The 53,087-nt window shown below is 46.8% G+C and overlaps 1 long non-coding RNA gene across 1 annotated transcript; it reads right to left on the reverse strand.

The window, feature by feature from the left end:
• Positions 1-2,060: 2,060 nt before the first annotated feature.
• Positions 2,061-33,415, reverse strand: LOC142188923 (uncharacterized). Its single transcript, XR_012713182.1, has 4 exons — positions 33,199-33,415; positions 17,470-17,577; positions 2,265-2,621; positions 2,061-2,181 (listed from the first exon to the last, which is right to left on the reverse strand). It is a non-coding gene; the product is annotated as an uncharacterized LOC142188923 (long non-coding RNA).
• Positions 33,416-53,087: the final 19,672 nt, after the last annotated feature.

Here is a 53,087-nt window from a genome sequence, read left to right on the forward strand (position 1 = left end):
TCATGTGATGTCCGGGGGGCCGGGGGTCTGTATATAATATATATATATCTCCTCTTACCATGTGATGTCCGGGGGGGCCGGGGGTCTGTATATAAGATATATATCTCCTCTTACCATGTGATGTCCGGGGGGGGCCGGGGGTCTGTATATAATATATATATCTCCTCTTACCATGTGATGTCCGGGGGGGCCGGGGGTCTGTATATAAGATATATATATCTCCTCTTACCATGTGATGTCCGGGGGGGCCGGGGGTCTGTATATAATATATATATCTCCTCTTACCATGTGATGTCCGGGGGGGCCGGGGGTCTGTATATAATATATATATCTCCTCTTACCATGTGATGTCCGGGGGGGCCGGGGGTCTGTATATAATATATATATCTCCTCTTACCATGTGATGTCCGGGGGGGCCGGGGGTCTGTATATAATATATATATCTCCTCTTACCATGTGATGTCCGGGGGGGGCCGGGGGTCTGTATATAATATATATATCTCCTCTTACCATGTGATGTCCGGGGGGGGCCGGGGGTCTGTATATAATATATATATCTCCTCTTACCATGTGATGTCCGGGGGGGCCGGGGGTCTGTATATAATATATATATCTCCTCTTACCATGTGATGTCCGGGGGGGGGCGGGGGGGTCTGTATATAATATATATATCTCCTCTTACCATGTGATGTCCGGGGGGGCCGGGGGTCTGTATATAATATATATATCTCCTCTTACCATGTGATGTCCGGGGGGGGCCGGGGGTCTGTATATAATATATATATCTCCTCTTACCATGTGATGTCCGGGGGGGCCGGGGGTCTGTATATAATATATATATATCTCCTCTTACCATGTGATGTCCGGGGGGGGCCGGGGGTCTGTATATAATATATATATCTCCTCTTACCATGTGATGTCCGGGGGGGGCCGGGGGTCTGTATATAATATATATATCTCCTCTTACCATGTGATGTCCGGGGGGGGCCGGGGGTCTGTATATAATATATATATATCTCCTCTTACCATGTGATGTCCGGGGGGGGCCGGGGGTCTGTATATAATATATATATCTCCTCTTACCATGTGATGTCCGGGGGGGCCGGGGGTCTGTATATAATATATATATCTCCTCTTACCATGTGATGTCCGGGGGGGCGGGGTCTGTATATAATATATATATATCTCCTCTTACCATGTGATGTCCGGGGGGGGCCGGGGGTCTGTATATAATATATATATCTCCTCTTACCATGTGATGTCCGGGGGGGGCCGGGGGTCTGTATATAATATATATATCTCCTCTTACCATGTGATGTCCGGGGGGGGCCGGGGGTCTGTATATAATATATATATCTCCTCTTACCATGTGATGTCCGGGGGGGGCCGGGGGTCTGTATATAATATATATATCTCCTCTTACCATGTGATGTCCGGGGGGGGGCGGGGGGTCTGTATATAATATATATATCTCCTCTTACCATGTGATGTCCGGGGGGGGCCGGGGGTCTGTATATAATATATATATCTCCTCTTACCATGTGATGTCCGGGGGGGCCGGGGGTCTGTATATAATATATATATCTCCTCTTACCATGTGATGTCCGGGGGGGCCGGGGGTCTGTATATAATATATATATCTCCTCTTACCATGTGATGTCCGGGGGGGCCGGGGGTCTGTATATAATATATATATCTCCTCTTACCATGTGATGTCCGGGGGGGGCCGGGGGTCTGTATATAATATATATATCTCCTCTTACCATGTGATGTCCGGGGGGGCCGGGGGTCTGTATATAATATATATATCTCCTCTTACCATGTGATGTCCGGGGGGGCCGGGGGTCTGTATATAATATATATATCTCCTCTTACCATGTGATGTCCGGGGGGCCGGGGGTTCTGTATATAATATATATATATCTCCTCTTACCATGTGATGTCCGGGGGGGGGGGGGGCCGGGGGTCTGTATATAATATATATATATCTCCTCTTACCATGTGATGTCCGGGGGGGCCGGGGGTCTGTATATAATATATATATCTCCTCTTACCATGTGATGTCCGGGGGGGCCGGGGGTCCTCCATCATCTCCTCCTTGTACCGATCCTCGTGTCCTTCTAAATACTCCCACTCCTCCATGGAGAAATAGACAGCGACATCCTGACACCTTATAGGAACCTGACAACACAATGATACAGTCATCACCCCTCCCCCTCCAGTGCTGTTACTGGAGAATTTCCCAGCATTCCCAGCAGTGTCACCTCTCCAGTCAGCAGCTCCAGCATCTTGTTGGTGAGTTCTAGAATCTTCTGCTCATGTATCAGGGAGAGAGGGGGAGGGGCTGTGATGGGGCCCCGGCTCCTGCTCCCTCCTCCTCCTGGCTCTGTGATGGGGCCCCGGCTCCTGCTCCCTCCTCCTCCTGGCTCTGTGATGGGGCCCCGGCTCCTGCTCCCTCCTCCTCCTGGCTCTGTGATGGGGCCCCGGCTCCTGCTCCCTCCTCCTCCTGGCTCTGTGATGGGGCCCCGGCTCCTGCTCCCTCCTCCTCCTGGCTCTGTGATGGGGTCCCGGCTGCTGAGGGCCCCACAGTCCCCCGATGTCTTCTTCACCAGTGAGTATTCCTGTGTATGGAGAGACAATAGATGATAGAAATGTAGTACAGATACCTCTCCGCTCAGCAGATACATGATAGAAATGTAGTACAGATACCTCTCCGCTCAGCAGATAGATGATAGAAATGTAGTACAGATACCTCTCCGCTCAGCAGATACATGATAGAAATGTAGTACAGATACCTCTCCGCTCAGCAGATAGATGATAGAAATGTAGTACAGATACCTCTCCGCTCAGCAGATAGATGATAGAAATGTAGTATAGATACCTCTCCGCTCAGCAGATAGATGATAGAAATGTAGTACAGATACCTCTCCGCTCAGCAGATAGATGATAGAAATGTAGTACAGATACCTCTCCGCTCAGCAGATAGATGATAGAAATGTAGTACAGATACCTCTCCGCTCAGCAGATAGATGATAGAAATGTAGTACAGATACCTCTCCGCTCAGCAGATAGATGATAGAAATGTAGTACAGATACCTCTCCGCTCAGCAGGGAGATGATAGAAATGTAGTACAGATACCTCTCCGCTCAGCAGGAGATGATAGAAATGTAGTACAGATACCTCTCCGCTCAGCAGATAGATGATAGAAATGTAGTACAGATACCTCTCCGCTCAGCATATAGATGATAGAAATGTAGTACAGATACCTCTCCGCTCAGCAGGGAGATGATAGAAATGTAGTACAGATACCTCTCCGCTCAGCAGATAGATGATAGAAATGTAGTACAGATACCTCTCCGCTCAGCAGATAGATGATAGAAATGTAGTACAGATACCTCTCCGCTCAGCAGATAGATGATAGAAATGTAGTACAGATACCTCTCCGCTCAGCAGATAGATGATAGAAATGTAGTACAGATACCTCTCCGCTCAGCAGATAGATGATAGAAATGTAGTACAGTTACCTCTCCGCTCAGCAGGGAGATGATAGAAATGTAGTACAGATACCTCTCCGCTCAGCAGATAGATGATAGAAATGTAGTACAGATACCTCTCCGCTCAGCAGATACATGATAGAAATGTAGTACAGTTACCTCTCCGCTCAGCAGATACATGATAGAAATGTAGTACAGATACCTCTCCGCTCAGCAGATAGATGATAGAAATGTAGTACAGATACCTCTCCGCTCAGCAGGGAGATGATAGAAATGTAGTACAGATACCTCTCCGCTCAGCAGATAGATGATAGAAATGTAGTACAGATACCTCTCCGCTCAGCAGATAGATGATAGAAATGTAGTACAGATACCTCTCCGCTCAGCAGGGAGATGATAGAAATGTAGTACAGATACCTCTCCGCTCAGCAGATACATGATAGAAATGTAGTACAGATACCTCTCCGCTCAGCAGATACATGATAGAAATGTAGTACAGATACCTCTCCGCTCAGCAGATAGATGATAGAAATGTAGTACAGATACCTCTCCGCTCAGCAGATAGATGATAGAAATGTAGTACAGATACCTCTCCGCTCAGCAGATAGATGATAGAAATGTAGTACAGATACCTCTCCGCTCAGCAGGGAGATGATAGAAATGTAGTACAGATACCTCTCCGCTCAGCAGATACATGATAGAAATGTAGTACAGATACCTCTCCGCTCAGCAGATACATGATAGAAATGTAGTACAGATACCTCTCCGCTCAGCAGATAGATGATAGAAATGTAGTACAGATACCTCTCCGCTCAGCAGATAGATGATAGAAATGTAGTACAGATACCTCTCCGCTCAGCAGATAGATGATAGAAATGTAGTACAGTTACCTCTCCGCTCAGCAGATAGATGATAGAAATGTAGTACAGATACCTCTCCGCTCAGCAGATAGATGATAGAAATGTAGTACAGATACCTCTCCGCTCAGCAGATAGATGATAGAAATGTAGTACAGATACCTCTCCGCTCAGCAGATAGATGATAGAAATGTAGTACAGATACCTCTCCGCTCAGCAGATACATGATGGAAATGTAGTACAGATACCTCTCGCTCAGCAGGAGATGATAGAAATGTAGTACAGATACCTCTCCGCTCAGCAGATAGATGATAGAAATGTAGTACAGTTACCTCTCCGCTCAGCAGATAGATGATAGAAATGTAGTACAGATACCTCTCCGCTCAGCAGATACATGATGGAAATGTAGTACAGATACCTCTCCGCTCAGCAGATAGATGATAGAAATGTAGTACAGTTACCTCTCCGCTCAGCAGATAGATGATAGAAATGTAGTACAGATACCTCTCCGCTCAGCAGATACATGATAGAAATGTAGTACAGATACCTCTCCGCTCAGCAGATACATGATAGAAATGTAGTACAGATACCTCTCCGCTCAGCAGATAGATGATAGAAATGTAGTACAGATACCTCTCCGCTCAGCAGATAGATGATAGAAATGTAGTACAGATACCTCTCCGCTCAGCAGATAGATGATAGAAATGTAGTACAGATACCTCTCCGCTCAGCAGGGAGATGATAGAAATGTAGTACAGATACCTCTCCGCTCAGCAGATACATGATAGAAATGTAGTACAGATACCTCTCCGCTCAGCAGATACATGATAGAAATGTAGTACAGATACCTCTCCGCTCAGCAGATAGATGATAGAAATGTAGTACAGATACCTCTCCGCTCAGCAGATAGATGATAGAAATGTAGTACAGATACCTCTCCGCTCAGCAGATAGATGATAGAAATGTAGTACAGTTACCTCTCCGCTCAGCAGATAGATGATAGAAATGTAGTACAGATACCTCTCCGCTCAGCAGATAGATGATAGAAATGTAGTACAGATACCTCTCCGCTCAGCAGATACATGATGGAAATGTAGTACAGATACCTCTCCGCTCAGCAGGGAGATGATAGAAATGTAGTACAGATACCTCTCCGCTCAGCAGATAGATGATAGAAATGTAGTACAGTTACCTCTCCGCTCAGCAGATAGATGATAGAAATGTAGTACAGATACCTCTCCGCTCAGCAGATACATGATGGAAATGTAGTACAGATACCTCTCCGCTCAGCAGATAGATGATAGAAATGTAGTACAGTTACCTCTCCGCTCAGCAGATAGATGATAGAAATGTAGTACAGATACCTCTCCGCTCAGCAGATACATGATAGAAATGTAGTACAGATACCTCTCCGCTCAGCAGATACATGATAGAAATGTAGTACAGTTACCTCTCCGCTCAGCAGATACATGATGGAAATGTAGTACAGATACCTCTCCGCTCAGCAGATAGATGATAGAAATGTAGTACAGATACCTCTCCGCTCAGCAGGGAGATGATAGAAATGTAGTACAGATACCTCTCCGCTCAGCAGATAGATGATAGAAATGTAGTACAGATACCTCTCCGCTCAGCAGATAGATGATAGAAATGTAGTACAGATACCTCTCCGCTCAGCAGGGAGATGATAGAAATGTAGTACAGATACCTCTCCGCTCAGCAGATAGATGATAGAAATGTAGTACAGATACCTCTCCGCTCAGCAGATAGATGATAGAAATGTAGTACAGATACCTCTCCGCTCAGCAGATACATGATGGAAATGTAGTACAGATACCTCTCCGCTCAGCAGGGAGATGATAGAAATGTAGTACAGATACCTCTCCGCTCAGCAGATAGATGATAGAAATGTAGTACAGTTACCTCTCCGCTCAGCAGATAGATGATAGAAATGTAGTACAGATACCTCTCCGCTCAGCAGATACATGATGGAAATGTAGTACAGATACCTCTCCGCTCAGCAGATAGATGATAGAAATGTAGTACAGTTACCTCTCCGCTCAGCAGATAGATGATAGAAATGTAGTACAGATACCTCTCCGCTCAGCAGATAGATGATAGAAATGTAGTACAGATACCTCTCCGCTCAGCAGATAGATGATAGAAATGTAGTACAGATACCTCTCCGCTCAGCAGATAGATGATAGAAATGTAGTACAGATAACTCTCCGCTCAGCAGATAGATGATAGAAATGTAGTACAGATACCTCTCCGCTCAGCAGGAGATGATAGAAATGTAGTACAGATACCTCTCCGCTCAGCAGATAGATGATAGAAATGTAGTACAGATACCTCTCCGCTCAGCAGATAGATGATAGAAATGTAGTACAGATACCTCTCCGCTCAGCAGATACATGATAGAAATGTAGTACAGATACCTCTCCGCTCAGCAGATAGATGATAGAAATGTAGTACAGTTACCTCTCCGCTCAGCAGATAGATGATAGAAATGTAGTACAGATACCTCTCCGCTCAGCAGATAGATGATAGAAATGTAGTACAGTTACCTCTCCGCTCAGCAGATAGATGATAGAAATGTAGTACAGATACCTCTCCGCTCAGCAGATAGATGATAGAAATGTAGTACAGATACCTCTCCGCTCAGCAGATAGATGATAGAAATGTAGTACAGATACCTCTCCGCTCAGCAGATAGATGATAGAAATGTAGTACAGATACCTCTCCGCTCAGCAGATAGATGATAGAAATGTAGTACAGATACCTCTCCGCTCAGCAGGGAGATGATAGAAATGTAGTACAGATACCTCTCCGCTCAGCAGATAGATGATAGAAATGTAGTACAGATACCTCTCCGCTCAGCAGATAGATGATAGAAATGTAGTACAGATACCTCTCCGCTCAGCAGATACATGATAGAAATGTAGTACAGATACCTCTCCGCTCAGCAGATAGATGATAGAAATGTAGTACAGATACCTCTCCGCTCAGCAGATAGATGATAGAAATGTAGTACAGATACCTCTCCGCTCAGCAGATAGATGATAGAAATGTAGTACAGATACCTCTCCGCTCAGCAGATAGATGATAGAAATGTAGTACAGATACCTCTCCGCTCAGCAGATAGATGATAGAAATGTAGTACAGATACCTCTCCGCTCAGCAGATAGATGATAGAAATGTAGTACAGATACCTCTCCGCTCAGCAGATAGATGATAGAAATGTAGTACAGATACCTCTCCGCTCAGCAGATAGATGATAGAAATGTAGTACAGATACCTCTCCGCTCAGCAGATAGATGATAGAAATGTAGTACAGATACCTCTCCGCTCAGCAGATACATGATAGAAATGTAGTACAGATACCTCTCCGCTCAGCAGATACATGATAGAAATGTAGTACAGATACCTCTCCGCTCAGCAGATACATGATAGAAATGTAGTACAGATACCTCTCCGCTCAGCAGATAGATGATAGAAATGTAGTACAGATACCTCTCCGCTCAGCAGATAGATGATAGAAATGTAGTACAGATACCTCTCCGCTCAGCAGGGAGATGATAGAAATGTAGTACAGATACCTCTCCGCTCAGCAGATAGATGATAGAAATGTAGTACAGATACCTCTCCGCTCAGCAGATACATGATAGAAATGTAGTACAGATACCTCTCCGCTCAGCAGATACATGATAGAAATGTAGTACAGATACCTCTCCGCTCAGCAGATAGATGATAGAAATGTAGTACAGATACCTCTCCGCTCAGCAGAGAGATGATAGAAATGTAGTACAGATACCTCTCCGCTCAGCAGATAGATGATAGAAATGTAGTACAGATACCTGTCCGCTCAGCAGATACATGATAGAAATGTAGTACAGATACCTCTCCGCTCAGCAGATAGATGATAGAAATGTAGTACAGATACCTCTCCGCTCAGCAGATAGATGATAGAAATGTAGTACAGATACCTCTCCGCTCAGCAGATAGATGATAGAAATGTAGTACAGATACCTCTCCGCTCAGCAGATAGATGATAGAAATGTAGTACAGATACCTCTCCGCTCAGCAGATACATGATAGAAATGTAGTACAGATACCTCTCCGCTCAGCAGATAGATGATAGAAATGTAGTACAGATACCTCTCCGCTCAGCAGATAGATGATAGAAATGTAGTACAGATACCTCTCCGCTCAGCAGAGAGATGATAGAAATGTAGTACAGATACCTCTCCGCTCAGCAGATAGATGATAGAAATGTAGTACAGATACCTCTCCGCTCAGCAGATATATGATAGAAATGTAGTAGAGTTACCTCTCCGCTCAGCAGATAGATGATAGAAATGTAGTACAGATACCTCTCCGCTCAGCAGATAGATGATAGAAATGTAGTACAGTTACCTCTCCGCTCAGCAGATAGATGATAGAAATGTAGTACAGATACCTCTCCGCTCAGCAGATAGATGATAGAAATGTAGTACAGATACCTCTCCGCTCAGCAGGGAGATGATAGAAATGTAGTACAGATACCTCTCCGCTCAGCAGATAGATGATAGAAATGTAGTACAGTTACCTCTCCGCTCAGCAGATAGATGATAGAAATGTAGTACAGATACCTCTCCGCTCAGCAGGGAGATGATAGAAATGTAGTACAGATACCTCTCCGCTCAGCAGATAGATGATAGAAATGTAGTACAGATACCTCTCCGCTCAGCAGGGAGATGATAGAAATGTAGTACAGATACCTCTCCGCTCAGCAGGGAGATGATAGAAATGTAGTACAGATACCTCTCCGCTCAGCAGATACATGATAGAAATGTAGTACAGATACCTCTCCGCTCAGCAGATAGATGATAGAAATGTAGTACAGATACCTCTCCGCTCAGCAGGGAGATGATAGAAATGTAGTACAGATACCTCTCCGCTCAGCAGATAGATGATAGAAATGTAGTACAGATACCTCTCCGCTCAGCAGATAGATGATAGAAATGTAGTACAGTTACCTCTCCGCTCAGCAGATAGATGATAGAAATGTAGTACAGATACCTCTCCGCTCAGCAGGGAGATGATAGAAATGTAGTACAGATACCTCTCCGCTCAGCAGATAGATGATAGAAATGTAGTACAGATACCTCTCCGCTCAGCAGATAGATGATAGAAATGTAGTACAGATACCTCTCCGCTCAGCAGATACATGATAGAAATGTAGTACAGTTACCTCTCCGCTCAGCAGATAGATGATAGAAATGTAGTACAGATACCTCTCCGCTCAGCAGATAGATGATAGAAATGTAGTACAGATACCTCTCCGCTCAGCAGATAGATGATAGAAATGTAGTACAGATACCTCTCCGCTCAGCAGATACATGATAGAAATGTAGTACAGTTACCTCTCCGCTCAGCAGATAGATGATAGAAATGTAGTACAGTTACCTCTCCGCTCAGCAGATAGATGATAGAAATGTAGTACAGATACCTCTCCGCTCAGCAGATAGATGATAGAAATGTAGTACAGATACCTCTCCGCTCAGCAGATAGATGATAGAAATGTAGTACAGATACCTCTCCGCTCAGCAGATAGATGATAGAAATGTAGTACAGATACCTCTCCGCTCAGCAGATAGATGATAGAAATGTAGTACAGATACCTCTCCGCTCAGCAGATAGATGATAGAAATGTAGTACAGATACCTCTCCGCTCAGCAGATACATGATAGAAATGTAGTACAGATACCTCTCCGCTCAGCAGATAGATGATAGAAATGTAGTACAGATACCTCTCCGCTCAGCAGATACATGATAGAAATGTAGTAGAGTTACCTCTCCGCTCAGCAGATAGATGATAGAAATGTAGTACAGATACCTCTCCGCTCAGCAGATAGATGATAGAAATGTACTACAGTTACCTCTCCGCTCAGCAGATACATGATAGAAATGTAGTACAGATACCTCTCCGCTCAGCAGATAGATGATAGAAATGTAGTACAGATACCTCTCCGCTCAGCAGATAGATGATAGAAATGTAGTACAGTTACCTCTCCGCTCAGCAGATACATGATAGAAATGTACTACAGTTACCTCTCCGCTCAGCAGATACATGATAGAAATGTAGTACAGATACCTCTCCGCTCAGCAGGGAGATGATAGAAATGTAGTACAGTTACCTCTCCGCTCAGCAGATAGATGATAGAAATGTAGTACAGATACCTCTCCGCTCAGCAGATACATGATAGAAATGTAGTACAGATACCTCTCCGCTCAGCAGATAGATGATAGAAATGTAGTACAGATACCTCTCCGCTCAGCAGGGAGATGATAGAAATGTAGTACAGATACCTCTCCGCTCAGCAGATAGATGATAGAAATGTAGTACAGATACCTCTCCGCTCAGCAGGGAGATGATAGAAATGTAGTACAGATACCTCTCCGCTCAGCAGATAGATGATAGAAATGTAGTACAGATACCTCTCCGCTCAGCAGATAGATGATAGAAATGTAGTACAGATACCTCTCCGCTCAGCAGATACATGATAGAAATGTAGTACAGATACCTCTCCGCTCAGCAGATAGATGATAGAAATGTAGTACAGATACCTCTCCGCTCAGCAGATAGATGATAGAAATGTAGTACAGATACCTCTCCGCTCAGCAGATAGATGATAGAAATGTAGTACAGTTACCTGTCCGCTCAGCAGATAGATGATAGAAATGTAGTACAGATACCTCTCCGCTCAGCAGATAGATGATAGAAATGTAGTACAGATACCTCTCCGCTCAGCAGATAGATGATAGAAATGTAGTACAGATACCTCTCCGCTCAGCAGATACATGATAGAAATGTAGTACAGATACCTCTCCGCTCAGCAGGGAGATGATAGAAATGTAGTACAGATACCTCTCCGCTCAGCAGATAGATGATAGAAATGTAGTACAGATACCTCTCCGCTCAGCAGATAGATGATAGAAATGTAGTACAGATACCTCTCCGCTCAGCAGATAGATGATAGAAATGTAGTACAGATACCTCTCCGCTCAGCAGATAGATGATAGAAATGTAGTACAGATACCTCTCCGCTCAGCAGATACAGGATGGAAATGTAGTACAGTTACCTCTCCGCTCAGCAGATACATGATAGAAATGTAGTACAGATACCTCTCCGCTCAGCAGATACATGATAGAAATGTAGTACAGATACCTCTCCGCTCAGCAGATAGATGATAGAAATGTAGTACAGATACCTCTCCGCTCAGCAGATAGATGATAGAAATGTAGTACAGATACCTCTCCGCTCAGCAGATAGATGATAGAAATGTAGTACAGATACCTCTCCGCTCAGCAGATAGATGATAGAAATGTAGTACAGATACCTCTCCGCTCAGCATATAGATGATAGAAATGTAGTACAGATACCTCTCCGCTCAGCAGATAGATGATAGAAATGTAGTACAGATACCTCTCCGCTCAGCAGATAGATGATAGAAATGTAGTACAGATACCTCTCCGCTCAGCAGAGAGATGATAGAAATGTAGTACAGATACCTCTCCGCTCAGCAGATAGATGATAGAAATGTAGTACAGATACCTCTCCGCTCAGCAGGGAGATGATAGAAATGTAGTACAGATACCTCTCCGCTCAGCAGATAGATGATAGAAATGTAGTACAGATACCTCTCCGCTCAGCAGATAGATGATAGAAATGTAGTACAGATACCTCTACGCTCAGCAGATACATGATAGAAATGTAGTACAGATACCTCTCCGCTCAGCAGATACATGATAGAAATGTAGTACAGATACCTCTCCGCTCAGCAGATAGATGATAGAAATGTAGTACAGATACCTCTCCGCTCAGCAGAGAGATGATAGAAATGTAGTACAGATACCTCTCCGCTCAGCAGATAGATGATAGAAATGTAGTACAGATACCTCTCCGCTCAGCAGATACATGATAGAAATGTAGTACAGATACCTCTCCGCTCAGCAGATAGATGATAGAAATGTAGTACAGATACCTCTCCGCTCAGCAGGGAGATGATAGAAATGTAGTACAGATACCTCTCCGCTCAGCAGATAGATGATAGAAATGTAGTACAGATACCTCTCCGCTCAGCAGATAGATGATAGAAATGTAGTACAGATACCTCTCCGCTCAGCAGGGAGATGATAGAAATGTAGTATAGATACCTCTCCGCTCAGCAGATAGATGATAGAAATGTAGTACAGATACCTCTCCGCTCAGCAGATAGATGATAGAAATGTAGTACAGATACCTCTCCGCTCAGCAGAGAGATGATAGAAATGTAGTACAGATACCTCTCCGCTCAGCAGATACATGATAGAAATGTAGTACAGATACCTCTCCGCTCAGCAGATAGATGATAGAAATGTAGTACAGATACCTCTCCGCTCAGCAGATACATGATAGAAATGTAGTACAGTTACCTCTCCGCTCAGCAGATAGATGATAGAAATTTAGTACAGATACCTCTCCGCTCAGCAGATAGATGATAGAAATGTAGTACAGTTACCTCTCCGCTCAGCAGATAGATGATAGAAATGTAGTACAGATACCTCTCCGCTCAGCAGATAGATGATAGAAATGTAGTACAGATACCTCTCCGCTCAGCAGATACATGATAGAAATGTAGTACAGATACCTCTCCGCTCAGCAGATACATGATAGAAATGTAGTACAGATACCTCTCCGCTCAGCAGGGAGATGATAGAAATGTAGTACAGATACCTCTCCGCTCAGCAGATAGATGATAGAAATGTAGTACAGATACCTCTCCGCTCAGCAGATACATGATAGAAATGTAGTACAGATACCTCTCCGCTCAGCAGATAGATGATAGAAATGTAGTACAGATACCTCTCCGCTCAGCAGAGAGATGATAGAAATGTAGTACAGTTACCTCTCCGCTCAGCAGATAGATGATAGAAATGTAGTACAGTTACCTCTCCGCTCAGCAGATAGATGATAGAAATGTAGTACAGTTACCTCTCCGCTCAGCAGATAGATGATAGAAATGTAGTACAGATACCTCTCCGCTCAGCAGATAGATGATAGAAATGTAGTACAGATACCTCTCCGCTCAGCAGATAGATGATAGAAATGTAGTACAGATACCTCTCCGCTCAGCAGATACATGATAGAAATGTAGTACAGATACCTCTCCGCTCAGCAGATAGATGATAGAAATGTAGTACAGATACCTCTCCGCTCAGCAGATAGATGATAGAAATGTAGTACAGATACCTCTCCGCTCAGCAGATACATGATAGAAATGTAGTACAGATACCTCTCCGCTCAGCAGATAGATGATAGAAATGTAGTACAGATACCTCTCCGCTCAGCATATAGATGATAGAAATGTAGTACAGATACCTCTCCGCTCAGCAGATACATGATAGAAATGTAGTACAGTTACCTCTCCGCTCAGCAGATAGATGATAGAAATGTAGTACAGATACCTCTCCGCTCAGCAGATAGATGATAGAAATGTAGTACAGATACCTCTCCGCTCAGCAGATAGATGATAGAAATGTAGTACAGTTACCTCTCCGCTCAGCAGATAGATGATAGAAATGTAGTACAGATACCTCTCCGCTCAGCAGATAGATGATAGAAATGTAGTACAGATACCTCTCCGCTCAGCAGATACATGATAGAAATGTAGTACAGATACCTCTCCGCTCAGCAGATAGATGATAGAAATGTAGTACAGATACCTCTCCGCTCAGCAGATACATGATAGAAATGTAGTACAGTTACCTCTCCGCTCAGCAGATAGATGATAGAAATTTAGTACAGATACCTCTCCGCTCAGCAGATACATGATAGAAATGTAGTACAGTTACCTCTCCGCTCAGCAGATACATGATAGAAATGTAGTACAGATACCTCTCCGCTCAGCAGATACATGATAGAAATGTAGTACAGTTACCTCTCCGCTCAGCAGATAGATGATAGAAATGTAGTACAGATACCTCTCCGCTCAGCAGATAGATGATAGAAATGTAGTACAGATACCTCTCCGCTCAGCAGATACATGATAGAAATGTAGTACAGTTACCTCTCCGCTCAGCAGATAGATGATAGAAATTTAGTACAGATACCTCTCCGCTCAGCAGATACATGATAGAAATGTAGTACAGATACCTCTCCGCTCAGCAGATAGATGATAGAAATGTAGTACAGATACCTCTCCGCTCAGCATATAGATGATAGAAATGTAGTACAGATACCTCTCCGCTCAGCAGATACATGATAGAAATGTAGTACAGTTACCTCTCCGCTCAGCAGATAGATGATAGAAATGTAGTACAGATACCTCTCCGCTCAGCAGATAGATGATAGAAATGTAGTACAGATACCTCTCCGCTCAGCAGATAGATGATAGAAATGTAGTACAGTTACCTCTCCGCTCAGCAGATAGATGATAGAAATGTAGTACAGATACCTCTCCGCTCAGCAGATAGATGATAGAAATGTAGTACAGATACCTCTCCGCTCAGCAGATACATGATAGAAATGTAGTACAGATACCTCTCCGCTCAGCAGATAGATGATAGAAATGTAGTACAGATACCTCTCCGCTCAGCAGATACATGATAGAAATGTAGTACAGTTACCTCTCCGCTCAGCAGATAGATGATAGAAATTTAGTACAGATACCTCTCCGCTCAGCAGATAGATGATAGAAATGTAGTACAGTTACCTCTCCGCTCAGCAGATAGATGATAGAAATGTAGTACAGATACCTCTCCGCTCAGCAGGGAGATGATAGAAATGTAGTACAGATACCTCTCCGCTCAGCAGATAGATGATAGAAATGTAGTACAGATACCTCTCCGCTCAGCAGATACATGATAGAAATGTAGTACAGATACCTCTCCGCTCAGCAGATAGATGATAGAAATGTAGTACAGATACCTCTCCGCTCAGCAGATACATGATAGAAATGTAGTACAGATACCTCTCCGCTCAGCAGATAGATGATAGAAATGTAGTACAGATACCTCTCCGCTCAGCAGATAGATGATAGAAATGTAGTACAGATACCTCTCCGCTCAGCAGGGAGATGATAGAAATGTAGTACAGATACCTCTCCGCTCAGCAGATAGATGATAGAAATGTAGTACAGATACCTCTCCGCTCAGCAGATACATGATAGAAATGTAGTACAGATACCTCTCCGCTCAGCAGATAGATGATAGAAATGTAGTACAGATACCTCTCCGCTCAGCAGATAGATGATAGAAATGTAGTACAGATACCTCTCCGCTCAGCAGATACATGATAGAAATGTAGTACAGATACCTCTCCGCTCAGCAGATACAGTCCTATGAAAAAGTTTGGGCACCCCTATTAATCTTAATCATTTTTAGTTCTAAATATTTTGGTGTTTGCAGCAGCCATTTCAGTTTGATATATCTAATAACTGATGGACACAGTAATATTTCAGGATTGAAATGAGGTTTATTGTACTAACAGAAAATGTGCAATATGCAATAAACCAAAATTTGACCAGTGCAAAAGTATGGGCACCTCAACAGAAAAGTGACATTAATATTTAGTACATCCTCCTTTTGCAAAGATAACAGCCTCTAGTCGCTTCCTGTAGCTTTTAATCAGTTCCTGGATCCTGGATGAAGGGATTTTGGACCATTCCTCTTTACAAAACAATTCAAGTTCAGTTAGGTTTGATGGTCGCCGAGCATGGACAGCCCGCTTCAAATCATCCCACAGATGTTCAATGATATTCAGGTCTGGGGACTGGGATGGCCATTCCAGAACATTGTAATTGTTCCTCTGCATGAATGCCTGAGGATTTGGAGCGGTGTTTTGGATTATTGTCTTGCTGACATATCCATCTCCGGCGTAACTTCAACTTCGTCACTGATTCTTGAACATTATTCTCAAGAATCTGCTGATACTGAATGGAATCCATGCAACCCTCAACTTTAACAAGATTCCCGGTGCCGGCATTGGCCACACAGCCCCAAAGCATGATGGAACCTCCACCAAATATTACAGTGGGTAACAAGTGTTTTTCTTGGAATGCTGTTTTTTTTGGACGCCATGCATAACGCCTTTTTGTATGACCAAACAACTCAATCTTTGTTTCATCAGTCCACAGGACCTTCTTCCAAAATGAAGCTGGCTTGTCCAAATGTGCTTTTGCATACCTCAGGCAACTCTATTTGTGGCGTACGTGCAGAAACGGCTTCTTTCTCATCACTCTCCCATACAGCTTCTCCTTGTGCAAAGTATGCTGTATTGTTGACCGATGCACAGTGACACCATCTGCAGCAAGATGATGCTGCAGCTCTTTGGAGGTGGTCTGTGGATTGTCCTTCACTGTTCTCACCATTCTCCTTCTCTGCCTTTCTGATATTTTTCTTGGCCTGCCACTTCTGGGCTTAACAAGAACTGTCCCTGTGGTCTTCCATTTCCTTACTATGTTCCTCACAGTGGAAACTGACAGGTTAAATCTCTGAGACAACTTTTTGTATCCTTCCCCTGAACAACTATGTTGAACAATCTTTGTTTTCAGATCATTTGAGAGTTGTTTTGAGTAGCCCATGATGCCACTCTTCAGAGGAGATTCAAATAGGAGAACAACTTGCAATTGGCCACCTTAAATACCTTTTCTCATGATTGGATACATCTGGCTATGAAGTTCAAAGCTCACTGAGGTTACAAAACCAATTTTGTGCTTCAGTAAGTCAGTAAAAAGTAGTTAGGAGTATTCAAATCAATAAAATGATAAGGGTGCCCATACTTTTGCACCGGTCAAATTTTGGTTTAATGCATGTTGCACATTTTCTGTTAGTACAATAAACCTCATTTCACTCCTGAAATATTACTGTGTCCATCAGTTATTAGATATATCAAACTGAAATGGCTGCTGCAAACACCAAAATATTTAGAACTAAAAATGATTAAGATTAATAGGGGGGCCCAAACTTTTTCATAGGACTGTAGATGATAGAAATGTAGTACAGATACCTCTCCGCTCAGCAGATAGATGATAGAAATGTAGTACAGATACCTCTCCGCTCAGCAGATACATGATAGAAATGTAGTACAGATACCTCTCCGCTCAGCAGATAGATGATCTCCAAGGTGAAGTCTAATATTCTTCTGGTGATCTCAGTCCTGTCCTTGTCCATCCTTACTGGGTCATTCAGGAGAAGGAACGTCTGGAGGAGAAGAGAAGGAAACTGGATGAGCTGGAGGATCTAGTAGTGCAGAGAGGAAGGTCCCTGATTCATACAGGTACGATATTATTCCCCTATATACAGTATCACCCCTATATACAGTATCACCCCTATATACAGTATCACCCCTATATACAGTATCACCCCTATATACAGTATCACCCCTATATACAGTATCACCCCTATATACAGTATCACCCCTATATACAGTATCACCCCTATATACAGTATCACCCCTATATACAGTATCACCCCTATATACAGTATCACCCCTATATACAGTATCACCCCTATATACAGTATCTCTGTATCTGAGTACACCTGTAAGTGACAATGGACAGATTGTGCCCAATTAGTCAGGTTTCCTCCCCCATGTCATGTGACTGGTTATTATATTATATAGATGCATTACATTTGAGGTTACTGCTCTCACACTGAGGATAAAGATGGTCGAGGCGATAACACAATTGTCTGGAACACTCTGAGCAACAGCCAAGACCGATCTCCAATAAGAAACACAGAATGTCCACAAGATATGAGACCCGTCTGAGAGCGCCAAGCCATCCATCTGAGCGGTCTGGGCAAATACTTTCATCAGAGTCAGATGGTGGACACAGACAATAAGGTGTTAACTCCTGGATTATGTATTGTGACAACTGGGGGTAATAAGCGGTGTTCCTGGATTTACAGAGGTGTTGGCGGTGCTGGGGGTCAAATAAACAGCAGATCAGGTGGCACAATCCAAAATCAGTGGCTTTATTCAGCTATAGCAGGAAGAAAAACAACAAACAGCCGAGCCCACACAGGGCAACACCGCGCTCCTCCAACCCTGACTGCGCCGCTGAGCTCAAGATACTTTCCGGAGGTTTCAGCTCCCACTGAGCTTAACCAAGTCCTTTCTGGAATCCAGTCCTCTCGGGAGAGACCGCCTGCAGCGCCCCCTGCTGTCTGACCTCCCTCTGGAGCTCAGCCCCTTTCTCAGGTATGGGTGTAGTCAGGGTCCTTTTTAACCCTGTTTTGGGTCGCTCTATAGCGCCCTCTAGGTTTACACCCTCACAGTATGCACGTATATATCCTCTGTAAACGCCCATTCTGTACTCTGACCAATGAGAAGTCATATTTCTATGTGATGTAGTTTGTGGTGCCTAAATTAGCATACCGCCATTATTCCTCTATATAAGCTAACGACTTGTAATACAGATATTCAGCATCGGAGCGGGCGCGTCTCTGGGTCCTCCGAGCTCGTTATTTATCTCTCTTTAAATTAGAAGCGGGTGTTCCCCCAACAAGCTCAAGCTGTAGACACTGTATATATATATATATATATATATATATATATATATATATATATATATATACATACACACATATATACACACACACTATATACTGTATTTTTCGGACTATAAGACACACTTTTTTTTCCCCCAAATTTGGGGGGAAAAGAAGGGTGCATCTTATAGGCCGAATGTGGCGCCTGGCATCCGCTGTAATAGAGAGGTGGATGCCGGCAAGTGATAGACGCCATTACAGGTGCCGGGGCCTGAGACATCGCTGCGCTCCTCTCCCCTGCATGAAGCCAGCGGCGGCAGGGGCGATGCTATTCTGCTCCTCCGTCCCCCCGCCGCTGGCTTCATGCAGGGCAGAGGAGCACAGCGATGTCTCAGGCCCCGGCGTCTATCCCTTGCCGGCATCCGCCTCTCTAGTACAGCGAATGCCGGGTCTGCAGTCTGTATCAGCGGCCCCTTCTCCCCCGGGGCCGGTCCCCACCGGCCCCGTACCTGTAAAGTTGCAGGCCGGCTCCTGCGCGGCGATATCGCAGGAGCCGACCTGTTCGGGTGACAGCCGGTGCCTAATGAGGCTCCCAGGCCTGTCACTGCTATATATTAGTATCGCGGCTGGGTCTATGACCAGCCGTAATACTAATAGACAGAATGTCCCATAGACGGCAATACAGTTGTATTGCCGTCTATGGGACTTGCAATCAAGTGACCGCAGGCTCAAGCCCCCGGGGGGGAATAAAATAGTAAAAAAAAAAAAAAGCTTTAAAAATATATAATAAAAATATGAAATAAATAAAAGTTCTAAATCACCTCCTGTCCCTAGAATATATATATAAAAGTAGAAAATCATATATCATAAACCACCGGGTTTTTTTTCAATACAAGGTGATCTAAGCAATAAATATTCCCCAAAATGGTATAACTAAAAAGTACTTCTGGCCCCGCAAAAAAAAAAACACTCTATGCGTCCCCGTACAGCTGCAGGGTCACCTGTCATTGTGCAAAACTACAACTCCCATATATTAAATATTTTACCAGTTTTTGCTTCAAAATTTTTTTTCCCTATTTTCCTCCTCTAAAACCTAGGTGCGTCTTATAGTCCAGTGTGTCTTATAGTCCGAAAAATACGGTATACGTATCGCAAACATCAACTACAACAAGAGCTCAGACTCCCAAAAACACGAACACAGAAGACAGGCAGGATTGTGCTGTTATTCACTAATATCATATAAAGCTATACTGCACCTACCAAACTGTGACTGTGATACCAGAATCTAACTTTATTCAGATTGCACAGCATACCGGATATAAAAACACAACTTAATGCTTCATATACAATCACTTTCATGCAACATTGCGGCAAACAGAGATTACACGCAAAAACTGCACAAAAATTCAAATTGTCACTAACGTGCGAGATCAAGAAACCGCTGTCTACAAACACCTTGTACTGTCCAACAAACTGCAAGACGTGAGGAAATCATACCACATGTATAATACATACCACACAAACACACACATATATATACACAGTACATACCACACACACACACACATATATATACACAGTACATACCACACTATATATACACATGCCACACACACAGAAATAATTGCAGCAGCACCAGCAAATCTGGGGATTATCCCACAAATTGCACGGCAGAGACCCCTCTCCAGGCAAAAGGGTTTGCAATAGAAAAAAACAATCCGGTCTGTCAGCAACTTGTATGGGTGGGAAATGTCCTTTTATTGGAAAAAGCAGTATTGGGATAAATTTAACAGTCCGTGGAGTCTCATCTTCCTCTTGTTTGGTGACCGCTATATGGGGGGGTGGGGGTGGGGCAGGGCGGGTGGTTTGGGGTATAATAGTCCATGGAGTCTCATCTTCCTCTTGTTTGGTGACAGCTGGACACATATTGGGCAGCGATCTCCACAGTGGCCTCTTCTTCTCCCAGTAGGATGTAGAGTTTCCTCTTCTCCCAGTCTGGGATGTGGGCAGAGAGTCTTTGGTAGTAGACGGCCCTCACAGCTGAGTATTTGGTGCAGTGTAGCAGGAAGTGGGTCTCGTCTTCTAGGACCCCCTGGTCACAGTGCTGGCACAGTCTCTTCTCCCGTGGCTTGTACGTCTGCCTGTATCGCCCCGTCTCTATCTCTAGGTTGTGGGCGCTCAGTCTGTATCGGCTCAGGGTCTGTCTGTGCTTGGGGTGGCGTATTCTCTCCAGGTAGGTGGCCATGGTGTAGTCCCTTTGTAGGGATTGGTACACATTGGTGAGTTTCTTGGAGTTATTTATTGCGCTTCTCCATTCCTCGATGTACCACTCTCTGTCTCTCTCAATGACTCCTTTTATTTGAGCCTTGTTCAGGGCATGTTGGGGGTTTTGGCTTGGCAGATGGCTGATGCTTGGTTAGGGGTATCAGTTTTTTTCGGGGATCTGTGGCTTAGCCAGGCTTGGTGGTGGTAGGAGCCAGGACTGCTGCCCTGTATGTGAGTCCAGAATGATAGCGCTCTCTTCTGCATGGTGAGCCATAGGGGGAGTCTGCCTAGCTCTGCCCGGCATCCCATGTTGGAGGTGTTGTGGTGGACATAGAGCAGGTACTTGCAGAACTCCAGGTGGAAGTTCTCTGTTAGGCTGGAATCCCACTTTGACTGGTCTGGGTAGGTGGCTGGGCCCCAAACCTCGCTGCCATAGAGAAGGATCGGGGAGATGACAGCGTCAAATATCTTCAGCCAGACCCTCACCGGTGGTTTGAGGTGGTACAGTTGTCTTCTGATGGCGTAGAAGGTTCTGCAGGCTTTTGCTTTCAGGGTTTCTATTGCTGCTTTGAAGCTTCCTGATTGGCTGAGCTCCAGCCCCAGGTAGGTGTAGCTGTTGGTTTTCTCCAGTGTGGAGCCGTTCAGTGTGAATTGTGGGGTGGTGGAGGCTTTATTGTGGCCCTTCTTCTGAAATACCATGACTTTGGTCTTCTTCTGGTTGATGGGTAGGGCCCATGTGGTGCTGAATTTTTCCAGCACTGACAGGCTTTCTTGGAGGTCTTTCTCGGTGGGGGACAGAAGTAGGAGGTCGTCGGCGTATAGCAGGAACTTCACCTTACGGTCGTTCAGGGCGAGGCCTGGGGTTGGTGAGGCCTCCAGGGCTGTAGCCAGTTCATTGATATAGATGTTGAAGAGCGTTGGGCTCAGACTACAGCCTTGTCTGACCCCTCGGGCCTGTTGGAAGTATGCTGTCCTTTTCCCATTCACCTTCACACTGCACTGGTTTCCAGTGTAGGAGCTCTTGATGACGTCATACGTTCTTCCTCCTATTCCACTCTCTAGGAGTTTTAGGAGTAGGCCTGGGTGCCAAACTGAGTCGAACGCCTTCTTAAAGTCTACGAAGCAGGCGAATATCTTGCCTCTTCTGGTGTTGTGGACGTGCGTCTTGATGAGGCTGTGCAGGGTGTAGATATGGTCTGTGGTGCGGTGGTTTGGCATGAACCCTGCTATTGCTGGAGGGCTGTATTTGATCATCTCTGGTAGGATGCCGTCAGGGCCACTGGCCTTTTTGCCTTTCAGCAGGACAATTCTTTCCTGTATATCTTTTATGGTGATTGGTGAGTCCAAAGGGTTCTGGAAGTCTTTGATGACTTTCTCCATGTCCCTCAGTTTGGTGATTATCTGTTGCTGTTCTGGAGTTAGTTCTTCTTCTGGGATGTTTTTGTAGAGACCTCTGAAGTAGTTGAGCCAGATATTGCCATTTTGGATGTGGAGAGAGTTTTTCTTGGGCTTTGTGCCCATGTGGTGCCAGGTCTCCCAGAATGAGCTGTCCTGGAGGGAGTCCTCTAGTTGCTCTATTTTGTGGGAGAGGTCCCTCTGTTTCTTCTCTCTGAGGGTGCCCTTGTATTGCTTGCATAGATTGTTGTAGGCTTCACTCGTCTCTCTGTTGTTGGGGTCCCTGTGTTTCTGGTTGGAGGCTGCCCTTAGAGAACGGCGTAGAGCCTTGCAGTTGCTGTCAAACCATTTGTGAGACTGTTTGTTAGTCGGTCTCGGGCTTTGTCTGTTTCAGGCCTGCTAGTTCTGCCGTGGTCTGTAGGATGTTACTGAAGTCCTTCACTGCTCGGGTGACCCCTTGTTGGTCTGGCTGGTAGGAATTCATATAGAAGTTTGTGAGCAGTTCCTTGATTTCGGGTCGGTTAGCCGCATTGGTGTATTCGGTGGCCCGGTGACTGGCCCATATAAAGAATGGTGGCAGGTTGTAGAGACCAATCTGGTGGGGCTGCTGTGTGAGGGGCTTGTCAGTGGATCTCATGTACAGCAGGATCTGGTTGTGGTCTGACAGGTGTGTCTCAGGGGTGACTATGAGAGCATCTATGTCTGACCGGTCTGCTGGGTCTGTGATGACATAGTCCACCACGCTGTTGCCCACGTGGGAGTTTAGTGTGAAGCGTCCCTGAGTGTCCCCTCTGGTACGCCCGTTCATTATGTACAGTCCCAGACTCCGGCACAGGTTCAGCAGCTGTCTCCCGCTCTTGTTGACGACTGTCATAGCTATTTCTTCTTCTCTGTGCAGACTCCAGGTGGTGGACCTCGCCTACCGGGATGTGCAGGTTTCCATCAGAGGACAGGTAGTCTATCTCTGTGCCAGTCCTGGCATTTAGGTCGCTGCAGATCAGCACTCTGCCTTGGGACTGGAACTGGGCAGATTCCCTTTGTAGGACCTCATAGATGTCTGGGTGGTGGTAGGGGGACTCAGATGGGGGGATGTATACTGCACAGAGATAGATGTCGTGTTGGCCGTTGAGGATGGAGTTGCTTATTTTTATCCACATGTGGTTGTCACCGCGTTTGATGGCTTTCACATGTTCTTTAAGCTCCTCCTTGAACCATATTAGTATGCCTCCTGAGTGGCGGCCTAGTTTGGTAGTCTTGCTTTTCCGGGCAGCGACAGAGAATTCCTTGTAGCCCATGGGTGTTAGGGATTCGTCTTCTGCCCGGGTCCATGTCTCTAGGAGGATTTGGATGTCGATATTTTTTAGTCTGTCTATAAAGCCTGGATCGTTTGGTTTGGATCTATAGGCTGAGGCGTTCAGCCCTTGGATATTCCAGCTACTGATAGTCAGTGGTGTCATCTTTGGTGGGTAAACCTTGTAATGAGCTGTCCTGCAGAGGACGGGCTGGGTTCCTGATTGGTGGCTATGTTGTGGATCCCAGTCTGGAGCAGTGTGTTGAACCAAGCCAAGTTTTTTAGCACAGTTTTTGTGCTGAAAAAGTCCGCCTCGGCTTATATTCGGGTCATTACGGGATCTCCCTCAGCGCCTCTGTAAAGGCTCCCCGGCTGCAGTGCTTTTCTTTTGCAGCCTACAAAAGAAATTATGATTTTTGCAATGTATTGCACAGCATTAGCATTGTAATGCATTGCATTAGTGATCAGACCCCTAGGGTGTCTAATAAATGCAAAAAAAAAAAAAAAATTTTTTAAATAACTAAAAAAAATAAAATAAAATAAATAAAGTATAAAAAATTCAAATCACACCCCCTTTCCCTAGAACACATATAAAATAATACTGTGAAATACATACACGTTAGCGCTCTGCACTCTACTGAAACGGCTCTCACAAAAGTCTCCAATGATCTCCTAATGGCTAAATCCAATGGTGACTTCTCTCTTCTTATTCTTCTGGACCTCTCTGCAGCTTTTGACACTGTTGACCATCATCTCCTCCTCACTCTGCTCCGCTCAGTCGGCCTCATGGACACTGCGCTCTCCTGGTTCTCCTCTTATCTCTCAGACCGCACTTTCAGTGTATCATTTGCGGGCTCTGTTTCCTCCCCTCTTTCCCTTGCTGTTGGGGTTCCTCAGGGCTCGGTCCTCGGCCCCCTGCTCTTTTCTCTCTACACAGCCCCCATTGGACAAACCATCGCCAGATTTGGCTTCAGGTCCCATCTTTATGCTGATGACACCCAATTATACACATCTTCCTGTGACATCACCCCTGCACTCATACAGAACACCACTGACTGTCTCTCTGCTGTCTCTAATATCATGTCCTCGCTCTATCTGACACTAAATCTCTCTAAGACTGAACTACTACTGTTTCCACCATCTAACAGATCTGTCCCTGATATATCCATTGCAGTCTCAGGCCTTACTATAACTCCTAGGCAGTAGGCCCGCTGCCTCAGGGTCATGTGTGACGCAGACCTTTCCTTCACACCTCATATTGAATCACTTGCACGTTCATGTCAACTCCACCTCAAAAACATCTCCAGAATACACCCTTTCCTCACCAGAGATACACTAAAGACACTTACTGTCTCTCTGATTCATTCTTGCCTTGACTACTGTAACTCCTTACTAATCCGTCTTCCCCTCACTAAACTCTCCCCTCTACAATCTATTCTGAATGCAGCGGCCAGGCTCATCTATCAGGCTAGACGCTACAGCGAGGCCTCCGGTCTGTGCCGGTCACTACAGCGAGGCCTCCGGTCTGTGCCGGTCACTACAGCGAGGCCTCCGGTCTGTGCCGGTCACTACAGCGAGGCCTCCGGTCTGTGCCGGTCACTACAGCGAGGCCTCCGGTCTGTGCCGGTCACTACAGCGAGGCCTCCGGTCTGTGCCGGTCACTACAGCGAGGCCTCCGGTCTGTGCCGGTCACTACAGCGAGGCCTCCGGTCTGTGCCGGCCACTACAGCGAGGCCTCCGGTCTGTGCCGGTCACTACAGCCAGGCCTCCGGTCTGTGCCGGTCACTACAGCCAGGCCTCCGGTCTGTGCCGGTCACTACAGCCAGGCCTCCGGTCTGTGCCGGTCACTACAGCCAGGCCTCCGGTCTGTGCCGGTCACTACAGCCAGGCCTCCGGTCTGTGCCGGTCACTACAGCCAGGCCTCCGGTCTGTGCCGGTCACTACAGCCAGGCCTCCGGTCTGTGCCGGTCACTACAGCCAGGCCTCCGGTCTGTGCCGGTCACTACAGCCAGGCCTCCGGTCTGTGCCGGTCACTACAGCCAGGCCTCCGGTCTGTGCCGGTCACTACAGCCAGGCCTCCGGTCTGTGCCGGTCACTACAGCGAGGCCTCCGGTCTGTGCCGGTCACTACAGCGAGGCCTCCGGTCTGTGCCGGTCACTACAGCCAGGCCTCCGGTCTGTGCCGGTCACTACAGCCAGGCCTCCGGTCTGTGCCGGTCACTACAGCGATTGCTCCGGTCTGTGCCGGTCACTACAGCGATTGCTCCGGTCTGTGCCAGTCGTTACATTGGCTGCCTTACATTGGCCTTACGTTACATTGTAAAGAGCAATGGTCCAAAATCCCTTCATCCAGGATCCAGGAACTGATTAACAGCTACAGGAAGCGACTAGAGGCAAAAGGAGGAGCTACTAAATATTACTGGCACTTTTCTGTTGGGGCGCTCAGACTTCTGCACCGGTCACATTTTGGTGTAATGCATATTGCACATTCTCTGTTAGTACAATAAACCTCATTCCAATCCTGAGATATTACTGTGTCCATCAGTTATTAGAGAGATCAGACTGACATGGCAAACACCAAAATATTTACAACTAACAAGGATTTAAGATTAATAGGGGGGCACTAACTTTTTCATAGAACTGCATATATACACACACATATACACTCACCGGCCACTTTATTAGGTACACCATGCTAGTAACAGGTTTGACCCCCTTTTGCCTTCAGAACTGCCTCCATTCTTGGTGGCATAGATACAACAAGGTGCTGGAAGCATTCCTCAGAGATTTTGCTCCATATTGACATGATGGCATCACACAGTTGCAGTCGCAGATTTGTCGGCTGCACATCCATGATGCGAATCTCCCGTTCCACCACATCCCAAAGATGCTCCTCTATTGGATTGAGATCTGGTGACTGTGGAGGCCATTGGAGTACAGTGAACTAATTGTCATGTTCAAGAAACCAGTCTGAGATGATTCCAGCTTTATGACATGGCATTGCATTATCCTGCTGAAAGTAGCCATCAGATGTTGGGTACATTGTGGTCATAAAGGGATGGACATGGTCAGCAACAATACTCAGGTAGGCTTTGGCGTTGCAACGATGCTCAATTGGTACCAAGGGGCCCAAAGAGTGCCAAGAAAATATTCCCCACACCATGACACCACCACCACCAGCCTGAACCGTTACCGATACAAGGCAGGATGGATCCATGCTTTCATGTTGTTGACGAAAAATTCTGACCCTACCATCCGAATGTCGCAGCAGAAATCGAGACTCATCAGACCAGGCAACGTTTTTCCAATCTTCAATTGTCCAATTTCGATGAGCTTGTGCAAATTGTAGCCTCAGTTTCCTGTTCTTAGCTGAAAGGAGTGGCCCCCGGTGTGGTCTTCTGCTGCTGTAGCCCATCTGTAGCCTCAAAGTTGGACGTACTGTGCGGCGTTCAGAGATGCTCTTCTGGCTACCTTGGGTGTAACGGGTGGCTATTTGAGTCACTATTGCCTTTCTATCAGCTGGAACCAGTCTGGCCATTCTCCTCTGACCTCTGGCATCAACAACGCATTTCCGCCCCCCACAGAACTGCCGCTCACTGGATGTTTTTTCTTTTTCGGACCATTCTCTGTAAACCCTAGAGATGGTTGTGCGTGAAAATCCCAGTAGATCAGCAGTTTCTGAAATACTCAGACCAGCCCTTCTGGCACCACCAACCATGCCACGTTCAAAGGCACTCAAATCACCTTTCTTCCCCATACTGATGCTCGGTTTGAACTGCAGGAGATTGTCTTGACCGTGTCTACATGCCTAAATGCACTGAGTTGCCGCCATGTGATTGGCTGATTAGAAATTAAGTGTTAACGAGCAGTTGGACAGGTGTACCTAATAAAGTGGCCGGTGAGTGTATATATCCCATAGAACACCTGTGGGGGAGGGGGCGAGATCTCTTGGTGGCAGTTTGGAGAAGGCCCCCTTCACATCTCAGGGGGGACCGCGAGCAGTTTGCCAAAGAAGAAGGGTCTAAGATTCCAGCAGAGCCTTGTAAGAAACTCATTGCTGGTTAGCGGAAGCGGTTGTGCGCAGTTATTGTGTCTAAAGGTTGTGCTACCAAGTATTAGGCTGAGGGCGCCAATACTTCTGTCCGCACCAGTTTTGACGTTTTGTGTAAAATGATCAATGATGTGACTTTTTTTACATTTTCTTTAGTTTTTTCATTGCAAATAAAATAACTGAAGATATTACCAAAGAGTTTGTGCTTGTAATCATTATCTGGGGACAGCGAGGATTAGCTGACAGGACTGCAGGGGGCGATACTTATACTGTATATACCCTGTGTCACTTATATACTATATAAGAGTCTGTGCTGTGTAATCATTATCTGGGGACAGCGAGGATTATCTGACAGGACTGCAGGGGGCGATACTTATACTGTATATACCCTGTGTCACTTATATACTATGTAAGAGTCTGTGCTGTGTAATCATTATCTGGGGACAGCGAGGATTAGCTGACAGGACTGCAGGGGGCGATACGTATACTGTATATACCCTGTGTCACTTATATACTATATAAGAGTCTGTGCTGTGTAATCATTATCTGGGGACAGCGAGGATTATCTGACAGGACTGCAGGGGGCGATACTTATACTGTATATACCCTGTGTCACTTATATACTATATAAGAGTCTGTGCTGTGTAATCATTATCTGGGGACAGCGAGGATTATCTGACAGGACTGCAGGGGGCGATACTTATACTGTATATACCCTGTGTCACTTATATACTATATAAGAGTCTGTGCTGTGTAATCATTATCTGGGAGACAGCGAGGATTATCTGACAGGACTGCAGGGGGCGATACTTATACTGTATATACCCTGTGTCACTTATATACTATATAAGAGTCTGTGCTGTGTAATCATTATCTGGGGACACCGAGGATTATCTGACAGGACTGCAGGGGGCGATACTTATACTGTATATACCCTGTGTCACTTATATACTATATAAGAGTTTGTGCTGTGTAATCATTATCTGGGGGACACCGAGAATTATCTGACAGGACTGCAGGGGGGCCAATACTTTTGGCCAACACTGTACATATCACACAATATATACACAGTACATACCACACATGTAGGTGTTAAAGAAACGCCAAAATCACAGAAATACACCATCCCATTTTGTGCATGCAAATTAAATAGGACTTTACATAAAAATGTTATTTTCCATCCCCCTATAATAATTTTAGCAATCTATCCGTCCTCTCTAGTGATAATCGTTATTACTATTATATTAGCGTGTAACGGACATCACTAGAGACGTATTTTACTGTAGAAAGCTCAGGTATGGACAGGACGGGTCTGGGTGAAATGTAAACTTTATCCATGAATTTGTGTATATGTTGTGTAAGTGTTTGGTGCGACTTTTTTCGGTGCTGCGACCTGGACAATGGTAAACGTCTGGGTGACAGCGCCAATAAACTTCCTGGATATGTTCAGGGGGTATTACATAAGAATACCCCACTAGTAAAGCTCAGGGGGGAATTACATTATACCTGTATGTGACAATCAGAGACCAAAAGTATAGTATGCTCTCTGTTTGACAGGGAGGGGATAACAGGGAATGAAGCCCCTGCTACCCCCTCCTGGGATCACATACAGGGTATGCACAGAGATGACAAGGGTTCCTCCCTTCTGTGCTGCTCCTCCTCCCCTTCCTATTACAGTTCACATGATGCTTCCCAAGACACTAGGGGGGGGGGGGGGGGGGGGGCAGTTTAGAGTCCTGTATCTCAGGACTTGTTTGGGTATGAAGATCATTTTAAATGTACTTAAAATATGGGAATCTCATCTTTTAAATGATACCAAGTTCTTCATAATAGCCCTTACATGTATGAAGCGAATAGCTGTTAAAAATGCTGTCGGGAATTGAGATGCTGAATAGCGTTTTCAACAGTGAATTACTTTGGCACTGTAAGGGTTAACATGACGACCTTGGTATGAGATTCTCATCTTTAAAATGTATCTCAAATTATCCCCATAGCCTAAACGAGTCCAGCGATATCGGCATTAGAGGTAAGGACGTAGTAGCCACGTCCTCAGCTAGAGAAGTGCCAACCTGGGAGGACATAGAGCTACATCCCCAGCAAGGAAAAGGTTAACTGTCACCCGCGCAACCCAGGAGGAAGTGAAATAGAGGAATCGCCGATCCAGATGGAATACACCCCCGAGTTGTGAGGGAATTAAAGATGGTCATAGATAGACCCGTGTATCTAATTATTATGGATTCAGTAATGACTGGGTCTGTTCCACAGGATTGTGGGGGCAATTTTCAAAAAAAGGGGTGTAGTAGTGAGCCTGGAAACTACAGGCCAGTAAGTGACTTCTGTGGTGAGGAAGATAATCGAGGGCTTTCTAAGGGATGCCAAACTGGAGATACTCGCTGTAAATAACACCCAATCAGCATGGAGGAATCGGTCCCGTCAAACTAATGTGATCAGCTTCTATGAGGAGGTCAGTACTGGACATGGGCGATGCAGTGGACGTGGTGTATCCGGACATGGGTGATGCAGTGGACGTGGTGTATCCGGACATGGGTGATGCAGTGGACGTGGGGTATCCGGACATGGGTGATGCACTGGACGTGGTGTATATGGACATGGGTGATGCAGTGATCGTTGTGTATCCGGACATGGGTAATGCAGTGGACGTGGTGTATCCGGACATGGGTGATGCAGTGGTTGTTGTGTATCCGGACATGGGTGATGCAGTAAATGTTGTGTATGTGGACATGGGTAATGCGCTGGACGTGGTGTATGTGGACATGGGCAATGCAGTAAATGTTGTGTATGTGGACATGGGTAATGCAGTGGACGTGGTGTATCCGGACATGGGTGATGCAGTGGTTGTTGTGTATCCGGACATGGGTGATGCAGTAAATGTTGTGTATGTGGACATGGGTGATGCAGTAAATGTTGTGTATGTGGACATGGGTAATGCGCTGGACGTGGTGTATGTGGACATGGGCAATGCAGTAAATGTTGTGTATGTGGACATGGGTAATGCGGTGGACGTGGTGTATCTGGACATGGGTGATGCAGTGGACGTGGTGTATCCGGACATGGGTGATGCAGTAAATGTTGTGTATGTGGACATGGGTAATGTGCTGGACGTGGTCTATGTGGACATGGGTAATGCGGTGGACGTGGTGTATCCGGACATGGGTGATGCAGTAAATGTTGTGTATGTGGACATGGGTGATGCAGTGGACGTGGTGTATCCGGACATGGGTGATGCAGTAAATGTTGTGTATGTGGACATGGGTAATGTGGTGGACGTGGTGTATGTGGACATGGGTAATGCGGTGGACGTGGTGTATCCGGACATGGGTGATGCAGTGGACGTGGTGTATCTGGACATGGGTAATGCAGTGGACGTGGTGTATCTGGACATGGGTAATGCAGTAGACGTGGTGTACCTGGACATGGGTAATGCAGTAAATGTTGTGTATCTGGACATGGGTAATGCAGTAGACGTGGTGTATTCGGACATGGGTGATGCAGTGGACGTGGTGTATTCGGACATGGGTGATGCAGTGGACGTGGTGTATCTGGACATGGGTAATGCAGTGGACGTGGTGTATCTGGACATGGGTGATGCAGTAGACGTGGTGTACCTGGACATGGGTAATGCAGTAAATGTTGTGTATCTGGACATGGGTAATGCAGTAGACGTGGTGTATTCGGACATGGGTGATGCAGTGGACGTGGTGTATTCGGACATGGGTGATGCAGTGGACGTGGTGTATCTGGACATGGATGATGCAGTGGTCATGGTGTATCTGGACATGGATAATGCAGTGGATGTTGTGTATGTGGACATGGGTGATGCAGTGGTCGTGGTGTATCCGGACATGGGTGATGCAGTGGTCGTGGTGTATCTGGACATGGGTGATGCAGTGGATGTGGTGTATCCGGACATGGGTGATGCAGTGGACGTGGTGTATCCGGACATGGGTGATGCAGTGGATGTGGTGTATTCGGACATGGGTGATGCAGTGGATGTGGTGTATTCGGACATGGGTAATGCAGTGGTCGTGGTGTATCCGGACATGGGTAATGCAGTGGATGTGGTGTATCCGGACATGGGTGATGCAGTGGTCGTGGTGTATCTGGACATGGGTGATGCAGTGGATGTGGTGTATCCGGACATGGGTGATGCAGTGGTCGTGGTGTATCCGGACATGGGTGATGCAGTGGTCGTGGTGTATCCGGACATGGGTGATGCAGTGGACGTGGTGTATCCGGACATGGGTGATGCAGTGGATGTGGTGTATTCGGACATGGGTAATGCAGTGGTCGTGGTGTATCCGGACATGGGTGATGCAGTGGTCGTGGTGTATCCGGACATGGGTGATGCAGTGGTCGTGGTGTATCCGGACATAGGTGATGCAGTGGACGTGGTGTATCCGGACATGGGTGATGCAGTGGATGTGGTGTATTCGGACATGGGTAATGCAGTGGTCGTGGTGTATCCGGACATGGGTGATGCAGTGGATGTGGTGTATCCGGACATGGGTGATGCAGTGGTCGTGGTGTATCCGGACATGGGTGATGCAGTGGACGTGGTGTATTCGGACATGGGTAATACAGTGGATGTGGTGTATCCGGACATGGGTGATGCAGTGGTCGTGGTGTATCTGGACATGGGTGATGCAGTAGACGTTGTGTATGTGGACATGGGTAATGCAGTGGTCGTGGTGTATCCGGACATGGGTGATGCAGTGGTCGTGGTGTATCCGGACATGGGTGATGCAGTGGTCGTGGTGTATCCGGACATGGGTGATGCAGTGGTCGTGGTGTATCCGGACATGGGTGATGCAGTGGTCGTGGTGTATCCGGACATGGGCGATGCAGTGGACGTGGTGTATTCGGACATGGGTGATGCAGTGGATGTGGTGTATCCGGACATGGGTGATGCAGTGGTCGTGGTGTATCTGGACATGGGTGATGCAGTAGACGTTGTGTATGTGGACATGAGTAATGCAGTGGTCGTGGTGTATCCGAACATAGGTGATGCAGTAGACGTGGTGTATGTGGACCTGGGTAATGATATGGGTGTGTGATGTCATCACAGGAGGAGGAGCTTAGAGGAGGACACGTATTATCCTGTATACACCCCCTTATTATTAGGGCACCATACTCACTGGGATCAGACGTCAACTCGGTAACTATAGCGCCCGGTATGTGATGTCATCACAGGGGGAGGGGAATATTTTGTTTGGTTGTAGACTTAACCCTTAACCACAGGTCACATGACTCCGCTCACAGTAAAATAAACAGCACCAAAAACCGCCAGAACCCCCCGATATAAATCTTACCTTACACTGCAGTCACAGGGGGAGATTTATCATAACCCCCAGGTGTGACCGTGTCCTGAGAGCAGCCAGCGAGCCACTGCTGTATATACAGTATATATATAGCCTGGGGTAATGGCTGATAACAGAGAGAGCAGTCACTGCTGTATATACAGTATATAGCCTGGGGTAATGGCTGATAACACAGAGAGAGCAGCCACTGCTGTATATACAGTATATATATATATATATATATATATATGGCTGATAACAGAGAGAACAAGACAACAGCACTGACCACCGAGCAGGACCTGCAAGAGCTGAAGGACCTGTGATGATGTCACCGCTATCATGTGACCAGTACAGGGGGCGGAGCTCAGGAGAAGGACCTGTGATGATGTCACCTCTATCATGTGACCAGTACAGGGGGCGGAGCTCAGGAGAAGGACCTGTGATGATGTCACCGCTATCATGTGACCAGTACAGGGGGCGGAGCTCAGGAGAAGGACCTGTGATGATGTCACCGCTATCATGTGACCAGTACAGGGGGCGGAGCTCAGGAGAAGGACCTGTGATGATGTCACCGCTATCATGTGACCAGTACAGGGGGCGGAGCTCAGGAGAAGGACCTGTGATGATGTCACCGCTATCATGTGACCAGTACAGGGGGCGGAGCTCAGGAGAAGGACCTGTGATGATGTCACCGCTATCATGTGACTGTCTTCCTATGGGCGGTGGTTGCTGTGGTTCAGGTTTGGTGGCCTTGTGCCGTGTCCCTGTGGAGCTGCGCCAGGGCCGGCTCCAGGGTTTGTGGCCCTTGGGCACCTGAGCCTCATTGGGCCCCTTTTGGAGCAACCCTTGTGCAAATGGATGATTCGTTTTACTCAGGTGGACGTACAGGAGTGTAATACAGACCATTCCATACAAGTGGATAGAACCTGTTCAGACAGAAAGAAAAGAGGACTTATGGGCGACATCTGCCCCGGACTACTCTATGTTCTGCCCTCAGCTCACGGTGGTGTGACAGTGTGTGATATATACAGACAGGCAGCGTGCGATATATACAGACAGGCAGCGTGCGATGGATATAGACAGGCAGTGTGTGATATAGACAGGCAGCGTGCGATATATACAGACAGAGAGCGTGCGATGGATATAGACAGGCAGCGTGCGATGGATATAGACAGGCAGCGTGTGATAGATATAGACAGACAGCGTGCGATAGATATAGACAGGCAGCGTGTGATAGATATAGACAGACAGCGTGTGATAGATATAGACAGACAGCGTGTGATAGATATAGACAGACAGCGTGCGATAGATATAGACAGGCAGCGTGTGATACATATAGACAGACAGCGTGTGATACATATAGACAGAGAGCGTGCGATGGATATAGACAGACAGCGTGTGATAGATATAGACAGGCAGCATGTGATAGATATAGACAGACAGCGTGTGATAGATATAGACAGACAGCGTGTGATAGATATAGACAGACAGCGTGCGATAGATATAGACAGACAGCGTGTGATAGATATAGACAGACAGCGTGTGATAGATATAGACAGACAGCGTGCGATAGATATAGACAGGCAGCGTGTGATACATATAGACAGAGAGCGTGCGATGGATATAGACAGACAGCGTGTGATAGATATAGACAGACAGCGTGCGATAGATATAGACAGGCAGCGTGTGATACATATAGACAGAGAGCGTGCGATGGATATAGACAGACAGCGTGTGATAGATATAGACAGACAGCGTGCGATGGATATAGACAGGCAGCGTGCGATAGATATAGACAGTGTGTGATATAGACAGGCAGCGTGCGATGGATATAGACAGGCAGCGTGCGATGGATATAGACAGGCAGTATGTGATAGATATAGACAGACAGCGTGTGATAGATATAGACAGACAGTATGTGATAGATATAGACAGGCAGTATGTGATAGATATAGACAGCGTGTGATAGATATAGACAGCGTGTGATAGATATAGACAGGCAGCGTGCGATGGATATAGACAGGCAGTATGTGATAGATATAGACAGACAGCGTGCGATAGATATAGACAGGCAGCGTGTGATACATATAGACAGAGAGCGTGCGATGGATATAGACAGACAGCGTGTGATAGATATAGACAGACAGCGTGCGATGGATATAGACAGGCAGCGTGCGATAGATATAGACAGTGTGTGATATAGACAGGCAGCGTGCGATGGATATAGACAGGCAGCGTGCGATGGATATAGACAGGCAGTATGTGATAGATATAGACAGACAGCGTGTGATAGATATAGACAGACAGTATGTGATAGATATAGACAGGCAGTATGTGATAGATATAGACAGCGTGTGATAGATATAGACAGCGTGTGATAGATATAGACAGGCAGCGTGCGATGGATATAGACAGGCAGTATGTGATAGATATAGACAGACAGCGTGCGATAGATATAGACAGGCAGCGTGTGATACATATAGACAGAGAGCGTGCGATGGATATAGACAGACAGCGTGTGATAGATATAGACAGACAGCGTGCGATGGATATAGACAGGCAGCGTGCGATAGATATAGACAGTGTGTGATATAGACAGGCAGCGTGCGATGGATATAGACAGGCAGCGTGCGATGGATATAGACAGGCAGTATGTGATAGATATAGACAGACAGCGTTTGATAGATATAGACAGACAGTATGTGATAGATATAGACAGGCAGTATGTGATAGATATAGACAGCGTGTGATAGATATAGACAGCGTGTGATAGATATAGACAGGCAGCGTGCGATGGATATAGACAGGCAGTATGTGATAGATATAGACAGACAGCGTGTGATAGATATAGACAGGCAGCGTGTGATAGATATAGACAGGCAGTATGTGATAGATATAGACAGACAGCGTGTGATAGATATAGACAGGCAGCGTGTGATAGATATAGACAGACAGCGTGTGATAGACAGACAGCGTGTGATAGACATACACAGCGTGTGATAGATATAGACAGCGTGTGATAGATATAGACAGCGTGTGATAGATATAGACAGGCAGTATGTGATAGATATAGACAGACAGCGTGTGATAGATATAGACAGGCAGCGTGTGATATATACAGACAGGTAGCGTGCGATGGATATAGACAGGCAGTGTGTGATATAGACAGGCAGTGTGTGATATAGACAGGCAGTGTGTGATATAGACAGGCAGCGTGTGATAGATATAGACAGCGTGTGATAGATATAGACAGGCAGCGTGCGATGGATATAGACAGGCAGTATGTGATAGATATAGACAGACAGCGTGTGATAGATATAGACAGGCAGCGTGTGATATATACAGACAGGCAGCGTGCGATGGATATAGACAGGCAGTGTGTGATATAGACAGGCAGTGTGTGATATAGACAGGCAGCGTGCGATGGATATAGACAGGCAGCATGTGATAGATATAGACAGAGAGCGTTTGATAGATATAGACAGGCAGCATGTGATAGATATATACAGCGTGTGATAGATATAGACAGACAGCGTGCGATGGATATAGACAGGCAGTGTGCGATAGATATAGACAGCGTGTGATAGATATAGACAGCGTGTGATAGATATAGACAGGCAGTGTGCGATAGATATAGACAGGCAGCGTGTGATAGATATAGATAGGCAGTATGTGATAGATATAGACAGACAGCGTGTGATAGATATAGACAGACAGCGTGTGATAGATATAGACAGACAGCGTGTGATAGATATAGACAGACAGCGTGTGATAGATATAGACAGACAGCGTGTGATAGATATAGACAGGCAGTATGTGATAGATATAGACAGACAGCGTGTGATAGATATAGACAGTGTGTGATAGATATAGACAGGCAGCGTGCGATGGATATAGACAGGCAGTATGTGATAGATATAGACAGACAGCGTGTGATAGATACAGACAGGCAGCGTGTGATATATACAGACAGGTAGCGTGCGATGGATATAGACAGGCAGTGTGCGATAGATATAGACAGACAGCGTGTGATAGATATAGACAGAGAGCGTGTGATAGATCTAGACAGAGAGCGTGCGATAGATATAGACAGCGTGTGATACATATAGACAGAGAGCGTGTGATAGATATAGACAGGCAGCATGTGATAGATATAGACAGGCAGCGTGTGATAGATATAGACAGGCAGTGTGCGATAGATATAGACAGGCAGCGTGTGATAGATATAGATAGGCAGTATGTGATAGATATAGACAGACAGCGTGTGATAGATATAGACAGACAGCGTGTGATAGATATAGACAGGCAGTATGTGATAGATATAGACAGACAGCGTGTGATAGATATAGACAGCGTGTGATAGATATAGACAGGCAGCGTGCGATGGATATAGACAGGCAGCGTGCGATGGATATAGACAGGCAGTATGTGATAGATATAGACAGGCAGCGTGTGATAGATATAGACAGACAGCGTGTGATAGATATAGACAGGCAGTATGTGATAGATATAGACAGACAGCGTGTGATAGATATAGACAGGCAGTATGTGATAGATATAGACAGGCAGTATGTGATAGATATAGACAGACAGCGTGTGATAGATATAGACAGCGTGTGATAGATATAGACAGGCAGCGTGCGATGGATATAGACAGGCAGTATGTGATAGATATAGACAGACAGCGTGTGATAGATATAGACAGGCAGCGTGTGATATATACAGACAGGCAGCGTGCGATGGATATAGACAGGCAGTGTGCGATAGATATAGACAGCGTGTGATAGATATAGACAGCGTGTGATAGATATAGACAGGCAGTGTGCGATAGATATAGACAGGCAGCGTGTGATAGATATAGATAGGCAGTATGTGATAGATATAGACAGACAGCGTGTGATAGATATAGACAGCGTGTGATAGATATAGACAGCGTGTGATAGATATAGACAGGCAGCGTGCGATATATACAGACAGGCAGCGTGCGATGGATATAGACAGGCAGTGTGTGATATAGACAGGCAGCGTGTGATAGATATAGATAGGCAGTATGTGATAGATATAGACAGACAGCGTGTGATAGATATAGACAGCGTGTGATAGATATAGACAGCGTGTGATAGATATAGACAGGCAGCGTGTGATATATACAGACAGGCAGCGTGCGATGGATATAGACAGGCAGTGTGTGATATAGACAGGCAGCGTGCGATGGATATAGACAGGCAGCATGTGATAGATATAGACAGGCAGCGTGTGATAGATATAGACAGACAGCGTGTGATATATACAGAGAGCGTTTGATAGATATAGACAGGCAGCGTGTGATAGATATAGACAGGCAGCGTGCGATGGATATAGACAGGCAGTATATGATAGATATAGACAGACAGCGTGTGATAGATATAGACAGGCAGCGTGTGATAGATATAGACAGGCAGCGTGTGATAGATATAGACAGACAGCGTGTGATAGATATAGACAGGCAGTATGTGATAGATATAGACAGGCAGTATGTGATAGATATAGACAGACAGCGTGTGATAGATATAGACAGCGTGTGATAGATATAGACAGGCAGCGTGCGATGGATATAGACAGGCAGTATGTGATAGATATAGACAGACAGCGTGTGATAGATATAGACAGGCAGCGTGCGATGGATATAGACAGGCAGTGTGCGATAGATATAGACAGCGTGTGATAGATATAGACAGCGTGTGATAGATATAGACAGGCAGTGTGCGATAGATATAGACAGGCAGCGTGTGATAGATATAGATAGGCAGTATGTGATAGATATAGACAGACAGCGTGTGATAGATATAGACAGACAGCGTGTGATAGATATAGACAGGCAGTATGTGATAGATATAGACAGACAGCGTGTGATAGATATAGACAGCGTGTGATAGATATAGACAGGCAGCGTGCGATGGATATAGACAGGCAGCGTGCGATGGATATAGACAGGCAGCGTGTGATATATACAGACAGGCAGCGTGCGATGGATATAGACAGGCAGTATGTGATAGATATAGACAGACAGCGTGTGATAGATATAGACAGGCAGCGTGTGATATATACAGACAGGCAGTGTGCGATAGATATAGACAGCGTGCGATAGATATAGACAGGCAGCGTGCGATGGATATAGACAGGCAGTATGTGATAGATATAGACAGACAGCGTGTGATAGATATAGACAGGCAGCGTGTGATATATACAGACAGGCAGTGTGCGATAGATATAGACAGCGTGCGATAGATATAGACAGACAGCGTGTGATAGATATAGACAGAGAGCGTGTGATAGATATAGACAGGCAGCATGTGATAGATATAGACAGACAGCGTGCGATAGATATAGACAGCGTGTGATAGATATAGACAGGCAGCGTGCGATATATATAGACAGGCAGTATGTGATAGATATAGACAGACAGCGTGTGATAGATATAGACAGACAGCGTGTGATAGATATAGACAGAGAGCGTGTGATAGATATAGACAGGCAGCGTGTGATAGATATAGACAGACAGCGTGTGATAGATATAGACAGACAGCTATCATGGCTACACGTAAGGAGAGTGGGCGGAAGAGACTGGATGCAAATGAGGGGAATGTGAGTGAGGGGACCGGAGGAATAACCTGTAATATACACTGTGGTGACAGAAGTAAGCCCACCCCACCACCCTGCCTGTTGTCAGGCCTAGAAGTGTGAGAAGTGTAGGCGGCCATGAGACAGAGCAGCAGGGGAGGCCGTATCTGACTGCTGGATCCAGGGCTCAGTAAGGGCGAGCAGGCCGAGAGATTTACTAAGGAATAAGTCATTAATATATTCTAGTTTGTTACACACTGAGCCGACGTTCCAGAGAGAGCAGGTAACGGGGTGGGGGGAAGGAACACGGGGACTACTGAGGAGGTTTGTAGGACTTCTATGTGTGCAGGAAGAAGAAGAGTTAGTGAAGAAGGAGAAGAAATTGATCTGAAAAAACTCTTTAAAAAGTATAAGAAATGTTATTTCCTAATGCATAAAAACATATAACATTAGAAGGGGGAGAGTGAGACGTAAAAGACATCCAGAAAGCACCAGCTATCCGACCAATAAGACCCAACCCTGCAGGTATAATGTATGACAGTCAGCTAGTGAGCATGGAATTATACAGGAGAGCCTGGAGGACTGGGAGATCAGCAACCGAAATCCATCTCCAGTACCTGAGGTGTCGCAGATCAGCAAGTGAAGTAAGTATACAATACCTGAGATGAGCAGGAGTATATATATATATACACAGGGTGGCCATAAAATAACCTCAGGTGTTTGGAGTCGTGTGCACGCTGACCCAATGCATGGAATTGCCTGAAAATTAGTATGTGCGCTAATCAAGGCATGGGGAAACGGACAGCATGAAAAAAAATTAATTACAAAAACTCCCCACCAGGGGATAATGTGGCGCTGTACAGTGAGCGCGCGGCGCAAAACCCGTCTGTCGATACTTGAGGATGTCCCATTTGGACCAGCGACTAGTATGACTGTTCAATGTGACCGCCATCATGCATGGTGAGCATGGTCCTCCTATGCAGAACGTGCTGGACGCTTGCGTGTAACGTCTCTGGTGAGATGCTGCGCACTTCCAACGTGCTGCGGTCTTTGAGGTCAGGCAGGGTTTCGACATTCCCCCGATAAACGCACTCCTTCAAGTGTCCCCACAACCAGAAATCACAAGGCGTGAGATCCGGAGAGCGCGGTGGCCACGCTGTAGGGAATGAGCGGCTCACAATCCTGTCATCGGGAAAACGTGCAGGAAGAGCGTTCATAGGATGTGTGATGTGAGGAGGGGGCTCATCCTGCATGAAGGGGCTCGTCTGCAGACACTGTGATGTGAGGAGGGGGCTCATCCTGCATGAAGGGGATCGTCTGCAGACACTGTGATGTGAGGAGGGGGCTCATCCTGCATGAAGGGGATCGTCTGCAGACACTGTGATGTGAGGAAGGGGATCGTCTGCAGACACTGTGATGTGAGGAGGGGGCTCATCCTGCATGAAGGGGATCGTCTGTAGACACTGTGATGTGAGGAGGGGGCTCATCCTGCATGAAGGGGCTCGTCTGCAGACACTGTGATGTGAGGAGGGGGCTCATCCTGCATGAAGGGGATCGTCTGTAGACACTGTGATGTGAGGAGGGGGCTCATCCTGCATGAAGGGGATCGTCTGCAGACACTGTGATGTGAGGAGGGGGCTCATCCTGCATGAAGGCGATCGTCTGCAGACACTGTGATGTGAGGAGGGGGCTCATCCTGCATGAAGGGGATCGTCTGCAGACACTGTGATGTGAGGAGGGGGCTCATCCTGCATGAAGGGGATCGTCTGTAGACACTGTGATGTGAGGAGGGGGCTCATCCTGCATGAAGGGGATCGTCTGCAGACACTGTGATGTGAGGAGGGGGCTCATCCTGCATGAAGGGGATCGTCTGCAGACACTGTGATGTGAGGAGGGGGCTCATCCTGCATGAAGGGGCTCGTCTGCAGACACTGTGATGTGAGGAGGGGGCTCATCCTGCATGAAGGGGATCGTCTGCAGACACTGTGATGTGAGGAGGGGGCTCATCCTGCATGAAGGGGATCGTCTGTAGACACTGTGATGTGAGGAGGGGGCTCATCCTGCATGAAGGGGATCGTCTGCAGACACTGTGATGTGAGGAGGGGGCTCATCCTGCATGAAGGGGATCGTCTGTAGACACTGTGATGTGAGGAGGGGGCTCATCCTGCATGAAGGGGATCGTCTGCAGACACTGTGATGTGAGGAGGGGGCTCATCCTGCATGAAGGGGATCGTCTGCAGACACTGTGATGTGAGGAGGGGGCTCATCCTGCATGAAGGGGCTCGTCTGCAGACACTGTGATGTGAGGAGGGGGCTCATCCTGCATGAAGGGGATCGTCTGCAGACACTGTGATGTGAGGAGGGGGCTCATCCTGCATGAAGGGGATCGTCTGCAGACACTGTGATGTGAGGAGGGGGCTCATCCTGCATGAAGGGGCTCGTCTGCAGACACTGTGATGTGAGGAGGGGGCTCATCCTGCATGAAGGGGATCGTCTGCAGACACTGTGATGTGAGGAAGGGGATCGTCTGCAGACACTGTGATGTGAGGAGGGGGCTCATCCTGCATGAAGGGGATCGTCTGTAGACACTGTGATGTGAGGAGGGGGCTCATCCTGCATGAAGGGGCTCGTCTGCAGACACTGTGATGTGAGGAGGGGGCTCATCCTGCATGAAGGGGATCGTCTGTAGACACTGTGATGTGAGGAGGGGGCTCATCCTGCATGAAGGGGATCGTCTGCAGACACTGTGATGTGAGGAGGGGGCTCATCCTGCATGAAGGCGATCGTCTGCAGACACTGTGATGTGAGGAGGGGGCTCATCCTGCATGAAGGGGATCGTCTGCAGACACTGTGATGTGAGGAGGGGGCTCATCCTGCATGAAGGGGATCGTCTGCAGACACTGTGATGTGAGGAGGGGGCTCATCCTGCATGAAGGGGCTCGTCTGCAGACACTGTGATGTGAGGAGGGGGCTCATCCTGCATGAAGGGGATCGTCTGCAGACACTGTGATGTGAGGAGGGGGCTCATCCTGCATGAAGGGGATCGTCTGTAGACACTGTGATGTGAGGAGGGGGCTCATCCTGCATGAAGGGGATCGTCTGCAGACACTGTGATGTGAGGAGGGGGCTCATCCTGCATGAAGGGGATCGTCTGCAGACACTGTGATGTGAGGAGGGGGCTCATCCTGCATGAAGGGGATCGTCTGCAGACACTGTGATGTGAGGAGGGGGCTCATCCTGCATGAAGGGGATCGTCTGCAGACACTGTGATGTGAGGAGGGGGCTCATCCTGCATGAAGGGGCTCGTCTGCAGACACTGTGATGTGAGGAGGGGGCTCATCCTGCATGAAGGGGATCGTCTGCAGACACTGTGATGTGAGGAGGGGGCTCATCCTGCATGAAGGGGATCGTCTGCAGACACTGTGATGTGAGGAGGGGGCTCATCCTGCATGAAGGGGATCGTCTGTAGACACTGTGATGTGAGGAGGGGGCTCATCCTGCATGAAGGGGCTCGTCTGCAGACACTGTGATGTGAGGAGGGGGCTCATCCTGCATGAAGGGGATCGTCTGCAGACACTGTGATGTGAGGAGGGGGCTCATCCTGCATGAAGGGGATCGTCTGCAGACACTGTGATGTGAGGAGGGGGCTCATCCTGCATGAAGGGGATCGTCTGCAGACACTGTGATGTGAGGAGGGGGCTCATCCTGCATGAAGGCGATCGTCTGCAGACACTGTGATGTGAGGAGGGGGCTCATCCTGCATGAAGGGGATCGTCTGCAGACACTGTGATGTGAGGAGGGGGCTCATCCTGCATGAAGGGGATCGTCTGCAGACACTGTGATGTGAGGAGGGGGCTCATCCTGCATGAAGGGGATCGTCTGCAGACACTGTGATGTGAGGAGGGGGCTCATCCTGCATGAAGGGGATCGTCTGCAGACACTGTGATGTGAGGAGGGGGCTCATCCTGCATGAAGGGGATCGTCTGCAGACACTGTGATGTGAGGAGGGGGCTCATCCTGCATGAAGGGGATCGTCTGCAGACACTGTGATGTGAGGAGGGGGCTCATCCTGCATGAAGGGGATCGTCTGCAGACACTGTGATGTGAGGAGGGGGCTCATCCTGCATGAAGGGGATCGTCTGCAGACACTGTGATGTGAGGAGGGGGCTCATCCTGCATGAAGGGGATCGTCTGCAGACACTGTGATGTGAGGAGGGGGCTCATCCTGCATGAAGGGGCTCGTCTGCAGACACTGTGATGTGAGGAGGGGGCTCATCCTGCATGAAGGGGATCGTCTGCAGAGACTGTGATGTGAGGAGGGGGCTCATCCTGCATGAAGGGGATCGTCTGCAGACACTGTGATGTGAGGAGGGGGCTCATCCTGCATGAAGGGGATCGTCTGTAGACACTGTGATGTGAGGAGGGGGCTCATCCTGCATGAAGGGGATCGTCTGCAGACACTGTGATGTGAGGAGGGGGCTCATCCTGCATGAAGGGGATCGTCTGCAGACACTGTGATGTGAGGAGGGGGCTCATCCTGCATGAAGGGGATCGTCTGCAGACACTGTGATGTGAGGAGGGGGCTCATCCTGCATGAAGGGGCTCGTCTGTAGACACTGTGATGTGAGGAGGGGGCTCATCCTGCATGAAGGGGATCGTCTGCAGACACTGTGATGTGAGGAGGGGGCTCATCCTGCATGAAGGGGATCGTCTGCAGACACTGCCACCACTGTTGGGGAACCACCACTGATTCCAGCATTGTCCGCTCCCTCGCTGCTGTGACAGAACAGGTGGCAACCCCAGATGGGCCCAAAGCTTCGAAATAGAACGGTCCGATCATGAACGCTGAGGTGAACCCGCACCAAACAGTCACCTTGGGTGAATGCAGCGGAGCCCCCTCCAGCACACGTGGGTTTTCTGTGGCCCATGTGTGACACTTCTGTGTGTTGACCGTTCCATTCAGGTAAAAACATTAATGCCAATGTCATGCGGGTGTCATTGTCACGAGGAAGCAGTTGGTGATGATTTTTAGGGTTAGTTTTTTTCATGCTGTCCCTTTCCCCATGCCTTAATTAGCACACACACATTTTCAGGCAATTCCATCCATTGGGTCAGCCTGCATATGACTGCAAACACCTGAGGTTATATTATGGCCACCACTGTGTATACATATATATACTGTATATACAGTCAGCGCCGCACCTCTAATGGGGTCACCACTGTATACAGTACATATATATATATATATACACACGTGTGTCACATTGAAAGCAATAGGTAAAAAACCCCCTCCCAGTTCAGTTCTTGGGTAGCGCGCATAAGACCGAACCCTTTGTAGTCAATGGGATTCTGTTTTACTGCGCTCACTCTGACATGTGTTTATGTATCAGCATGAGCGGCGCGTTACTCCATGTGAACACAGCCTTACACTTGACTACACCTGACAAAAGATGATGGCGATATCTAGCAGAGATCCAGTCATTCATGGATTTGAGGGATATGACTGTTCGAAAAGCAGAGAATTTCACATTTTGAAAATTGCGATTTTTTTTCTCTCCAAATTTTCAATTTTTTTTTTCTTATACATAAATATAAAAATTTTGATCAGTGTTTACCACTTAGGGCTCGTTCACATCTGCGCCCAGGTCTCCGTACTGCAGGTTTCCGTTTCCTGCCTAAAACAGAGCAGGAGACGGAAACCTGCCGGAGTCTTTCATTTGAATGGGTGAGAGAGATGTCCGGCCGTGAGCGGCGGTGAGCGTTTTATGCTCTCCGCCGCGAAACCGAGTTTTATAATCCGGACACAGAGTCGGACATGCAGTACTCTGTGTCCGGATAAAAAAATCCGGTTTCGCGGCGGAGAGCCTAAAACGTCACCGCCGCGCATGGCCGGACCCGGTCTGTGGTTTCCGTCTTCTGGCATGCAGAAGACGGAAACCACAAAACGGACAGGAGAACGCAGGTGTGAACACAGCGTAACATGAAGTATAATACGTCACAAAAAATAAAATCTCAATCACTTGTGTAAGTTAAAGCGTCTCAAAATTATTGCCACATAAAGTGACACATGACAGTTTTAGTCCTTAAAGTGGACCTCTCCCCTCCTGGGGCACATGTGGTGACCGCTATATGGGGAGGTGGAGGCGGGTGTATTGGGCACATGTGGTGACCGCTATATGGGGAGGTGGAGGCGGGTGTATTGGGCACATGTGGTGACCGCTATATGGGGAGGTGGAGGCGGGTGTATTGGGCACATGTGGTGACCGCTATATGGGGAGGTGGAGGCGGGTGTATTGGGCACATGTGGTGACCGCTATATGGGGAGGTGGAGGCGGGTGTATTGGGCACATGTGGTGACCGCTATATGGGGAGGTGGAGGCGGGTGTATTGGGCACATGTGGTGACCGCTATATGGGGAGGTGGAGGCGGGTGTATTGGGCACATGTGGTGACCGCTATATGGGGAGGTGGAGGCGGGTGTATTGGGCACATGTGGTGACCGCTATATGGGGAGGTGGAGGCGGGTGTATTGGGCACATGTGGTGACCGCTATATGGGGAGGTGGAGGCGGGTGTATTGGGCACATGTGGTGACCGCTATATGGGGAGGTGGAGGCGGGTGTATTGGGCACATGTGGTGACCGCTATATGGGGAGGTGGAGGCGGGTGTATTGGGCACATGTGGTGACCGCTATATGGGGAGGTGGAGGCGGGTGTATTGGGCACATGTGGTGACCGCTATATGGGGAGGTGGAGGCGGGTGTATTGGGCACATGTGGTGACCGCTATATGGGGAGGTGGAGGCGGGTGTATTGGGCACATGTGGTGACCGCTATATGGGGAGGTGGAGGCGGGTGTATTGGGCACATGTGGTGACCGCTATATGGGGAGGTGGAGGCGGGTGTATTGGGCACATGTGGTGACCGCTATATGGGGAGGTGGAGGCGGGTGTATTGGGCACATGTGGTGACCGCTATATGGGGAGGTGGAGGCGGGTGTATTGGGCACATGTGGTGACCGCTATATGGGGAGGTGGAGGCGGGTGTATTGGGCACATGTGGTGACCGCTATATGGGGAGGTGGAGGCGGGTGTATTGGGCACATGTGGTGACCGCTATATGGGGAGGTGGAGGCGGGTGTATTGGGCACATGTGGTGACCGCTATATGGGGAGGTGGAGGCGGGTGTATTGGGCACATGTGGTGACCGCTATATGGGGAGGTGGAGGCGGGTGTATTGGGCACATGTGGTGACCGCTATATGGGGAGGTGGAGGCGGGTGTATTGGGCACATGTGGTGACCGCTATATGGGGAGGTGGAGGCGGGTGTATTGGGCACATGTGGTGACCGCTATATGGGGAGGTGGAGGCGGGTGTATTGGGCACATGTGGTGACCGCTATATGGGGAGGTGGAGGCGGGTGTATTGGGCACATGTGGTGACCGCTATATGGGGAGGTGGAGGCGGGTGTATTGGGCACATGTGGTGACCGCTATATGGGGAGGTGGAGGCGGGTGTATTGGGCACATGTGGTGACTGCTAGAAAGCCGAGAGTGCAATGAATTCCGCTTTCCCGTTCTGTGCCCGCGGTGAGGAGCTATCGGTGCCAGTACGGCAGCTCTTCAGTATCAGTCATAGCAGTGTCTATAGCGCGGTACAGTGACAGGGGGGGGGGGGGGTTACTGCTCAGCCATGACAACCCCCCTACTCATCTAATACTATCGCTGCCCAATACGTGTCCAGCTGTCACCAAACAAGAGGAAGAGGAGACTCCACGGACTGTTATATTTATCCCAAAACACCCGCCCCACCCCCACCTCCCCATGTAGCAGTCACCAACGAAGAGGAAGAGGAGACTCCACCGACTGTTATACCCCAAACCAACCGCCCCACCCCACCCCACCCCCACCTCCCCATATAGCGGTCACCAACTAAGAGGAAGATGAGACTCCACCGACTGTTATATTTATCCCAATACACCCGCCCCACCCCACCCCCACATATAGCAGTCACCAACGAAGAGGAAGATGAGACTCCACCGACTGTTATATTTATCCCAATACACCCGCCCCACCCCACCCCCACATATAGCGGTCACCAAACAAGAGGAAGATGAGACTCCACGGACTGTTATATTTATCCCAATACACCCACCCCACCCCCACATATAGCAGTCACCAACGAAGAGGAAGATGAGACTCTACCGACTGTTATATTTATCCCAATACACCCGCCCCACCCCCACATATAGCGGTCACCAACGAAGAGGAAGATGAGACTCCACCGACTGTTATATTTATCCCAATACACCCGCCCCACCCCCACCTCCCCATATAGCAGTCACCAACTAAGAGGAAGATGAGACTCCACCGACTGTTATATTTATCCCAATACACCCGCCCCACCCCCACCTCCCCATATAGCGGTCACCAACTAAGAGGAAGATGAGACTCCACGGACTGTTATATTTATCCCAATACACCCGCCCCACCCCACCCCCACATATAGCGGTCACCAACTAAGAGGAAGATGAGACTCCACCGACTGTTATATTTATCCCAAAACACCCGCCCCACCCCCACCTCCCCATATAGCGGTCACCAACTAAGAGGAAGATGAGACTCCACCGACTGTTATATTTATCCCAATACACCCGCCCCACCCCCACCTCCCCATATAGCGGTCACCAACTAAGAGGAAGATGAGACTCCACCGACTGTTATATTTATCCCAAAACACCCGCCCCACCCCCACCTCCCCATATAGCAGTCACCACGAAGAGGAAGAGGAGACTCCACGGACTGTTATACCCCAAACAACCGCCCCACCCCCACCCCCACCTCCCCATATAGCGGTCACCAACTAAGAGGAAGATGAGACTCCATGGACTGTTATATTTATCCCAATACACCCGCCCCACCCCCACCTCCCCATATAGCGGTCACCAACTAAGAGGAAGATGAGACTCCACCGACTGTTATATTTATCCCAATACACCCGCCCCACCCCCACCTCCCATATAGCAGTCACCAACTAAGAGGAAGATGAGACTCCACCGACTGTTATATTTATCCCAATACACCCGCCCCACCCCCACCTCCCCATATAGCAGTCACCAAACAAGAGGAAGAGGAGACCTCCACCGACTGTTATATTTATCCCAATACACCCGCCCCACCCCCACCTCCCCATATAGCAGTCACCAACTAAGAGGAAGATGAGACTCCACCGACTGTTATATTTATCCCAATACACCCGCCCCACCCCCACCTCCCCATATAGCAGTCACCAAACAAGAGGAAGAGGAGACTCCACCGACTGTTATATTTATCCCAATACACCCGCCCCACCCCCACCTCCCCATATAGCAGTCACCAACTACAGGAAGATGAGACTCCATGGACTGTTATATTTATCCCAATACACCCGCCCCACCCCCACCTCCCCATATAGCAGTCACCAAACAAGAGGAGATGAGACTCCACCGACTGTTATATTTATCCCAATACACCCGCCCCACCCCACCCCACATATGGCGGTCACCAACTAAGAGGAAGATGAGACTCCAGGGACTGTTACTATCAGGAGGGGAGGGGGGCGTTCTCCCCCTCTCACTGTACCGCGCTATAGACACTGCTGTGAGGAAGGGCGTCCTGACTGATACGAGGAGCTGCGGGACTGGCACCGATACTGACTGGCTGAGAGTCTGCACCAAAAATTCCAAGAGAAAAGTTCTGCTGGCAGGAGATAATAGTGACATCATCACAGGTCCTCATCCTATTCTCCTGAGCTCCGCCCCCATGTACTGGTCACATGATAGTGACATCATCACAGGTCCTTCATCCTTCTCCTGAGCTCCGCCCCCATGTACTGGTCACATGATAGCGGTGACATCATCACAGGTCCTTCAGCTCTTGCAGGTCCTGCTCGGTGGTCAGTGCTGTTGTCTTGTTCTCTCTGTTATCAGCCATATATATATACTGTATATACAGCAGTGACTGCTCTCTCTGTTATCAGCCATTACCCCAGGCTATAGATATATATATATATACTGTATATACAGCAGTGGCTGCTCTCTCTGTTATCAGCCATTACCCCAGGCTATAGATATATATATATACTGTATATACAGCAGTGGCTGCTCTCTCTGTTATCAGCCATTACCCCAGGCTATAGATATATATATATATACTGTATATACAGCAGTGACTGCTCTCTCTGTTATCAGCCATTACCCCAGGCTATAGATATATATATATACTGTATATACAGCAGTGACTGCTCTCTCTGTTATCAGCCATTACCCCAGGCTATAGATATATATATATATACTGTATATACAGCAGTGACTGCTCTCTCTGTTATCAGCCATTACCCCAGGCTATAGATATATATATATATATATATACTGTATATACAGCAGTGACTGCTCTCTCTGTTATCAGCCATTACCCCAGGCTATAGATATATATATATATATATACTGTATATACAGCAGTGACTGCTCTCTCTGTTATCAGCCATTACCCCAGGCTATAGATATATATATATACTGTATATACAGCAGTGACTGCTCTCTCTGTTATCAGCCATTACCCCAGGCTATATATATATATATACTGTATATACAGCAGTGGCTGCTCTCTCTCTGTTATCAGCCATTACCCCAGGCTATAGATATATATATATATATACTGTATATACAGCAGTGGCTGCTCTCTCTCTGTTATCAGCCATTACCCCAGGCTATAGATATATATATATACTGTATATACAGCAGTGGCTGCTCTCTCTGTTATCAGCCATTACCCCAGGCTATAGATATATATATATACTGTATATACAGCAGTGACTGCTCTCTCTGTTATCAGCCATTACCCCAGGCTATAGATATATATATATACTGTATATACAGCAGTGACTGCTCTCTCTGTTATCAGCCATTACCCCAGGCTATAGATATATATATATACTGTATATACAGCAGTGACTGTTCTCTCTGTTATCAGCCATTACCCCAGGCTATAGATATATATATATATACTGTATATACAGCAGTGACTGCTCTCTCTGTTATCAGCCATTACCCCAGGCTATAGATATATATATATACTGTATATACAGCAGTGGCTGCTCTCTCTGTTATCAGCCATTATCCCAGGCTATAGATATATATATATATACTGTATATACAGCAGTGTCTGCTCTCTCTGTTATCAGCCATTACCTCAGGCTATAGATATATATATATATATACTGTATATACAGCAGTGACTGCTCTCTCTGTTATCAGCCATTACCCCAGGCTATAGAGATATATATATATATATACTGTATATACAGCAGTGACTGCTCTCTCTGTTATCAGACATTACCCCAGGCTATAGATATATATATATATACTGTATATACAGCAGTGACTGCTCTCTCTGTTATCAGCCATTATCCCAGGCTATAGATATATATATATATACTGTATATACAGCAGTGACTGCTCTCTCTGTTATCAGCCATTACCTCAGGCTATAGATATATATATATATATATACTGTATATACAGCAGTGACTGCTCTCTCTGTTATCAGCCATTACCCCAGGCTATAGATATATATATATACTGTATATACAGCAGTGGCTGCTCTCTCTGTTATCAGCCATTATCCCAGGCTATAGATATATATATATACTGTATATACAGCAGTGACTGCTCTCTCTGTTATCAGCCATTATCCCAGGCTATAGATATATATATATACTGTATATACAGCAGTGGCTGCTCTCTCTGTTATCAGCCATTATCCCAGGCTATAGATATATATATATACTGTATATACAGCAGTGACTGCTCTCTCTGTTATCAGCCATTACCCCAGGCTATAGATATATATATATACTGTATATACAGCAGTGGCTGCTCTCTCTGTTATCAGCCATTACCTCAGGCTATAGAATATATATATATATATATACTGTATATACAGCAGTGACTGCTCTCTCTGTTATCAGCCATTACCCCAGGCTATAGATATATATATATACTGTATATACAGCAGTGACTGCTCTCTCTGTTATCAGCCATTACCCCAGGCTATAGATATATATATATATATATATACTGTATATACAGCAGTGACTGCTCTCTCTGTTATCAGCCATTACCCCAGGCTATAGATATATATATATACTGTATATACAGCAGTGACTGCTCTCTCTGTTATCAGCCATTACCCCAGGCTATAGATATATATATATACTGTATATACAGCAGTGGCTGCTCTCTCTCTGTTATCAGCCATTATCCCCAGGCTATAGATATATATATATATACTGTATATACAGCAGTGACTGCTCTCTCTGTTATCAGCCATTATCCCAGGCTATAGATATATATATATATATATACTGTATATACAGCAGTGGCTGCTCTCTCTCTGTTATCAGCCATTACCCCAGGCTATAGATATATATATATACTGTATATACAGCAGTGACTGCTTCTCTCTGTTATCAGCCATTACCCCAGGCTATAGATATATATATATATATACTGTATATACAGCAGTGACTGCTCTCTCTGTTATCAGCCATTACCCCAGGCTATAGATATATATATATATATACTGTATATACAGCAGTGACTGCTCTCTCTGTTATCAGCCATTACCCCAGGCTATAGATATATATATATACTGTATATACAGCAGTGACTGCTCTCTCTGTTATCAGCCATTACCTCAGGCTATAGATATATATATATATATACTGTATATACAGCAGTGACTGCTCTCTCTGTTATCAGCCATTACCTCCAGGCTATAGATATATATATATACTGTATATACAGCAGTGACTGCTTCTCTCTGTTATCAGCCATTACCCCAGGCTATAGATATATATATATATATACTGTATATACAGCAGTGACTGCTCTCTCTGTTATCAGCCATTACCTCAGGCTATAGAATATATATATATATAATACTGTATATACAGCAGTGACTGCTCCTCTCTGTTATCAGCCATTACCCCAGGCTATAGATATATATATATTACTGTATATACAGCAGTGACTGCTCTCTCTGTTATCAGCCATTACCCAGGCTATAGATATATATATATATACTGTATATACAGCAGTGACTGCTCTCTCTGTTATCAGCCATTACCCTCAGGCTATAGATATATATATATACTGTATATACAGCAGTGGCTGCTCTCTCTCTGTTATCAGTCCCGATTACCCCAGGCTATAGATATATATATCATACTGTATATACAGCAGTGGCCTGCCTCCTCTCTGTTATA

This window comes from Leptodactylus fuscus, unplaced genomic scaffold (genome assembly GCF_031893055.1).
Source record: "Leptodactylus fuscus isolate aLepFus1 unplaced genomic scaffold, aLepFus1.hap2 HAP2_SCAFFOLD_861, whole genome shotgun sequence".
Lineage (NCBI taxonomy): Eukaryota > Metazoa > Chordata > Amphibia > Anura > Leptodactylidae > Leptodactylus > Leptodactylus fuscus.